Genomic DNA, 72,089 nt, shown 5'->3' on the forward strand with positions numbered 1-72,089 from the left:
GTTTCATGTAAAGAAAACAATGGTGTATGAGCTAGTGCAGTAGCTTCTGTACTTGTGTTGTTGTAGATCAGCCCTAAGATGGAAGGACAGATGATTTTCTTGATTACTTTTTTTCTCTCAGAGCAATTTCAACAATGAAGGTTGCTTTATGTTGTCAAATTAAGTTAAAGTGCCGAGCTGATTTCCTCAAGTACAAGGATCTTCTACAGGTAGATGTTTTCCCCTCATAAGCAGATCTCAAAACTTCTCAAAAACTTCACCGTTTAGGAGAGTTGGAAAATGCCTTTCAGTAACATTTTTACTTCAAATGAGCAGCACTTTTCCTCATGCAACACTAAATTTCACTTGCAGGACTCCATGAGTTTCTGTAGAGACAAATGGGTCTAAAAGACCTCAGTCTTTTTGAGATGTATTTTATGGACTATTTAATAGCACATACAAATTCTGTTAACATGAGCAAATAGAAGTAAAAGCATTGTTTTTTTAGGATGTAGGTCATGCAGGCAAGTGTTATTTTGCTATACTGTTACATGTATCACATCTCCTTCTATGCACACAGAAAGATTCTGTACATAACAATTTTCATGTACGTGATACTTGGTATTCTAAGAAGCTATTTTTAGCACAGCTTCTTTTCCTGCCTAGCTTTAAGCATTGTTCGTATTCATTTAAATAGTTAGTGCCTTGTTAGTGCCAAAAAATATTAAAGAACAATAACAGAAGAGTTACTGGGACCCCCTGTGATGCCTGAGGCATTTGTTGCAGTGAAGATAAGACAGTTCGGAATCCTGAAAACTCGATCGTAAAATACTGTTTCTCTCCATCTATCCCCCCTCTCCTAAACAACAGGTATTCTGATCGTGGAAACATCACCACAACAATAAATCAAGCTGGCACGTCTTTCCTAATTTAATCTTTTGATGTAATTTGTCGTTTTGTCTCATGTTTCACTTGTGCTGGTTGTGAAATACTCCCTTCTCCCAAAGCAATCTTTTCCAGCCCCTTTTGTGTCCTTTCTTTTTGCTGTATGATGTCAGCATCACACTAAAGGAGAGCCAGCCTGGTTGCAATCTGCACCAGAACATAAATTGTGCATCTGACTGTGATTTAGAACACTTACCTAGGCAGCCATGTGTCCCCATGCAGCAGTTTTGCAGTGATACCATTGGTAGTGTAACCAGTGTCTGCTTCTGAGAAAAGCTTCTTCATCAGATAAAGCAACAGGAAGCTGCTCTACAACACCAATGAGGCAACAGCTCATGTGTTTCATTTCTTTTTTTTTTCTTTTTTTTTTTTTTTTAATCTAAACTTATTCACCGGAAAAAAAAAGGCAGCATAGTTACCTAGAAGTATGCGCAAAGGATGGTACCAACATTGGTCCAGGAATGCTTTTAGTAAGTTTATAAAAGTTTTATTGAAAATATTGCCTAATTACACCTGTGGAGTACATTACAAACCTTGTATCTAGGACATAATAAATTCTGCAGAGGAATTGCTTCACAGAAATAAAATACTGTGGAGTGTGTATGTAATTAGTTGTGTTTATTCATTTATGTTCAGAACATATGGACTTGTTTTGACTGAAAGACTTGTCACTTGCCTTTCCAAACAAATTTATCACAGAATCAAATAAGAATCCACCTAAGGAGAGCCCATAGAACAAAAATTTAATACAATGATTTTAGGAATTTGTGCAAAAAGGATTATTATCAGAATTTGTATTACTGTTTTTTTTTTCCATTTGCCTACTCATGGAAGTTTGTGACCAGTTTTAATTAACAAAGGATAGCAGAATTTTATAACAGGTTGTATATTTATATGTTTTATATAAACTGAATCTGAGGGTGGATGCAGCTTTCACAGGAGTGATTAACAAATAATTCAGTTGGGTGAATTATCAGTTTCTCTTTTCCCTCTGTTATCAGAATAAGTTATTGTGCACTCTGATTTTTTTTCTTAAATTCTCTTTGGAATAATTCAATTCTGCTTCTAACAAATTTGGTACAATTTCACATCAAATTTACATCTATTGGGTAATACAAAAACTGGCCCATTTGATGATTTAGATGCTAAGAAGAAATGAAACAGAGCTCTTTTAATTTTCTCATCTAAAATAGGACATAGTGACTTCCTTGAGAACACCAAGCAGCTCTATAATATTTAACCATTGGATGCAGAGATCTGGTTCCTTCTTTTCTTTTTCTTTTTTTTTCTTTTTTTGTTTTCCCAGTCAGAGCATGACTTTCTCATCCATTATTTTTCTACAGATATGCTGATTATATGAAGCCTAAATTAAGCAAATCATGCCAAAATTGTAGTCATTCCTGAACTGGCATCGTATCCCCCTTCAGTCTGGTGAAAGGGAGGCTTTCTAAATACTTGGTCAAGGCTAATTTCTAAAGTAAGTTTCAGTCAAACCTTTATTTTCACTGAGAGGAAAGTCACTAGAAAAAAAGACCTTCCATCACGTTTCATCTGCGTTTTCAAGGTGAGATGGTTCTGCTCTTCTGTTGAGGGTTCCTGTTCTTCACTGAAGAAAAAGTGATTCTTATCATTAGAAATGTATCAACTATATTTCTCTATTTCTACAGTTCTTCACTGTAACAATTCAGAGTGGGACTGAGAGATAAAATGAAGCATAGAGCAGAGTTGATGCATTTTATACATTCTGGAAGTAAAGCTATATGCAAAAACCAGCTCCTGACTGGGTCCATATGGAGTAATTTAATTTCTGACACACAGTTTTTCAGGGTGGTTTCATTTATTTATTCATTTAGTTTAGATCTGGACATATATAGTATCTCAAATCAGTCATCTCAGAATAACAAAAGTTTGGGTTGGCTGAGGTTAAAGTACTATCAAAGAAGAACAATGGAAATAGAAAAGCATTAACAATGGAGAAGTAGCTTCTCTATAAAAGAAGCAATGAATTGGCTATATTTGGGCTTACAAATGGTCCAGATCACATGTCCTTTAGTCATGGACAAAGGTGTAAAGAAAACAAAACAGGTAAAAAGCAATTTCTTAATGGAGAATAAACGTCCACAGAGTCTCACCAAAATATCCTTTCCACCAAAGCAGACTCTAAGAAGCCTCTCTGTATCAACAGAAAAGGGGAGGCAATCAGCATATCACAAGATGGAAATAGGAGTTTTAGAAGTTGACACTTCTTGGTTCCTATGAATGAATAAGAAACTTTATTCCACATCTGACACTTTCTATCTGGGATAAATTGATGCATTAATTTAAGACATTATTAAAGTTCACTGAATAATAGTTCATTATGGTTTTGCAAAGCTTCCAGGTGTGCAAAGTTGTAGAGTCTGTTGGAATGAATGTCACTTAGGACTATGAGCATAATTCTACCTCTGCTACTGACTCGCTGTAGCCTTGAGGAAATCACTGTCCCTCTGCATGTAATAATGACATCTTATAGCTCATTTGGGTGTGAGCAGGTTCATTAGTTAATGCTTGATACTGCTGTAAAGTGCAAAATGTTTTGTGAGTGTTTGGTATTGTTATTAAAATAAACAGGAAACGACAGTCAGGTAATGTCATCACTGAAACATTATATCCCTCAATGACATTGTCAAGAAAGGCTAGTGGCTCGAGCAACAGCATTCTTTATGGACAGAAACACCCAAAACCTAGGCTTTACCAAAGCTCTAACACACTGCCCGCATGACATCAGCCACTACATCTCCCATGTGTTACTCCTCCTTTAAGCACATGGAGCACTAACTCTGAAATGTTGAGGCCAGCAGACAGGCAGTTCTCCTATAAGGATTTTTATAGGATAATCAAGCTGACTTATAATCTCCTGATTACTTTTCCTCTGAGCTCATGCTTTCATGAGCTGGCATCTGAGGAACACCGGGGCTATCCTCACAGAAACTTTTAACATGTGGCACAACTCCACCTCAGCTGGTTGTATTTTTGTGCAGCTGCCCTACTGTATGCCCTGTGACGGCTGTAAAAGAGAAAGGTTGCTTCAATCCTATTAGTGCCACAATTTAAAACCATTGTTCACGATCTCTCTCTAGGGTCTTGCTGACACAGCTCTGGGTCTAACTGGGGCCAACTAAAAGTCTCAAGGAAACCTCTGAAGCTATCACCACTCCTCTCCTGAGTAAGGCCTCTTGGTGCCTGGACCTGTGCCCCAGGCCACACCCTGCCTGTTCCTGTCCAAGAAATCAAAGATCTTACTCACAAGATGCTGGAATTTTCTACTTCAAAGTGTCGCTATTTGCGTACTTTAAGAGGGTTTGGTGGCAGCCCTAGAGCGCGGCAAACCCAGGAAACTGGTTGCTGGGTCCTGGTGAGGGCCTGGAAATGAGCAAATCCCTGGGAAACAGCATCCCTCTTAGGAAACTGCCGTGTCTTGCCAGAGGCCCCGAAAGGAAGTCCAGTTTGGTTTAGCTCTCACAACTTGGCTGCGCCGACGGCTCTCAGCGTAATTTCTCTGTCTCCGCAGAAACCCTGTACAGTAGTGATACCCACACCCCGCCTCGCTCCACAGCCCGTCAGCTTTCCCACAACTAACGTGGCTCCACAATAGCTTCTCTCGCTTCACTGCCCACTTCCAGCATGGCGGTACAGCTCCTACTAGCCGGAACTTGCCTCACCCTTTCTCAAAAGAGCACCGGCTAACTTCAACCTAGGAAGGGGTTTTCCGTAAAGGCTGAAAGCCTCCCCTTCCTCTCGCTTTTCCCTTTAGTAAAATGGCGGCGAAGGGCGCTCCTGCCCCGCCCCCAAGGTGACTGCCAGGTTGTGCGGTCATGTAATAGGCGGAGCTGGGTCGGGGTGAGTCGTGGTAGGGACGGAGCTGCGCGCGCGGGTGCTTTCGGCGGCGCGGAGCGGGTGGGATGGGGTGTGCGGCTCTGCTGTGGGGTTGGCTTCTGCTTGGCTGCAGCTGGGGCCCCGGGCCCCTCGGGGTTGGTGCCGCTGCAATCTCGACGGCCACCTATGTACTTGACGATGCAGCTGGGCTGGGCAGACAATTCGACGGGATCGGGGCTGTCAGCGGCGGCGGGGTGAGCGGCGCCGGCGGGCGTGGGGCTCCTATGATGCTGTGATACTAATGTTCTCTGGTTCTAACAGACACTTGGCTGGGGGATTCCGTCGGTGGGAGTGTTTGGTGGGTTCAGTGCAGGCCCTCGAGGCTTTGGCAGGGCCTGGGCCGGAGGGTGTCGCTGAGGAAGTTCGTAAGGGCTGTGTGGTGTCGCTGAGAGGAGCCGTGAGAGGTGGGAGAGACAACTTTGAAGGCAGCCGTGTGGGCAGGTGGGTGAGCAGGCGGGAATGAGGTTCTGATGGGGAGCCCTGGAAGCCCTGAAGGGAGCTGTGCAGGCAGGGGGCCCGGCTTCCAGGCGGCTTTCTTCTCAGGGTACCCGCCGCGTCCTCGGTGCTGTTGGAGGAGGACTAAGCCAGGGTGGTGTGTTTTGTTGTTGTTGTTGTTGTTGTTGTTTTCTGTAGCAGATCTACCTAATGCTGGACGAGGCAAAAGCCAGTCATACTCTTTCCTGTGGTTCAGCAAGGAGAGCTGTGAGATTCAGAGCGTTATTACCCATGCATGGACCTACTGAGTTACCCGCTCGCCTGTGTCCCGTGAGCTCCCGTTAGTACACGGCGAGCCAAAGCAGGGAGATTGGAGTAGTGTGGGAAATAGACTGCTGTGAGGGAGCTGTGTTTTGCTTGTGTCAAGTCTGTAAGATGTCTTTATTTTTCTGTTCTCTGGACTCTGCGGTAAATTGCAGGCAACCAGAGTACAGGTCAATTGCAAACTGCAAAACCAGAAATGCACGATTGAAGGGTTAGAAAAGAGTTTTTGTTGGGGTTTAGCTGAGTACCTGGTGCTGTAAATATTTCTGTGGGTTTGTTAACTGTGTGAGTCCTAGACTAATGAACTGCAATGTACTTACGCGTTTGAAAGTTAGTTTTTCATGTTTTCTTTCTGTTTTAGGCCACATCTAGACTCCTGGTGAACTACCAAGAACCTTATCGGTCCCAGATTTTAGATTATCTGTTCAAGGTAAAGTCAGTTTCACTAATACAATAATGTCTAGTGTCATGCAGAATCCCTTACTGTCTAATGTTGGAACTCCTATGGTATATTCAGGCTATTTTAAATTAGAAAATGCCTGTCTTGCAAAGCACCTACTTTAGTGCTGATTTTTATCAGAACCTCACATTTTAGCTGTTGCTTTTGACAATCAGTATGTTGTTCAAGACCCTTCAATTTATTATGAAAATTCCTTACGTGTTTTAAAAAGACATGTTTTCAACATATTTCAGTCATCCACGTGGGCTTAATGAAGGTTAAATTGAGTTTGTGTCCAAAATGAGGGGTTTAGTCGTTCATAGTGATTGCAGGAAGTAGGTCTTTGAAACTTTTCTTGTTTTGTTCATTTGTTTTTTGTTTTTAGGAGTATAGATAGATTCACATAACGTGAAAATGGCTATGCAGACTGCATTGTTTCAATAGCTTATCTATTCCAAACTAGTCTCAAATATAAGTGTAATTACTCTAGAAGGCATGTGCACATTATTGGTTCATAAGCTGCTTTGGCTAGCAAGCGTAACCTGTGTAGTTATCCAACTTAATATATGGTAAGATTATTTCACTAAGTAGTCATAATTTGTTTTGCTTTTGACACTGTAAATTACACTGCTGGAAGAAGATGTCATGTCACTTTCAAGTAGTGCAATCCAGATGGCTGGAGGGGAATAATTGATCGTGTAGTTTAATGAATTGGTTTTAAAGGGTAGAGTAAGGCATATATGTGACTGGGGTCCCAAACCCTATGTTTTTGGGAGACTGAAGCCATGTGTTAAGAATATGAGTTTTCTGAAGGAGTCAGTAGACATGTGGGTAAAGAAAATCTAGCTGGGAGATCATGATTTTCCAAGAATTTTAATGTGTTTTTTCATTAAAACCTCTTAAGCTATTATGAGGTACCTGGGTGTACTTTGCCTCATTCACCTTGTCTTCTAATGTCATTCAATTTGTGTGATGGGGATGGGAAAAAAAATGCATTAAATGTCTAAAATCAGAAGTGACAGGAAGATAAATGGTAAACTTGCAATATTTTCTTACTTAAAAAAAGTGCAAAGCTTGTAAGCCAAGAAAGCTACTGTCTATGCAGCAATTTTTTCTTTTTTTTCTTTAAATCATACTGTATTTTTTCATCTCAAATCTTTTTTTTTAGATGCCAAAATTATAATTGAGTAGTTCCAGGCCAGCTCATTAATGGTTATTAAATAGTTGCAACTTTTGACTTGAGCAGCTCTTAAGCCACTAAGAGGTGGATGAACATACTAGGAGTAGAATCACCTCTATGAGCTTGTATTTCATATTCTGCTTCACTAGTCAGGTAGCAGGGGAAGAGGATAGTGGACTAGCTGGCCATTTGTTTTGCAGCATGGTGTGTTTTTTTTTTTTTTTTCCCTCTTTTGCCTTTCTGCCTGCAGTTAGCAGATTATTTCTGACCTGTGTGTATGCTCTTTCACATGAGCAACGTAACTTGTATCCAAGAATAAATTATTTACAGAAATATGAACTTCAATAATTTGATATTTTTAAAGGAAAACAAACTTGACTTCTAATAACTTTAAAATGCTGTTGTGTTTCTTATATAGCCTGTGTTACTTTAAGAGTGCTTCAGTATTTTCTTGAGCATAACCAATTTAAAATCCTCACAGGTGGGGAGAACTGTCTTTAAGGTGCAAGGGTCAGCAAAACTGACTAAAGATAAGTGTGCAATTTATCTTGCTCAATTCGGTTTTGAAGCAGAATTTTGGATTGCATCTATAATTGGCATATAACAAAAAAAAAAAATTGAATTTTTGGTATCCTCAAGATTTCAAACTTACTGCATTCTTCTTGTTAACAGCAGAATCCTGTTTGATTTTCTGTCTTTATTTCTAGCCAAATTTTGGTGCTTCTTTACATATCCTCAAAGTAGAGATTGGAGGTGATGGACAATCAACAGGTATGGATTTTGCCTGAGCAGGGTTTAACTTTTCATTATGGTGATGCTGTAATTAGTGTGTCCTTCATGTGTCACTGTAGCTGAAGCATGGAGATGCATTCTGTAGTTGTACTGAAGTTGCAGAGAAACATAAAAAATGTAAGCTAAGTGGTAGAGGAGAAATTTGCATTAATGCTATGGAGACAGTTTGCACTATCATATGGTTAATAAGTTGCATTCTAGAGTAAATTAGTTTTATGCCTCTCCAAGATTAAAATGGGAAGATTAGTATCATAGGATTGTTTTGGTTGGAAAAGACCTTTATGATCATTGACTGCACCCATTATCTAACTACCATGTCACCACTAAACCATGTCCTTTAGCGCTACATCTCTGCCTCTCTTAAAACGCTCCAGGGATGAGGATTCAGCCACCTCTCTGGGAAGCCTATTTCAGTGTTTGATAACTCTTTCAGTAAAAAGTTTCTTCTAATATCCAATGTAAACCTCCCTTGCCGGAACTTGAGGCCAATTCCTCCTATCCTGTCATTTGTTACTAGGGGAAAAAGACCAAAACGCACCTCACTACAACCTTTCAGGCAGTTTGCACAGAGCCAGTCAGTAGCTTTCTGAGTTGCAGAGCATTTCTCTAACATCATTTTTGCAATGCAAGCTGTAAAACTTTTTTTTTTTTTTTTTTTTTTTTTGGGGCTGGCCACAATTGCGAATGAAAATGGCATCATTTTCCTACCTACTATTTACATATAGGAGGCACTGGTTAGTAACTGCTTGTGACTGGAAGCCAGTTTGCGTTGTCTTTTTTTTTTCTCTTTTTTTGCCATAAATAAGTTGACCACATCAAGAATAAATTTAAAGCAGACTCAGATAATACACAGAAAGCATAGCATCTGTCTTTGTGAAATCTTAGAAACTTTTTCTTTTTAAATTATACCTTAGTATAACTTAATACTGTTTTTCATTCTTTGGTTTACTTTCCTTAAGAAAAATTAATGTTGAAAATTATTATACTGGATTTAAGAGCTCAGTGTTTGGTCACTAAATTGCTGGTTAGAGAGAAATGGAGTTGCCTCATGTATACACAGGCCTCCTCTTCAAAGGCTTGCTGCTGGCTAAGGAGAATGTTGCATACTGGCATGTGACTTAACACACTAGACTGCAGCTCTTACTCTGATGTTAGAAGTATGATCAGGATCGTTTCAAATGTGATCAGGAGTCTAATTTTGGAATGTAATTGTTATTCTAAGTTTCTGACAAATAGAAATTCCAAATAATGAAGTGTTAGTGAGGTAAAAAAAACGCCAACGCAAATCAACTGTATTTTTCTCTAATGAAATCCACTGTTTCAGCAGGCTCCATTGGGGGGAAAAAAAGTCTCATCACGAGATCTCTGGAACAGTTAGGCATATAGTTTACCATAAGTAATTATTGCAGTTGCATGCACAAGTTATTAATTAACTTTTGTGTGTAATGACTTGGCATGCAACGCTTCCCCCCCCGCCCCGCCACCCCTCTTTCTTTTCTCACCTTTGCCTGAGGGAATTTAGTGCATAACATTCAATTCCAAATGTCTTCCAGCAGTTGCAGAACATCATGGAAATTACAAATTAGATCTTTACTACAAAAGCAAAATATTTCCTGTTAATGAAAACTTTCATAACAGTTTTTCTTTTCTATCCCTAGACTTGTCTTCTACAGAAGAAACATAGTAGAACCTTCTTTTGTTTTCTTTTTGTTTAGATATAACCTGCTTCTACAATCTTTAATTTTTTTCCTACAATCTTTAAATTTTTTTTTTTTGTTCTTAATTCTGTAACTCTCCTTGTGGTTGTTGTGCCAAGATAATGAGTATAGACTTTGTGTTGTCATAGCTAGGGATATAAAATGCCCAAGAATTAATATGCTAAGAATGAAGGTAGCATGTTCTCCCCCTCCACCTCCTGCTTTGCTTTGGCATATATACCAAAGAATATGTGAACCACGTCGGAGGTATGTGCTTACATACTATGGCAGTGAACAATACAGCAAACATTACAATGTATGACACAGAAGATAATTGTGAGCTGCCTGTCTCTTTCCTTCCTAGATGGTACTGAACCCTCCCATATGCACTATGAAAATGATGAGAACTACTTCCGGGGCTATGAATGGTGGCTGATGAAAGAAGCTAAGAAGAGGAACCCCAAAATTAAAATGATTGGTAAGCTCCTTCAAATATTAGAATTCGAGTGCTCAGCAAAATTACATATTTGACCCTTAATTAGCAAAATTATTCTAATAGGCAGATGTTTTGATGTTACCTTAGACAAATTAAAATCTCTAGCGTTTAGTAAGCTTGCCTTGATGGTTCACTTGGACTTCGTTACAGTTACACTTTGTTACACTTGAACTTAGTTACAGTTGCACAACATTCTTATGTTGTGCTGCTTTAAGGAATAGTGTAACAAGCAGCATAGGATATGAAATGACTCTCTAAAGCATTTGGTTGTTTCAAGTAACATTAATGTTTAGACTATATCACAGCAATGATCATAAATGATTTAGTTTGAGAATTGAGTTTCTGAGTAATGGAGTAAAAATTTTGGAAGGATAAAGTAAACTTACAAAAAGCATAAATCTGTTAATTTTGTACACAGTACATTCCATTATAGGTTCTTACTACAAATCCATGACCTCTTCCCCCCTGCTGTGGATCTTATCTTCTGATTTGTCTTATGTACGTAGTTGAGCTGTAAGAGGAGTTTCTTTGTTTTGATTGTGGATTGTGTGCATAGTGTTACAGTACAAACGTGTAACCCTAGATTGTAATGGATATGCTTTATACCATGTATTTTACGTGAAACAAGGTAAGAAATCTATAAACTTAAAGATCTAATCTCCCCTCTTTCAAGGATCAGGCTTTGCCATATCCAGCTCCATGTCTGGGGCAGGATATGCTAGTCAAGCACTGTGACAAACAGTAAGCTTACTGTCTGTGACTGATGTGATTATTGAAAACCTCCCTCTTCCCTCAGATCAATTTCCCAACAAATGAAGGAGGATAGGCTTTTGAATTAGCCTGTGGTGTCTTGTATGAAGTCAGATGAAAACTCAGCAGAATCTGTTTAGGTTAATTTGTTCATATTCGCTACAAGAAGCTGACGCTTGGACATGCTTTTTCGTGATCCTAATCTTTCTTCCTTTATTACAATCAGATTGTCACTTCTGGAATTCATATTCAGGAGATTAATGATTTTTCATGTTCAGTATTGATCCTTTATCTATAACTTTTTGCAAATTTTTATCCTAAAATCTTTGGAATTTTAAACCTGTTAGAGCTAGTGCCATACAATTGAAGGATTATATGTAGACAGTTCTCTAGTAGTGAAGGTTTTCTAGCTTAAAAAACCTCTCATAGATACTGATGTTTGATCACCATTTATAGTTGGGCATACTTGCCAGTTACATAAGTTATGTTTTATTTTCTTCACTGGAACTATGTGAGTTTGAAGTGCTTATTGACTCCTTTATTTTAGGTAGAAGAAATGGCAACTCGCTGTTGAAGCTTGCTGAGTACACCAGCTGCTTATTTGTTGTTTTTTCTTACTTTCCAGGATTACCATGGACATTTCCAGGGTGGATAGGAAAGGGTGAAAACTGGCCCTATGACTATCCAGATGTCACTGCTTACTATATTGTTTCTTGGATATTGGGAGCTAAACAGTATCATGATTTGGACATTGATTATATTGGGGTCAGTAAAGCAAAAGGTCCTTTATGTTATTATCTGTCTTTATTCCTAAAGTCTTTGTTAATTATTTGAAGAGAATCATAGGAAGAGAAATTGTTTTGCAATGGCAGTTTTGGCTTTTTCTGTTGCTAGGGGAAAGGGAGACATGTTAGTTTACAGACTTTGTGCAATAATGGCCATTAAAACAGAACCAGTGTAAAATGCTTAGTCTCCTGCCTTTCCAGTTCCTAGAACAAATCCCATCTGCAAGAAACTGTCTGCTTGTAGATGGTTGGGTAATCTATCCTTACAGAGCAATACTTTTGTCTTTAGTGATGACTGAGTCACAGGGTTCATGTTCTGCTTAGAAATTAAAGGTGTTTCTAGTTGTGTTTTATTGGTCACAGTTGTGTTGAGCTTAAATGCTGTTTCTATAGAAGATGAAATATCCAGAGCAACATGTTCCACCTAAACATAAGGAAGAACTTTCCTTTAAGGGTGACAGAGCACTGGAATAGGCTGCCCAAAGAGTATGTGCAGTCTCCTCTGGAGACTTCCAAAACTTGCTTGGACACGTTCCTGTGCAAATCGATCTAGGCAAAAAGTGCTTTAGCAGGAGGTCCCTTTCAACCCCTACTATTCTGTGATTCTGTGAGATGGTTTTGTCTCTTTACTTAAATTATGCTGGATCTCTCACATGTTCAAGTATGGATATAGTACTGTGTAAGTTAGAAGTTTTTAAGAGTCATTGAAATTGTAGGCAATAGTTCAATATATGTTTATTCTAGCTTTCCTATAATAGGGCCCATTCATTAGGACCATAACTTGAAGCCACAATGTGTTCTTCAGTGTTTTCTAACAAGCTGTAGATCTATTGGTAATAGTCAGGTGTAACATGGCTACCATTGTTGAGCTCAAGCAGCTCTAGAATTCTTTTCAGCATGAAGCCAATCAGTATACCTTACAGACTGATAGACAAGCAGCTATTTTGAACCTTCATATAGCATTTTCCCCTGAAGAGCTGGTAACAAAACCAGAGCATTCATTGTAGCAAAACGAACCCATGCTCTTCATTAATGGATTGTATAATCTTACATATGTGTAAATAACTTTTTTCCTTATGTGTTGTCACATCCTGACTTTTCTAAATGGCTTTTTACTTTCCCTTTATAGATATGGAATGAAAGAGCATTTAATAGCAAATATATTAAGGTATGTATTTTATTCTTATTTCTCTATAGTGACACATTTGTCTTTGTTATAATACGTAAAAAAAAAAAAGGTAGCTTTTCTGAATTTGCCTAGAAAAACGACCTTAATCCTACTTCACTTACTGAACTCTTGTAGTTGCAGGTGTGGCAGTTCAACAGGATCAGATTAGATTTTTTGTTTCTTTACTTTTTCTGTGTGTCTGAAACTGTTATTTTGAACTTTTAAGTGTGTGAGTATATGCTAAATGTTTGGGACCTCTGTGTTTTAATGGAAGCTCCAGTTAATGCTACTGAAATCATGCAAATTTGTCATCTTTGTGCTGGCATGGATGTGGTTGTAAATCCAAAATCCAGGATTACTTAAAATCCTGTAACAAAATTCCAGTGGATGTAATGCCCTTAAATTATTGCTATAAAGCTTCAGGTTCTTATTTTATGGAAAATAAGTTTTTCAGTGGTGCAAAATTCAGGCCCTCCTGTTCTGAAAAAGTTGGAAGAACAGAGTATTTCACATAACAAACCTTGAGTTCTCTAGTATCTCTCACCGCTGTCTGCCCCTGCTGTTCCTCTGTCCTTCTTGGAAAATGCACATCTTTTTGTTATGTTACAATGAAGTTGAATCTTGAAGTACAAGCTTCTGCTTTGTTCATTTCCTTATTTCTGCTTTGAGGCTAAGAAACAGTAGAATTTCCTCTTTTTAAAAAGCAAATAAGACTTAAATTGAGTGTGTAGAAAACCAGAACTCAGCAGGAATTGGATCCCATTTTCTTTAGAAAATTAGTGTCTACTTGAAACATTTCAGTTCTTACAGCTTGTGTACACTGAATGAGGTTAGTCACATCATTTGTCCTTGGCAATTTCTGTAGTTAGTTTGTTCAATGACTAGTTCTAATAAATGATAAAGGAAACTTGACATTACATTAAAAAAAAAGTATTTATCATGAGGCTGCAATACATAAAGTTCTGCCTACTCCTGAAAACTAAGAGTGCTGTCCTATAAAAGATCTACTTTAAAAATTAGATTTCCTAGAATGTAGAATTACATGAATACCCTTCCAGCTGCTTCCTATGATTTGTGCAATGCTTTGAGAAAGGGCAGGAAGCACTGTCAGAAAGGTCTATGCTGGTCATACACCTTGTACCAAGGAAGAGGAATACTTTATATCCAGCTTTATGGGTTTCTTGTTAACAAATGTTAGTCAAACATGCATTTTAATCTGATGTACTGTGTCCTCTGCCACCATGATAATTTTCACATCTTACCATGTCTTAGACCAAATTGTATATACTTCACTTCTAGTTTCATTAAAGGTATTTTCTAGAATTTCATTTTTGTAGGCTTCTAGACTTCCTTTTGGACACAGGTTTGGTGCTGGAGTTTTTGACTGAGTTACAAAATTCTTCCAGAGAAAATACAAATACAGTGCAGTATGACACAGGCTATCATGGCATCTATGTCAAGCTGTCTCATTTCTTTGGGCAAGCTGAGTAACAAAACCAGTGAACAATGTGTAGATGCTTCAGATTTTGCTAGCGAAGGTAAATTCCTGTCTAAACTTGTTCAGTGAGTGTGATTAGAATCCTGGTAAAATATCCCATCGCAGTGTGTTCAGTACAAACCATACCTAACTTTTCTTAAAGCTATGGTGAAATGGAAAAGTCACTAGGGGGTCTAGTAGCCTTCTAGGGGAGGAGGTGAAAATGTGTGTATGTACTTTAAATGGAAATCTCTAGTTCCTTAAGTATATTAGAGAAGCAGAATCCAACAGAAATGAAAACACTTGTTTGCAGGCTAAAATAAAACAATGTAAGTAAGGTGGAAGATCCATAGTGAATGCTTGGGGTTTTTTTTGTTGTTGTTTGCATTTGTTGGTTTGTTTTTTTCCATTAGACTTATTTTTTATGAGCCTCAAGTTTTATTTCTTCTTTGACTAGATGTTAGAGTGCTTAGAATGCCAACAAGAGTGAGCCCTGTGTAAAAAGAATCATCAGAGAGAAGGCAGATCTTACTATAAATTTTATTTGCCTGTATCACTGATTGGCTCTTCCTTAAAAACTGGTTTCCTACCATTCTGTATGTCTTGTAAGAAATAGAAGGATCTGTTTTTCTCAGTCCTATGCCATGTCACCTAGAGGCTTTGTCATCTGTTTGTCTTGGCTTCCTAATATGTGGAGAACCAACACGGAGAATAAATTGTCAAGTGTAGGCGTGTCATTCTACTTGTTAGCTTTTTAATTGCTGTTGGATTGAGACAGCTTTTTGGCTTCTAGAGCTAAATGCTTACTTTAAAATTAGATCTTAATGTCAGCCTTTCCTCCATTGTATGTAGAGTGATATAAGGCTTTTTATTTAACACCATTCATTCTTTTAGTCTATTGTCACATGGCATCTATTAGCTCTAATCTAGCTAGAAAATTTAAATTGCAAGGGCCTTACTATAAGTATTTCTACTGTTAAAAATTTATGCTTCAAAGGCTTCAAGCAGCTGAACTTAATTGCTACTTTTTTTCCTTAAGTTCTATATCCTTTAGATCTAGGCTTTCATTGTCACCAACACTTCGACTTCGCTTTGTGTCCTTATTTGACTACAAGTCAAAAGAGAAATGCTCCCTATTCTCCTTCACATTGCTCATAGCTATTCCAAGAAATTAGTTATGGATTCATGACTACTGGTCTTGAAATGGTTGGAAAAAACTATCTTATGCGTGTGTGCATGCACACTAATTGCACACAGTGCATCATTCCTTTATATACATGACTGAAAAAAAGGATTTTTTGACTGTGGACTGATGTCTTTTTCAGATGCAACTGTATGTGGGAGCTGCTGAAAGTAGTTATTTCATTTTTCTTTTCATATTTTATCTTTGTTCAGATAAAATAGGCTTTTGTAAGAGCCACATATAAGCGTGATTCATTCTTAACTGTTAGAGCTGGGTGTATTTGGTCTAAGAAGTTCCACAGGCATATATGAGAGGTTTATAATCCTTCACAGCAAAACAGTAAGGAGAAGCTAGAAAGAGAGAATAGGAATTCTCTTCTTCTGGCATGTTAGAGTTCAAAGTTGACTGCACTCAGTTTTGTTGTAAATACGTAATTTCAGTTTTCTGTATTACATTCCTGAAAATCAGTGAGAAGTATGAGAGCCAAATAGTAAGCCTAATTATGCTTAGAACATCCAGTATTTTTTTAGTTCAACCTATGAAAAGAAAGCTTAGGTGCTCTTCACTTGAAACAGATGTTTGGCAAAGTTTTTTGTTCTTTCCTATTTTCTGTTTTCTCAATATACTTTTTTTGGGGGGAGGTTCAGGTTAACTTTTACTTCTAATTATTTAGGTAGGTATAGCCACTTCCATACTCCAGCCACTCATAATTTTTAGATCATCTTAGTGTCACTGACTTCATGGTGACACCATTACTTATATGTGATGAATTACATGCAGTTGATGGAGTTAGTATGTCGTGAGTGTTCGAGTGGAGTACATGTATACTCAGAGGGTGTCAAAAGTAATCCAAGTGATGAGAAGCCCATTTTTGTGCAATGAATGTTAAGAATACATAGCATTAACTTAGTCTTAGTTGTCTTTATGACTCTTCTTTGACAAGTGAGGACTTCTCTTATCCATCTCATTTTGAAGGGACACTTCCACCAACTCCTCCTACAGTTCTTAAATTGTTTTCAGCCTTAAATTTTCATGCTGCCTGTTTGATGAAGGCTGTACTTTAAGTGGTGTTATCTATTACTAAGGTACTTCGACAGTCTTTGGACAGACTGGGTCTAAGGAACATTGGCATCATCGCTGCAGATGGAGATTGGAACGTTTCAAAGGAGATGATAGTTGATCCCTATCTTAATGATGCTGTTGAGGTAGTCGGGTAAGTGTGGGAGAAGGGAGGAGTTTTACACGTTGCTTATTGCTTCATTTCTGTAAGTCTTCATCTCTATTTTGAGAAGTTGCATGTTCTTATTTCATACTTCTAGCCATTTCCAGGGTTATGGGGTTTTTTCATCATCATGTACAGTGTACTCTTCTTCCAGTTCAGTACATGCACAAAGTAACCTTACCACTCCTCCATCATTTCTTTAGGAGCTATTTTTTAGGCTTCTTACCTTTGCACTAGGGAATGACAGGAGACTTCTAGCTGATCTGCACATGTATCTTGAAAGTCAGAAAAACCTTAGGGCTGAATTCTTGGTCTGCAGTCAGTTTTAATTCCAGGTGAACTTGAACCTTCACACTGAAACTTCGTACTGGACTTTTCCTCTTACATATCCTTTGCTTTGCTTGAGATTTCTCTGGTCATGTCCTAAGACTAAGAGGTTCTGTTTGTTGTTTATATCTGGTAACAGTATTAGAAGCACACACACAGACAAGAAAGTACAAGTAAAGATGAGCATCCAAAGTTTTGTGGGCTTCTGGTTTTGCTTTGTTCATTGATTTTTAGTTTGTTTACACATACAGCTAACTAGCTAATAAAACCTGTTTCAGTTTTTGCAGTGAGGAATGCCCACCGTTGTTCTAGAAAATGGCAACTTGATGATTTGCCTTCACTCTTGCTCCACAATACGCTTTCTTAGTACCTTTCTTCTGTGGGCTGGCTTGATACTTATTCTGCTGTTCTTGCTTTCTTGATAATCTCTGATTTTTTAAAACTATAAAAAGTTTAAAAAAAATTATAGCATGTTCCTAGTGGAAATGACCTATAAGTGTATGAATTATTAACTTGCGTTACATCTGTTAACTTGCTTACCTCTGTTAACCTTATGTGGCAGTGATAAAAGCATGCTTGTGGTCACTAGTGTAACATGTAGAATCTTAGAATGTTTTGTGTTGTCAGAGGTCTTTAAAGATCATCTAGTTCAATACTGCAGCAGTTACCAGCTCCAAACCATAACACACAATCATCTTAAACTAGATTGGGTTGCTCAGAGCCACATTCAACCTGACCTTGAGAATGTCTCCAGGAATAGGAGACGTCTCCTACATCCTCTCTGGGCAACCTGTTCCAATGTTTCACAAACCTCTTTGTAAAAATTTCTTCCTTATCTAGTCGAAATCTCCCCTCTTTCAGTTTAAAACCATTGGGTTCGATACGCTCATAGTTGTTTAAATTAATGCTTGGTTCAAAGGCCAGTTAAGCAGGGATTTTGTAAATGCCTTTTATGTGTTGAGCTTGTAAACACTGATCACCTGGAAGTGTCTGCCTGAGAAATGCCAACTATAATGTCATCACTGAGTAACTAATTTGGTTTGGAAACTTACATGTTTCTTAGGTTAAGAAAGACTTTCACCTCAGCAAGTTACAGTGCATTGGGAGGTGTTTTTAGTTATGATTTGCAATGCAATGAAACTTGCAGAATGAAGTTTCTGTGCTAAGTGTGCGCAGCTTATTTTTTTAACAGCCAGAAGGAACCAAGGCTAGGAGTACCTATTTCTGTTTGTAGACTTTAGGACTATAGACATGTATTAGTTGTTCTTTGAGATGGAAGTTCTCTTTATCAGAATTTTTTCTCGAACGCCATACAGATTTTTTTTTTTCCTGACTCCCCCACCCCTGATGATTACAAAACCCAAAGAGATAGTAGAATATTTCCTGTGCAGTAGTGTTGTTATCTATCAAGAAATTAAGGTTAGTGCAAAATGAGAACACCATGTTTCTCTGCCAGTGCTGACTTCAAGGCACAAACTGTCCAAGAGTTCTTGCTGACCTAGAACAAGATAGTATTTAAGTGTCTGTCCTTCAAAATGGTCAGAACATTAAAAGCACACGTCTCTTAGATAATGGTCTCTAGTTGTTGCAAAATCTGCTAATCAGTCCTTTTCCGTTAAACAGTCTTAAATTGTTTTCAGAGAAACACTTTTCTGTACATTGCTCTGTAATCTCAAGTATAACCATTTGTCTGACTTGTTCTTCTGGTTTGGAATAGAAACCTGAAGCTAAATTTTAAATTGTTTTATTTAGAAGTTGTCAAGCTAATTGAAGTGGCATCCATCCATAGAAAATAACCAATCTTTCCCTTTCTTTGTTTCCTTTAATTGTCCTTTTACCTTTCTTTATTTTTGCATTAGGTAATTTTTACCTTGATGCCATTTGCTTTTCAGTGAAGCTTTATCCCCTGTATATGACATCCATTGATTTCAACTTGCTTAAACAGGTAGTCATCTTGTGGAAAGCAGTCATGTTTGTCAGGTGTGATTTGCCCTTAGTAAATTCAGGGTGCTGCTCCCAGTCATCCTCCTATCCTTCTTGTGCTTGAAAATGGCTTCCTGGAAGACTTGCTCTGTAACCTTTCTGGGGACTGAGGCTAGATAGATGGCCCTGTAGTTTTTCAGATCCTCCTTTTGGAAGACAGATGTTAAAACTATTTCCCCTCATTGCAAAAACTTTAGCCTTTGCATGTATATTATGTGTGCAAACCAAGTACCACCTTATTCTAATGCAAGAAGTAACAGGAAAATACAAATGCAGAAGTAATACTAACATTGTGTTCAAGGTACTTTGGGGCAGGAAATCTTGATATTTCAGGCTACTGTTGGACTGCACATATGCTAGTTCAGATTCTGATCTGTGGAAAAAAATAATCTTGCAGTGCTGTTTCCTGCTGGTAGTGTTCCCTGTTAGAAAACGTGATACGTAGTAGAATTACACAGAATGATTTGAAGGTAGTTGGGCATTTCATATTATCTGAACTTACAAGTACAGCAAACACTGTTTAGGTGACTCTGGACTTCAAGAACCTACATTGTTAGACTGTCTTGTGTGACATTTCAGATTTGTTTCACTGCGTCTTGAGGCTTTAAAATGTCTCTAGGCAAGTGTATAGTGGTTGCAATTTTAAAACTTGAAATAAAATGCAATTGAGTAATAAGGTGTGCATGTGTCTGGAGTTTTTCTTGTTTCTTGTATTGGTTGTGTTTAGGAAAAGCTGATCTCATTTGTGTTGCTTCAGTATTAGTATGGATAACAGGAGCAATCAACTCCTTAATTAAATGTTTACTGTACTTACACAAGGTTTATGAGTTACAATTCAGTTGTTCTTGTCCTCTATGTTGTCCTTGTAGCCTAACCCTTAGCACTGTAACATCTAAATGGCTAATCTGCAAGTGTAGTATCTTGCATGAAATGTGGTATGCTTTGTCTTTATCTGCAGTCTTATAAGAACCAAATGTTTTTCAAATTTCCTTGTTATGTACTTTGTGATTTGACATGGTAGAGGAAGAAGGTGTCCTTCTTGAAAGCCACTTTGTGCTTGATAATCTTCGTGTAACAGTTGCTGTCCAAGATGAAAAACCAAAAATTGGAACATGATTTGTTTTTGAAATACGTTCAAATAGTGCTGAAGAAGATGCTGCCTTTCCCAGTATAAATTTTTTGATAATTCAAAAAACGTTCTTTTATTTGTCTCTTCTCTCTGTTCTTTGCCCTCCTTTATTCCCCAAGCTGTTGAGGTACACATTGGATAAGCACGGTCTGCAGCAGGTGAGGATCATAGCCAGCGATAGACTGTGGGAGCCCATTTCCTTTGTCTTGCTGCTTGACTCTCAGCTCCGCGGAGTGGTCGATGTCATTGGGTAGGGGGTTCTCTCGTGTTTTTTTTCTAGATGGTTTGTTCATAGCTTGCCTTAGTCTTGATTAACTAGAACAGCCAAAACTTTACATTTCCATAGGTTTACAATGAATGGATTGATACTATATTTCACACTAACCAACAAATCACATGGCCTGCAACCCTTTATTTGAATCATGAGACTCTTATGTGGAAGATTCCTATTGCCTGTGGTTGCACTGTTGGTGGATTGAAGGTTTTTTTGGGCAATCTTTTTATTTTGAGGGTTGTTTTGGTTCTGTTTTGGTATGCAAAAAAATTACCTGTGAGCTTCTGTATACAGCTTTACATCACTGACTTCCACCAATCTGTTATAGAACTGGATGTGATCCAGAAACGAATTTGGGGTATGCTTCTTTTTTAAGTTACAGTAATGTCTTAGTTCTTAGTTCCCATTTTGTTTTGATAGGAAGGTTGTGTTTGGAAAGCATGAAACCAGCTGACTTTTTTTTTTCTAGTCCTGTGTTTCATCATATGATGCTAATATTTTTCAGGAGAAGACTAAATTTGAGATTGATTACTCACTTGTCTCCTGAATGGAAATGTCTGTAAGACTTGCTCATTAACTTTTAGTTTAAATTCAGAGCCACTGTAAAACTATCTGACCTGTATGATGTCCTGGAATGAAGGTTTACTCTCCAAATGCAGATAGACAGTCAGTGCCCTGGTATCAGTCCCTCCTGAACAACAAAAAGTATCCTGACAGGTTCTTGCAAGTGGAGTCTTGGATCATGTGTAGATCAGCAAGTGAAAGCAACTGTGAACTTGCTCCGACCAGGTGTAAATTTAAGTTGCCATGACCCCCAGGTAGTGAGCATGCTTCCTTTATGGTTTTGACAGCTGCAAATATGCACCCAGAGTCAGTTCCTGAAGCTCAACTGGTTTTGCACTCAGTAAGTTGTAGGTGCTTAAATGATTGCAAATGTAAGTTTTATGTTCCTGCTCTGATTCAGTCTTAACAGGGACATGAAATTCTCCCCGTATAATGGATAGTCAGTTGGTTACTAGACATTTAGTGGTGCACATCTCAGAATCACAGAAAGATAGGTGTTTTTCCTTGAAATGTTGATCAGGATACTCAAGTCTTTCCAAATTATAACAGTCTTTGAGTGGACCAATTATTTCCTGAGTCTACAGTCACCCTTTTTTTGGAGGTTTCACTTACAGTGAAGTAAAAAGATTGTTTTCACTACTGAAGGAGCAGAGCATACTGTTCTGTACCCAGCTAATCTGTCCTTTGCTGCACACCTTGTGTTAGTTGTTGAGGCTATAGAGTAGCAAAAATGTCTAAAAGAGGGCTGTAGCAAGATTTAGTGTTCTCTTCAAATACAAATCGCATAGAGTTCAAAAAATCCAGCACATAACTGGGTGTGAAAGCCCTCACTATAATCTGGTAGCAATTGTTTATTTAGTGCATTTGGGTGGGTCTTTTTAAAGTACACACTGCTGTGTGTACTTTTTAAATTGGTGTGCTTGTTGGAGTAAAAAGGTTTTGTAATGGAAAAGAGCTATACACTCTATAGTCATGTCCTACCTTTTAAGGACTAATTTAGATATTAATGAATGTGAAACAAAACTCATTAGCTGACTGCAGTGTAAGTGAAAACAAAATACAACTGTAACCATGTTCATTACAAGTAATGGAAATTGCATCTAAGAGCAGTGAAAAAGGATTAGTTTCTTAACTGGTGGTGAAACAGTTTTACCTGATTGTATATCAGTGGGACAAAATGAGAAGGTTAGAACTGTGTGGGCTTTAAGTGGAGCGAAGCTGCCAATAAAGAAGTCTGCCTCTTGAACCTGTTATCCCTCTAACTTGATTTTGTTTGTCATCCCTATTTTCTTCTGCTTTATTTCCATAGCTTTAGTGTTAAATCTTCCTTTTTATGCCAATAAAGGTGACCCTCATTAGTGCAGGAAGTGGGAACTCTATAGATGTTGGTCCTGTGTAATCTTAAGTAAAGCTCTCTGTTGCACCCCCCTTCCTTTTTTTTTGGTGGTTTTTTTTTTTTCCCCTCCCTTCTTTGTATAGTAGAGTTTGTATTTGCCAGGGATGTTGACTTTTAAGAAACAGCCCTTCAAGGTGTGGAGCGTAGAAAGACAAATTACTCCTTCTTTGATTTGTCTTTGCAAGCTGCGTGCTTTATGCCCCTATGAAAACCTCTGCTTGGCACTGTAGTAGAACTTTTGTTTCCAAGTCAAAGGTGGAATATACAGTAATCTGTACAGCAGAGAAGAATGTAGCTAAAGTCTCTACTCTCTGTTATCATGTGAAGCTGTGTGTGAAGGACTGCAGTAATTGGGAAATGGCCACTAGTGAGGTAGGGGTTGGTTGATACCTTCTCCCAAGGAACAAGCCATAGAGAAAAAAAGGAAACAGCCTCAAATTTTGACAGGGTTGGATGTTAGGAAGAATTTCTTCCTTGAAAGGGTTGTCAAGTCTTGGAACAGGCTGCCCATGAAAGTGGTGGAATCCCCATCCCTGGAGGGATTGAAAAGCTGCATAGATGTGGTGCTGAGGGATGTGGTTTAGTGGTGACCTGGCAGTACTGGGTTAACGGTTGGGCCTCATGATCTTAAAGGTCTTTTCAACTAAAATGATTCTATTATTCTATGTTTAGGTTCTAAGACATTCATGCTTAAATTAAGTTCTCAAAATAACACATAGTACTGTATCTTACTCTTGATTTACTGGTGATCTATGGTTTTATTTAAGGTAGTTCAAGGTAGCATATATTCCTCTGTTTAGCACATGACAGTTACGAAAATGTTCATGCTGAATTCGAGGATAAAGCTTAGCTTTAGCAAGTTGCAGAAGTTGCACAACGTAATTAAATCTAAGTCATTCCATTTTCTTTTATTCCATTAGTATTATTCTGAAGAAAGGTTGTGAGGTTTATTTTGTTTTCATTTTGGAGGAGGTAAAAAATTGCTGTGGTATGTACTTCCAGGCTTAAATATTTTTGTGTTAAGTGCTCTTTCTTTTTAAAATGTTGTGTAGGGCTCACTATCCTGGAACAAAAACTGTGCCAAATGCCTTATTAACTAAGAAGAAACTGTGGTCCTCAGAAGATTACAGTACATTCAATGATGAAGTAGGTGCAGGCTGCTGGGCTCGGATCCTGAACCAAAACTATGTGAATGGAAACATGACCTCGTAAGTGTTGTGCAAGGCTGACTTTTACAACTTCCTATGTAAGAACTGTTTAAAGTACTATAGAACACCCTACATCTGCTGGAGTAAGATAGTAGGTAAACTGAAACTCTCTGTACCGTCAACCTGAATTAAAATATATTAGGGTATGAAGTCTACTGTCCTTACCGCTTTCTGGGGTAATAATCTCGTAAATTTAAATGTATTCTTGAGTTGCTGTTCAACAGCACCCAGTGCCTGAGTTCAGATGCCTTTGATGATGTTTGTTAAAAAGAGAATATTCTTAAGAGGAGCTAACAACAAAGAGGAAAATGAAAATAAAGCTGTATTAATCTGTATTTTTCTTAAGGTCTTTATCAGGTTTTTTGTCTTCAGATAAAAGCAGTAGGTATGGATGTAATTATCTAGTTTTTCCATACAACTTCTTTCTTGACCCCATTCTAAAACAGGTTGTAATCTTTTAATACATTTGCTGTTTCCCACATGTTTTCTTTCCAAACTTAAAGCAGGAATAAAGCTGTTCTATTTACTGTGAAATGATACAATTTGCAGTTTTAGAAGAGAGTAGAAAACATACTTTGATGTTTCCAGTGCACTGACTACTAATTCGAAAAAAAAGAAGTCCGATTAAAGAAAATGTAGGCATCAAGCCAAATTGTTCAAAGTTTTTAGTTTTTCTGTAACTTAATTTTGGAAAAAAATACAGAGAAATCTTTTTGTCTGAAATCCTCGAAACAGACCTCAGCATGAAGCACTCAGATACTGGTAAAGGGAATTTTTTAGAGCTACCTGTCTCTTCTGCAAGCTGAAATTTTTCTAATGTGGTTATTTTCTACATGAATTTCTGTCCTGGTTGCCTCTTGTCTCTCACGAGGTTTAATATCTGACTTTGGGATCTTTCTTTTCCCATTGTTTTTTCATTTTTACAAGCCCTTTGTAATTATATATGCCCCGTTTGCTTAGCAGCCACATCTGTATGTTGCATTCAGAAATTGTTGTAGTTTCAAGTCTGTGTATCCAATAATAAAGTTATCTTGGCTTTTATATTGAAAACAGCCTAACTGATGAAAGACAGCTTGTCTTTCTGTTAAGCTTGTTTCCTTTGGAAATTGATTTCCTTGCATTTCTTTTCTAAGTTTGAAAATCTGGAGAACAAGTTTATTGTGAGCAAGCTGTATTTACAGCTTGAGAGATGTTTTATTTTATAAGCACCTTTTTGTAGGATTTCAGGATATCTTTTGAAATGCAAGTATATTGTGATAAATCTATGGCACTGACTTCAGAAGAAGGCCTTTGCAATCATGTATATGCAGTAGTAGAATAGCATGCCAGCTTTTACTTTTTACATAACTGCTTTATTAAGCTCTACTTCCATACTAATGGCAAATAGGTATTAAGTTTAAAGTCCCAGCAAAAAAATTCCAGTGAAGAGCAAATCAAAAGATCTTAAGTAATTAACCATGTCAGTATCCTGACAACTTCTTGAAATAGCAACAGCTTCTGGGGGATAGCTGGCTACAATTGTTTTCTATTTATAATTTTTAAGTCTAAAAGAAGGATTTTTTTTTTTAAATTCCCCCCTGCCATCCCTTAAATTTCCTTTCATTGTATGCTTGAGAAAACAGAGAAATTCTTATATGAAATTTATCTAATGCCATCCATATGAATGGAGCAAACAAACCTGTTTTTTTTCTTCCAGAACTATTGCATGGAATTTGGTGGCTAGTTACTATGAAGAGTTGCCCTTTGGTCGGTGTGGATTAATGACAGCACAAGAGCCGTGGAGTGGCCACTACAAAGTCGAAGCTCCGATTTGGATTACGGGTAAAAAGTTTGCTGCTAAGTTTGTCGATCTAACAAAGCATAACTGTATTTTCCAAGGCCTTTATTTGTTCAGTGGTTTGTATGTATATTGTTTATAGTACCAAATTGAAGTAGATTCATGGAAAGTTTTGTGAATACTTTAAAGAAAAGGAAGAAGAAAATAGCTTCTGTCAATAGGAAAGGGAAAGATCTAACAGCAAGGGGAATCTTAATACTTGGCCATTAGATAGAGCAGAAATTAATAAACTACTGCCTTTTATAGCTGTTAATATTAAAATACTTTGGATCTGAAGTGCCATAAAGGTTAGTGTGCTTTTCTAGTTCCTTTTCCTTTTCTTTTTTTTTTTTTAATCGTTAAGTAGACACTTGATACCTCTCAATTTGAGAAAATGGAACAAAGATCCTCTGTATTCTTGTCCTGCTGGAGGTACTTGGCTTGTGCAAGTCAGCACTTCCTCATGCTTGAGGGAAGGGTGGGTATGTATGCATCGTGTCTATGGACACATGGATTCACTGGCTGCTTTGTGATCCTGTAATATTTTACTCTTTGGCACAGTTCAGTAGAGCAAGTAGCTGATACAGTGCCCTAAGGGAGGAACAAAGTGTTAGTCTGCTAGTTAGCTGTATGTGTAGAAGCATTAAAAAAAAGTAAAATTTGCCATACTGTTATATGAACAGTTCAGGACAACTGAGCAGTTCCTGTTTCCATGTTGCTCAAGATTTTCATGGTCTGGGTAACAGTCTTTGGTTCTCTCCTTTATATGCTAAAAAACTTCAGTTATTTAATTTGTTGCGGAGATGCTCATCTATGCTTTCTCTGGCTCACCATTTGTTTAAAAGCAAAAGAGAAACAAACAGAAAACCCCGACATCGCCCCCACCCCACCCCAAGGTTTGAAAAAATCTAAGCTGTGATGAATATTCATGTTGCATTTTTTTACTTAGTTCTGTAATTATTTTTTTTCTTCCTAAGTAATCACTGTCATTTTCACTGTTTCATTTGCCACACAGCTGCTGTTTTCAGTTGTGCCTTAGTATAATCCTTCAATCTATTCTTGTATAGGTAAAATTTGTTTTCGAAGTTCCATTACTTCCTTCCAAAAATGAACTTTTTATTGTGTAAGCATGTATGAGAGAAATTTAAATCAAAATACAAATGGTATTATTTTTGAAGACAATTATTTTCTTCTGATTTTTTTTTCTGTTTTGTCTAAGCACATACAACACAGTTTACTCAGCCAGGCTGGTCATACTTGCAAGTGGATGGACACTTAAAAGGAGGTGGCAGTTTTGTGGCTCTGACAGATGGCCTAGGAAACCTTACCATCATCATTGAAACTATGGTGTGTGCATCAGTAGTTCCAATGAACTAGAAAAGATAAAGGAAGTGTTTTGTTATTAAGAGCCTGTTTTGATTTATGTAGTTTGATATCTGTGAATATGTTCTTTGATGCTTATCTCTGTGGGACAACTAGAGATCCTTTTTTCTGTTTAAAGTTTGAATAGCTAATTGAATCTTTTTGGAGAGCAATGTATATGTCGTCTTTATATCACAAATTAGCTTTAATTGGATGACATACTGGGGGGAAATCAAACCGTGGGTGTTTTAAAGCAGAATTCAAAATAAAATGCTAGCCTGGTATAGTTACAGTTATCGTTAAGATAACAGTGAAATAAATAGCTGCAAATTGATCTATGTTGCTTTTGTAATTTCAGTTTATTCTGTATGTTTTCAATAACATTGCTGTGTGATACAGTCTAGTAATGCGTGTTCTGTTTCATGTATTTTTTTTCTTCAGACTCATGATCACTCTCGGTGTATCAGACCTCCACTGCCTCATTTCAGTGTGACACCTCAGAGAGCAACTTTCTACCTCAAAGGGTCATTTGTAAGTAGATCTTGACTACATTTCATCAGTCTTGTAAAATGGATGCTATCTATAATTAAATACATGCAAGACAGTATCACAGCTCAGCAAGAAATGGGAGTTCTTTACCTCCAATACTAGAGGCTTTTACCTAGCAAAGTTTTAAGCATTCTAGTTTTGCTTTTACCATGAGATGTCATAACTGAATTCATAGAATTACTAACTGTAGTCTAATCATCTGTATATCAGAGAAGAAATGCAACTGGATTTTTCTTTAGCATTTATCCCAATCATGGGTATTCTGACATACTGATACAGTTTGGCCATCATGACCATGACCTTCCTAGTTGTTATCAGCTCCTTTCCAGGACAGTAACTGCACTTGGCCATATACTGGAAGATGTGTTCCATCCTTTGAAGAGAGATTCTGACACTCTCCCAGTTGGGTGTGGTGGTTTTTTTTTTTTTTTTTAAACTATAAGCATTTGATCTTCATTTCCCTCTGAAATGTGAACAATACTTTCACAGTGTAAACTGGATTGAATCTTTGTAAGTCAACTTAATTAAGAAATTAAATTAGAAGTGTTTACTTATTTGGAATTTAATTTTTGGTTACATTAGTCTGTTTTCATTTAGGAGGAGATAGTTTGGACAATGCTCCTGTCAGTGAAATTAACTGCTTAGGAAAAGTAGTTGAGTGTTATTTGATGTACAGCTCCCTCTGGGGGAAGTATCGAAGAACTTAAACCAAACTGTGACTTGTTTTGTTATTCACCCGAGAAACAAAAAACCCCAAACAAATGAACAAACAAAAATTGTAGGGGCTGGATATGACTAAAATCTGTAACTAATGTAGTTGATATGCCATAGTACTGCAAAAGTTTGGAGATCTGTAAGTGAAGTACTTTGCTCAAAATTGCATATCAAAGAATCAGCAGCTGAACTAAAGGTCTCATTAAAAAAGCAAAATTAGCAGGAGATTATTTCAATCTGGTTACTCTTAGGCAGAGGGCTTTTATTGAAGGGATACAGTTGTTGGTAATAGATAAACTGAAGACTGCATGTGTGATTACAATACTTTCTGTCTTCATAAGCAATTTTACTGCATATTAAAACAATGGCTTATTGACATAATCTATAAAAGGGTAATCACATGTAATAGCTGAATAGATGGCATTTAATGTGATCAACAGCTCTAAAATAACAAAAATTAGGCACCCATAGAGGACTGATATTTCTGAAGGTATTAAAGTATTTTTTGCTTTGGTGGGGTTTCATTGTTTGGTTGTAATTTTTGTTGTTGTTTAATGTTGTTTTTCATTGTAGTATATGGTGGAAACCCTTCAAGTGTGGCATTCAAGACTTGGTTTTGAATCTGGAAACTCTAGTCTTTTCCAGCAACTCCATCCTATAAAGGTAAGTAGATCAGTTTTAGTTACAGTCTCTCTGCAATTTCAGGTGTTTCTTCTTCCTTTGCTGAAAATCCTGGGCTTTCATGCCTGAAGTGCATAATAAAGGAATGTTTTATTAATTGTTTGACTACAATTTTATGAGCTATATATGAGCTTGGCTGTAGATAATGAAGAATTTGGAAGAAAGGGGTTTTCAGAATAGCTTGGAGATGCTTGATGTTGAGGCAAGACATATTTTTAGCCTTAAATCAGGACTTCAGAGAATCTCTAGTTCAGGAACTTGGGTATTTTGTTATTTAGGTGTTACATCTTTTACAGCTTGATCTTTCTTTAATTCTAGGTGTGGAGGGGAAGCTTTTCTTTAGATCTAAATGTGGACGAAGTCTACACTTTAACCACACTCAAGACAGGGCAGAAATGTGGCTGCCCAGAGCCTCCACCACCTCAGCCCTTTCCTTCAAATTACAAAGATGATTTCAATCTTCGTAAGTTGTATTTCTCTTATCCAAAAAATTAATTTACACACAGATACAGTCTTAAAGTAGAAAGACAGTAACAATCATGTTAGTCACCTCATGTAAGAGGCATGAAATGGTCTGAATGTGTACTTTATTTTTCTTTGTTTATAGCTATTGATCCTACAACTTACACTTGTGTACTTCACTTGCAATAAGGTGTATATAATTCCATATGTTGACATGGTGATCTTACTGCAAATGACGTAGCTTATAACTATAGTGAAATAGTTTTTGGAAAGAAGATAGGGAAGAAGGCAATTTACTTGGTTCATGTGTTTTTAAAAAATGGGGTTTACTTAAAACCAAAACTAAAATCACCTTCCAGCAACCAAAACTTCAATTTTGGAGACTGTACTTTGATACAGTAATTCAAAACCCTCGTGAATATTTTCTAAGGAAATTCTGAACACAAGGGAGCAATCAGAAAAATAATGTGTTGGAATTGATATGTATTTTATTTTCTGAACAGGTAATCCACCTTTCAGTGAAGCCCCAAATTTTGCAGATCAGACAGGTGTATTTGAATACTTCATAAATGCTTCTGACCCTGGAGATCATGTGTTCACACTCCGCCAGGTGGTGATTCAGAGACCCATCACTTGGGCTTCTGATGCAGACCAGACCGTCAGTATCATAGGAAATTTTAAGTGGTATGTATATACTATTTTCTGGTGACATCTGGGAAAATGTTCCTCTACCAGTGTGAGTTATTGTCAGTTAATCTGTCTCAGACTTTATTTTTCTTGGACAGAGGGCATTCAAAGTATCTGCAGACTTGTAAGAATAATGGCTTAAAGGAACTTCTGAAGTCATTGAGCCCTGCCTCAGGGCTATGGCCAGCTCTAAGGTACCAACTGTGGTTTTGACTGAATGAGTCTTATAAACCATCCGAGGTTGGAGAGTCCATCACATTTCTTGGTAGCTTGGCCCACTGCTGCACTGTTTCTGGATTTTTATGATTTCCTCCCCTCCCCCCCCCCCCCCCCCCCCCAGTGTCCTGTTGGGTATATTTGTTCAAGATGATTTTTCAGAATAGTAGATCCAGTTTGCTGTACTTACAAAGAATGACCAAGTTATTTAGAACGTTTTTAAATGAGACAAGAAACATAAATTGATTCAGTTTGAATTACTTAAAATTTTGAGCTGCTTTGCTTGATAGTTAAAGACTTGATCAGTCTCCTATCAATGAAATAGTCTGGGAGTTAATTCAGTTATTTGTTGCAGACTGCCACCTTCTGAGCAGTTCTAGGATTGTGTGGATTTGATTGAATAGCTACTTAAACAGTTTTATTTTTGGGTAAATATAACCAAGATTTACTGATTTGATAACAGTATGTTACACAGGATATATTCTTAAATTACAATGCTGAGATTCCTAAACACCTCCTATTACTGTTTTTTTTTCTTTCATACTTTATTCTTGTTTTAAAAACCAGTTTGCTTCCTAAATGTTCAGCTGATCCTGAAAAGGTGCAGATCAGTAACATGAATGCTGATAATTTTGAATTTCAAGCCCTCTGATTTCTTTGCTTCATCCTCATTTTAAAGCTCATTTTGTCCTAGGTAGATGTTTTCAAATATCAGTGCATGCTACTGAAACACAGAACCAATCTTGCACTGAATTTCTCTGTGGAATGATATTTGACTTCAGTCATTGATGACAATTTATTAGGATTAACTTTCAGGATTACTTAGCTGTTTTAGTTTGGATTTTAATCTTGTGCTTGGGAAGGCCTTTTTTTTGTTTCTGTTCTTGAATTTGTTAGTATTGTCCCCTGATGACTTTACTGAACCTAGCTGTATCCTGAAAATATTACTGTTGATTTATTCTGCATTTATAATGGCTTAAACAAAATGAGGATGGAGGTCTCCTGTTTAATACACAGGGAGGCAAAAAAGCAATCATGTTTATGTAATGAATATGTATCCAAAAATCTAATGCATCTAATAACATTAGAGTGGAGTCCCAGATGGTTCTTAGTATTATGTAAGAGTCATCAAAATAAATATTCTTTACAATTTAATTATCAGGTGAGCAGATATCTCTTTGCATTCTAGTTATAGATACCTAGTTATAGAGAATTAGAAACTTTTGAAATATGCAACCTAGTAGCTGTATCTGTATTACAAGTCCTTTCAGACTTTTTAAAATTTGAATACATGTTAGTATAGGTAAAGAATGCTTTTAATTTTTATTGTTAAGAGGTTTGTAGCACTGCTTCGGGGCAGGGAAAATTGTGTAAATTTTTCATGTGCCATGTTGTGGTATTCCTTTGCTCTATTCCCTCTTTACAGCTCTCATTATGTGTATAAGTTGGTAGTTTAGTGTTGAGCTGATGTATCACCTCAGGAAAATCAAATAAATTCAGCCTATTTGAACATTTTGTTTTAAAAAAAGTTTTGTTTTGGCTTTCAGGTGAGAGGTCTGCATTACTTAAAGCTTGGCCCATATTAAAAGTCCTGGGGGAAGGAAGAACGAATGTAGCAGATGTGGTGCTATGACCTTGAACCTTGGATTTGATTTAGTTATCTAAAAGCAACTTTTCATTTTACAGACCTGAAAGAAGTTTTTCCTTGAAAATGCAACCCTTCTGTGTGGCTTGTGGTTTTTTTTTTTTGTTTTGTTTAGTTTATTTTTTTTCTGTTGTGGTGTTTTTAAATGAATTTTTTTTTTAATTTGTTTGTGTGGTGGTGGCATTTTTTTGTTTTCTTTGTGGGGTTTTTTGTTTGGTTTTGTTTGTTTGTTTGTTTTGAATATGTGTCTGAGAAAAATTGTTCTTCCTAAGAAAACCTATGGACTCACAGGTGGAAAACAACCACTCTAGACAAGTTGTGCGTCTTGTGCCTGTAGGATTGCTAAATCTTTCCTCACAAAGATTGCAATACTACATAGGGAGTTTTCTTCTAAGTCTTCTACTTACTACCTGCTCAGAAAAATAATTTTCTTGCTTGTTAAAACACTAAACTTTTCTTACAGGGTAAACATGACAATCACATGTGACATCTACATAGAAAAAGCACATGATGGGGGCGTGTTTATTGCAGGAAGGGTCAACAATGGTGGGATCTATGTTCGACGTGCCCAAGGAGTTTTCTTTTGGGTTTTTGCAGATGGCACCTACAGAGTCACTGGTGACATAGGTAAGCAGCTCTTTGCCAAAGTGGATGGTGTTATATGGACATATGATTTTGATAACCTTGATAAAAATGACTTGACATTCAGATTTTGTAATTCAGTTGTCATCACTATGAATTTAACCTGCTGTGCTCTATTGATGGCCACATTTTGTATGTAAAGACAGTGTCTGAAGGTTACTGGCTGGTAACCAGCTTTTGGATTTATTATTTTTTCTGCTGACAAAACTTATTTTACATTAGCAAAAATAAATTATTTTGCTTTTCATAAATACTCTGGTGTAATTGATATTATACCCGAGTATTTATAAAAAGGTTTGATCTATATTTTTATACTCCACCTAAAAAAGGAATTCCTGCTTGAAATACAGTAGCTTGTCTTGTAGAGCAGCGCAAATCAATGTAGATACATCTGGCATAGGGTATGATGATGAGTGGCCAGTTTCCACAAATTATGCATTCTACTCTTAGTCTGTCTTAGTGAAGTGAGAGCATATTCTACTTGTGATGCTAATGTTTGTGTTCATCTGAAGACCACTTGACAAGCATTTGAAAGAGATCATGCCGTAATGCTTTATCAGTAGCCAAAAGTTGTCTTTAATTTGCTTTGAAATAGTGGCAAGTTTTGTTTTTAAATGTATTTCCTTACACTTTGTGAGTATAAATTAATATTTTAAATATTTTTGGATGAGTCAAATACAACTTCCATATTTACAGTATATCTGATATGAAAACAGCCTAGAATGACCCATTCCACACTGTGCTGGATCTTAAAAGTAGTCTCGTCGTTCATTTGGTAGCTGTACTTCTCAGATTCCCTAATTTGGTGGGGGGGAGGGTGTTTGTCTGTCTTATTTTGGGTTTGTTTCGTTTTTAGCATGGATGGGTGGTATAAAAAGACTTCAAGTTTACCTTCTCTTAGCAAACTGGTGCTCCCTAAGGAAACTTCAGTGTCCAACTTTGTAACAACTTAAGTTTCAGTTGTGTGTAAAAACATACTCGTGTTTAGGATTGACTCAGTATTTATTTTAATAAGCTCTAGCAGTGTTATCTGATTAGTTTCTCAGGCTATCAAAACCAAATTTTCCTAGATGAAATGAGAGGATTTTGATTACCCTATTCCAGATTTTCAACCCATTTCATAATTTCAGTCTAAGACACTTGTTACACAATGTAATAACTCTTTTCTGTACAACTATCTTTAATAATGTTTATATTTTTCTCAAGAATAGTTAGAATGTTAAATTAACTTTCATCTAGAACTGTCTACTACATAATCGAAGTACTTATAGTACTTAATTTTTCAGGTTTTCCTTACAGGTGTTAGTCATACCCAATTTTTCCTTAACTTAAATTTTGACTAGATCTAAGCAATGTGATGATATGGCAACTCAAACCCTCTGATTTAAAGAAGCTTCTTTATATAAAGAAGGAGATCTGTAGAACAAGCAGAGCAGTAGCTAGTGTCACAGTTCCTCATCCCGCACTCTCAGTAGAGGGATTCTGTGTCTCAGGCCAAATTCCCAAAAGCATTGGAGATTTCAGTGGAAAAACAGTCCTGGCAGAACAGGCAAATGTACTGATAATGTGGACTCCCGATGTGCATGTTAAGCCTGCCGTGCTACAGTTAAAATTGGTGAGATGTCAGTCCTCAACGCTTTTGAAAAATAGGTATTGTTTTCCTTTTGCTGGCTTGTTATTTCTCAGTTTCGGCAAAAGGGTGAAATAAAGTTTCCTAACCTTAAGCATGTTTTGCAGCTGGAGAAAAAATACTAATGAAAGGACTTTCTGGTGTCCGGGATAACGCATGGCACACGCTTACTCTCAACATTCAGGTAAGGACACAGAACTAGATAGGGTTTAAAAAACTAACTGGGAAGATGAGCTGAAAGCTTGGAGATAGGAGGGCTGAGAGGCAAATCTTTAATTTGATCTAATGAAAGATCATGACCTGACTTTCTCTTCTGAAGATTGTTGGTAAACTACTAAACTAGCCTTGTTTTACAAATCTATCTCTCGCCAATTCCCTTTTCATACTGAGGACTTGTATGTGGAGCTAGTTAAGGACTGGGGAACTCAGGTGAGTTGCCATCCTTCTATCCTGTACTAAAGACACATGGGCATAGTGTTGCTGTAAAACCTTTCAGATTCTACGATGAGTTTACAAAGCTGTGAGTTAGAGGAAGATGAGTCTCTTATAGGTTAACTGTAAAGGCACTCAAACTGTTTCAGAGAGCTGATAGACACTGGAGGATTCTATGCAATATTTAAAAGTTCCTCTGCATGGAAAATGTGTGAAATGCAGTTGAAAGTTGACATCTTTCTGCCGTGTCTTTTCTCCCATGTGAGCAGACTAAGTGTCAACACAATCACTGGATACAAAGCTAACTCTTTCTTTTTTTTGACAGGGTACTTCTGCCTCAGGAAATTTAAATGGTTATCCACTCTGGGAGAATGTCACCATTTCTAAACCAAGTAATGGCTGGGCTGCTATTGGAACTCGCTCATTTGAGTTTGCACAGTTTGACAACTTTCATGTTGAAGCTAGCTGAGGTGGCTTTTGTGTTTGGTGAACCCAGTTCTTGTACTACTTTGAATAAGAGTCAGTTCAGACTTGGAGGACAACTCAGTGCTATGCTGAGATTGATCTGTTGTCACAGAATCTGAATTCTGTCCTTATTTGTTACAGGTTTACTTGACTAAGTGTCAACATGACTGTAACTTTATCCGCTTGAGGTTTTTGCCCGTTGATTTTGTTGGGATAAATTTTTGCTCAAGGTAATGATGAAAATAAACCCATGGATTTTAAATCCATTTAAATAACAATATCTTAACTTCCCAGCTCACTTTTAACATAAGATAACTTTAGAGTTTAGTAGAAGACAGAGGCATCTCAAGCTGTAGTTTCATCACTACATAACTGTGTCCCTTCCTTTCACTCTGAAAGAAAGAATTAAATGCCAGTAAGCCTTGAGCCAGTGGCTCCATAGTTCTATGTGCCTGTCAAGTTTCATTTGGATGAAGTACCTCCTTTTTCTGTAGTGAAAAAGATGTCTCATTTTACTGCTGCAATCTGAGGCTAGATATTACAAGTACTCCAAGTGCACTTGATTACTTTTTGCAATTTTAGTTAACAGCCTTAAAATAGATCATATTTTCAGTGGAATGGAAATGTGCTTTAGGGTTGATCAGGCAGTGCAGGATGTGCTTTACTCCTAAACTATCTCCTCTTTCCAATGAAAGAGTTGAAATAGATTAAAAGATAGCATAACTTGCAGTTTGTTAATTGTAGCTGTGTGTAGATGTGGTTTAGTTTTGGGGGGTTGAGTTGGTTGGTTGTTTTTTGTCCTTTTTTGTGTGTGTGTGTGTGTGTGTTTTCTTTATTTTGTGTTTTTTTCCCCCGTGGTGCAAAGAATCAAAACTTTGCCTCATTGATGCCAGCAAGCAGACTGCTTACTTTCAAATCAGGTCACATGTGGAAATACTGGGCCTTTGTTCATAGAAAATTGGGTAATGATCTCTCACTTTCGATGGATCTGAAACTTACAGCAGAAAATAATTAAAGCATATATCCTGTATGTATATGTGTGTATATATATATATATACACACATATATATATATTACTGTAGCACAGAGGAATTACAGATATGATCACATCTTGGTGTGAAAGAAAATGAACAAGAAAATAGTCTTTGCCCCTAAGAGATTGTGTCTATTCATAAGGTAAGTGACAGCAGGCAGACTCAGAATTGTTTAGAGTGTTGGGCAGTAATATTAACAACACTAGTGTCTGTTCCTAAATTTCCTTAGGCATCACAAAGTTCAGAGAGTATTTCAGATCCTTGGGTTTGTAACAAGTTACTGTGCTACAAAATGAGAATATCACAAGGTTCTGAATGAGATTTTCATCACATTCCAAGCCATGCAGTTTGCTTCTGAATTTGTCTTGTTTGCTGTTGTTGAATGAAGGTGGTGTCTGTTGCCATAATGAAACATGCCTCCTGTGTCCATCTACTTTTCACATTCACATTCTATTTAACTGACACGTAAGAAGTTCTACAGAGTTGATAGGACACTAATAGCTGTATGAAGTGATCTGCAGTAGGCAATATCTTATCTTGAGTAACTTATATACTTTGATTTTTATGGATTATTATTCTGATCCACTTTATTTTGAAGACTGCTTCCTGTTGATGTTAACTTCAGTCTTCAAAGTTGTCATTTGATAGAGTTAATGTAATGTAATATGAATCATTTTGTGTAAAGGTTTTTTGGTCTTCCAAAAAAGCTTTTGGAGAAGAGATTTCAAAAGTCCATCTCTAATAAGTAAGAATGCTTTAACTGTTATACTCATATTGCTATTGATTGGTTATGAGTCATTCATACATGCAAGTTTGGTACATTGTAGTACCTTTGGAAAATGATTCAAACCACTTCGGTTCCATTTTTTGGTTGAAGTTTGGATTCAAATCTGTTCATTACTTGCTTGGCTTCAGAAGGGATGTCACTGGTAACTCTAGTTCCTCATATACAAGTAATATAAGAGATGTAGCTCACAGAATAAAATTATTTTAGCTCTGATGGTTTCCCTACTTCTTGGAGATTTCTTGTGTGCTTATGTGTCTTCAAGTAGTGTTTGTGGAAGAGAGGTCAACAATGATAGTTAAATCCAAAGGAGCTGTCCAGTTTTTTACTGTTTAATGCACTAGTGTAAACTGAATATTGCATACTAAGCACATTTATATTTTATCACTGGAAGTGTTGATTTTAATTTTTTTCTAATCTTAATTTATAATGCTAGAGGATTAAACTGTTATGAACAGTGATTTAATGGTGATAAAATGTTATTTGTCTTTATATGTCTGTAATTCTTCACCCTTCAGCAGGCTGTAATATGTTTGGCAATAACAAGCTGTCAAGTCTTTCACAGAGGGGTGGATTTATATTGTTGATTATAAATTATATACTAATAATTCCAAATGGACAAATAAAACACTTAAACCCCCTGTATTTGTGCAGAGCGCTTCTGTAAGTGGGTCTTGCTTTTCTCCAGTAAGAAAGCTGACATTTTTTTCCACTGTCGTTCTTGATGAGTATGCTTGGCATTAGCTTAACTCGGTTGAAATGGACACTCTGAATAGCCAAACGGTCCTCATTAATAAATACCTCAAAATTCAAATGTGTTAAGACTGGTGCTGTGGATAAAACATTTTGTTGTGACTGTTTGGTTTTTTTGTTTGGTTTTTTTTAGTAGTGTTCAATATACTTTTTGCTTTGTTTGTGGTTGGCTGGGGTTTTAAAAATTATTTATTTTTTTAATTTGTTTTTAAGGACTTAAAATTTTTATTCTGTCAACTGCTCAACTTTAAGAGGGGAGCAAAAATTCCATAGAGGTAGTCATATTTTCCAGGCTATCGTGCCAGCAGATAAGAATTACCTTAAAAATATTGTTGTCCAGTAGCCAGGTATGTGCTACCTACCACCTACACAATTCTGAAACAGGATTAATTGTCCCTTCTCTGCTACCCCATCTTTGAGGTTAAACATGATGAGCAGTTCTTGGGATTTTCAAATTCCTGCAAAACAGAATGCCTTTGCTTTAAAATTATGAAAAACTATTACTTTAGGCTACTGATGATGGTTCCTTTTGCAGCTGGCTCCTGGTTTCACTTTATTAAATTTCTAGTTCAAGATTTGGTTTGGAGTGGTAGTGGTTTACTCTTTCGTTACTGAATCAGATCTATTGCATGATAGCAGGAGGTTGGTGATATTTTCATTGGCTTACCTGAAATTTCTACCCAGAATATGTTTTCTGGAGGGTGTACATACAAAAATAGCCACCACTACTGTCTGACAATTTCAGCATCACGACCAAAGAGAGACAGTGCTTGGAGACCTTATTATCCTCATGTAAGTGTTTTGGTTTCTTTTTCTTTTTTTCTTTAATTCCCTTGCAAGTACTGCCCAGAGAGGTTGTCTAATCTCTCTGGAGAGAGAGGTCCCAGTGGACCTCAAAAGATCATCCAGTCCAACCTCGCTGCCAAAATAGGATGACCTAGAATAGATCAAACAGGAATGCTTCCAGGCAGGTTTTGAATGTCTTCAGAGAAGGAGACTCCACAGCCTCTCTCGGCAGCTTGTTCTAGTGCTCACAGTGAAAGTTTTTCTTTATGTTCATATAGAACCTCCTGTGCTCCAGCTTGCATCTATTGCCCCTTATCCTAGCATTGGACGTTACTGAGAGGCACCTGGCTTTGTCCTCTTGACACCCTTCACATATTTATAAACATGTGTTTATAGTCTCCTCCAAGCTAAAGAGCCCCAGTTCCCTCAGCCTTTTGTCATAAGGGAGATGCTCTCTCTTTGTCTCTATGGCTCTGCACTGGACTCTTTCAAGCAGTGCCTTTTTCTTCTTGAACTGATGGGCCCAGAACTGGACACAGTAATTGAGGTGTGGCCTCACCAGGGTAGACTTAAAGTGGGAGGAGAGCCTCTCTTGATCTACTAGCCAGACCCCAGGATGCCATTGGCCTTCTTGGCCACAAAGGCACATTACTGGCTCATGATCATGCTGTGGTCCACCAGGATCCCCCTGGTCCCTTTCCCCTGTGCTGCTTTCCAACAAGACTTTCTACAACTTATGCTGGTCCATGGGGTTGTTCTTTTGCTAGATGCAAGACTCTACACTTGCCCTTGTTGTGTTTAATTAAATTTCTCCCTGCCTGAGAGAAAGGGACCTTGTCTAGACATCTTGAGGCCTGTTTGGGTTTGTACTGTGCCATGTCATGGCCCTACCATGACACTGCCCAACTCTACAGGCTGTCCAGGTCTCGCTGAATGACAGCACAACCTTCAGGTGAGTCAGCCACTCCTCACAGTTTTGTCTTCAGCAAACTTGCTGACAGTGCACTCTGTGCCCTCATCCAGGTCACTGATGAATGCACTGAATAGTGCTGCTCCCAGTACTGACCCCTGCAGGAGTCCGCTAGATACAGGCTGGCAACTAGACTGTTCCATTGATCACAACTCTGACTTTCCTTCAGCCAGTTCACAATCCATGTCACTACCCGATCATCCAGACCACACTTCCTCAGTTTAGCTGCAAGGGTGCTGTGGGAGACATCCACAGCTCTATCATCATCTATCCACCTGGTTATGTCCTCATAAAAGGCTATCAGGTTTTTCAAACATGGCTTCCCTTTGGAAAAAAACCATGCTGACTGCTCACAATGACCTTCTTATGCCTGGAGACAGCACTGAGGGATAAGTTGCTCCACTTACCTTTCCAGGGTGAAGCTGACTGGTCAATAGTTACCTCCTTCTTGCCCTTTTTGAAGACTGGAGTGACATTTGCTTTCTTCCAGTCTTCAAGCACCTTTCCTGTTTCCCAAGACTTACTAAAGATGATGGATAGTGGCCTAGCAATGACTTCTGTGAGCTCCCTCAGACCTGTGGGTGCATCCCATCAGGACCCATGGATTTATGGGTGTCCAGATTGCTTAACTGATCCCTAACACAGTCCTCATCAATCAAGGCAAACTCCTCCTTTGTCCTGGCATGCTCTGGGGCTCCTGAGGAAAATCTCCAGCAGCATAGACAAGGCATTCAGTAGCTCTGTCTTCTTTTTATCCTCTGTCACTAGGGTGCCCACCTCACTCAGCAGTGGGACTACATTGCCTCTAGTGTTAGTTTTGTCTGCAGTGTATTTGAAGAAGCCCTTTCTATGGTTCTTGAACTCTCTTGCAAGATTTAATTCCAAGGAGGCCTTAGCTTTCTTAGCTGCTTCCTTACATCCTCTGACAACAGTTTTATGTTCCTCCCAAATGGCCAGCCCCTCCTTCCATGATCCATAGACTCTTTTCTTCCACTTGAGTTTGCCCAGCAAGTTTCCTGTTTCACCATGTGGGTCTCCTGGCTCCCTTTCTTGATTTCCTACCTGTTAGGATACTCTGATCCTGAGCTTGGAAGAAGTGATTCTTGTTACTGCCACCCTCCTTCCAAGGTTTTGGGAAGCTTGATGTACATCAGCCAGTCTGAGGTTGGAGCAGCATTATAGCCTCTTAGCTTAATTATAGAGAGTTAAGTCATTTAGAAGAGGACATGGCAATGACAAACAGCAGATCCTATGAAGGATGTGCATGTTCCTTTCTGATGTGATTGCTCCTGTAGCAGCAGCAGTAAATTATGGGTGGATTAGGTTTATGAGGTAGATATTTGACAGGTTTTGTGCTGATCTGAGGTTTACACTAGTGTCTCAGTGCAGAGATCTATAAACCTGAACTGGGACGCATGATGTTTCTGGCATAAGCTGCCTCTTTCCTTTTCAGTCTAAGATTGCTGCTTAACTTTTTTTTCCTTGCTGCTCAGATGATAGTTTATCCTAAGAAAAATATTTTGCTGCCATTATGGGAAATTCACTCAATGCAGCAAGGCCTCTGTACCAGAAGGAGGAGAGTTAGAATGCCCTGTTCAGCACACCTCCTTGCCAAATGAGAATTTTTTTCCTGTTACACAGTTTTGGGGCCTGCCTTAATTGAGTGCTGAGACAAAGGGTTCCAGTTTCCTTTTGTAGGTGGCTATTCGGCTATTGGTTTAAAATAAACAGCATCATTAGTTTTATCTTTATAATCAAGGGGTGGAGGGAGATAGTCCAGCTATTCTTCCTGTTTCATGCTAAAAGAAAGGTTGATACTGCAGAATGTTTATTGAGCTATAGTGTTTATTTGTGAGATGGCTTGAATTCTTCATGAAGCACTGGCAATTCCACCTTGAGAGACAAGATGTTTTGGTTAGATGGGTGTTTTTGCATAGATAGATCAACTGTGAATGCCTAATTACCAAGCCATTGGGAGTTTCTGTTATGGTGTTACTGAAGCTGTGTGAGAGGCTTCTTTCGGGGTCATAACAACAAAGATGTGAATAACTTTTTCTGAATGATAGTTCTAGTACATCTTTGCAACAAAGACCCCATCCTCCCAAATATAAATGTAAATATAATCTTCAAAATCTTTGGTTTCATTCTCCTTACCTGTTTGTGCTTTTTTAATGGTGAATATTCTCAGACATCTGTCTCCCCACTCAAATACTTAGCAGGCTGAAAATGCAATGATCTTTATCTTTTGTAAAATTCAATTTTTGAGCTCTGTATTGTGGCTTGCTTTTTTTTTTTTTTCTGAGTGCTGAACGTGATTATTGTCACTTCACTGGATTTTGCCAGTCTACAGTTAATGAATCTGAATAGTTTTCCAATGGAACTTGATTTTTGTAATAAACGGAATTTGTATAAACCATGTTCTGCAAGGAGGCATCAGGAGGATCCTGTAGGCAACTAAACTTTCTTCCAGTGTTTTAGCTGCCAAACCACAAATCATCTTACCTGTATTTTGTCTTCCCTCCCTACCTGTATCATCTCACACATTGCCCAGAGCCTTATAGGGTAGCTACCAGAGTAACAGTCTTAATGGTAGTATTATGTATTGAAGGTGATTTTCTTGCATGTAACGTGGTGAATGCGGAATGGTAGATGCCAAGCTTCTTTACCTTCTTTGTAGAACTCAACCTTCTAGAAGTCAGTTTTTTTAATTGTATCAGGCATTGGAATGTTAATAGTCTGAATTATTTTCTTTCTGTTCTTTTGCACCATGTTTTTATTTATCATTTCTCCTTCTACCACCAAGATGTTCACATTTGACACCCCCCTGTCCCCCACCAAAGTCTGGTGCGCAAAGGGTATTAGTGTGCTTTTATAACACCAAAACCTGATCACAGCAGTTCTGTGTTTAGCAACATCCCTGATGAGCATATACTGCATCCTCAGATGCCTTTGAAGACTTCTGCTGGAGGTAGTTATTCAAGTTAGGTCATTTCAAAAGGCAGTTTCTCTGAAAAAAGTTGCTAGTTTCTATTAAGGTAATGTTTTGATTATGTGTGGTGATGTTTACTTCCTTCCCTGTGAGGTTTCAGCCTTGCATTGCCTCAATGAAATGTCTCTCTGTGCCTGCTTGCTTCTCAGTTCTTTAATCCCGCAAGGAGCTCGTTACCATATTCCCTCTACTGCAGATAAGAGAAGTGCATGTTGCTGATATACATTTCTGGTGAGCTGGAGAATCTCTGTTTATGTTTATCTCTGTTGAGGACAGTGCTTTGAGAGCAGAATATAGTGAAATTACCTGTGAAGCTGTGTTGACTTTTCAAAATGTACTGCTCTGTTTTTCAGTGATTATGGAGCATGGTGTGTAGTTTTAGAGTTTTCTCAGAACATTTAAATTCACTACAATTATCATGTGTGCTGGGTGGAGATCTGGAGTGCATCAGTCAGAGGACAGACAACTGCAACTGTTGTTCAGAATGCCTGTGCAACCTAGAATGAATATGAGCAGCCTGAAGATTCAAACAATTTTTAGATCTCACAGTATGATTTTTTTGTCCCCAACAAGTGTCCCAGGTACACTTTGTGCCTCAGTTTCCTCATAGGAAGATGGATGCAACACAGGGACATAGTGTCACTCTTCCTTAATAGACCGCAAATAGAACCGCTGCTTTAATTTTCTTCCCATGAAGACTAAAAGTGTTAGCAGGGAAAAGCACTAATTAAAAGCTTAGTGCCACCTCCTGTCAAAAGTGTAAAGAGGAAAATGACAGTGCTCTGAGAGCAAGCCACTGCGCCTTTGCTTGACAGTTGTCACCTCTGCATTAGTGGTGGTGGGGGAGTGATCACTTTATTTTCTTTTAAATCTGCCTCTGAACCTCCTGCCTTTTTTATTCTTCATCTTAGACACTGCTTTTAATGACAATCACACCATGGGTGAGGGTCTCTTCACAGAGTTTTGGAAGGGAATCCTTTGATTTCATGTACTAGCAGTACATTGGTGTCCTACAGTTTCTCTGTCCAACAGGCTCACATGAGAGAAAACACAAGCAAAAGTGATGGAGTCAGTGAGCTGAAACACAGGCACATCACCAACAGCTGTCACTGCCTGAAAGGAAATCTCCTTTACCAGAGAAGGTAAAGCAACTTGCTGTGCTTCATGGAGCTGCATTTCTAGTGGAACCACTAGAATGGAGATGGGTAGGATAGATGGGAAATGGCCTTATTTGGTATAGAAATGCATAAAGGAGTGATGTAAAGCTTATACAGGGTCTGCTTGCAGTTGAATCAGCCCCTGTCTACTTGTCATGACTTAAAGAGGTAGGAGAATCTATAAATAGCCTGAGTTCATAATATGCTCTCAGAAATGCTCATTTCCAGGCTTTCTCCTTTATTTTCATTGTGAAAAAAATGGTGTAAGTCATACCTAGTACAAGAGCAGAGTACACCTGTTTGTATCTGGAGTCACCTTTTCTCATGTTGTATTTATGAAGCTAAATGACGTTGATCACGTCATTGCTTAACTATGGCTACTTCTTTTCCTCTGAAGACCTAATTCCCTGTGAAAGGTCTCTTGGTTCTAACCAAAACCAGATAAGCAGGAATGCTGTTCCAGCTCACTGAGTGTGACTGACACAGTATTTGAAACCAGCACTCAGCCCAGACAGTCAGGAGAGGTAGCTCATACTTCAGGCTACAAAAAAACCCACCTCATTACAAAAAGTCTGATCTGTACTCAGGAAAAAAATCTATAGTGGGATCACAAAGATTGGTTTCCGAATGAAAAATTGATGTTTGACATGAACCTCAGGACTTTTTATCTTTTGTGACAAGTTCATAAAGAAATTGGACCTTGCAGTCTGTGCTGTAGGCACTAGATGGCAGTGGAAGTATGACTAAGAAAATAGGTGTGTTGGTGGGTTTGGGGCCAGCCTCTGAGTCATGAAAACAAGGAATGAAGGCAGCTTTACTCGAGAAGAAAGATAAGGCCGAAACTATGGATGGTCTTCTGTGCACAAAACCCAAGGCTTCCCTCACAAGGAATACTAATTTGTCTTTGAATAATTTTGCATCTGCTCTAAGCAGATTAACCTACAAGAAACCCAAATGGTTTGTAAAGCATCTATTACCTACAGTGGTTTGTCTGGATAAAAGTGCTAAAACCAAGAAAAAGCCCCAAATGTCCAGTTGCTGCCAGTGGCATAGTTTTGCATACATCTTAGTAACCTTTAACTTGTGTGTTCAAGCTAGGAAAGGATCTGCAGTGATTTACAAAATGAGTTTCCTCTTCACTGATAATTGTACTGCTACAGCCCATATCCTAAAAGCCTTTAACATGCCACAGCTCTGATACTGGAAGGTCTCCCCTATGAGCATACGCATGTGCAGCTGTATGTGATGTGCTCTACTGAGACTGTACAGGAGAGCTGTGCATATGCACAGAACAGTCACAGTATGAAACCCTGGATTAGATGTGACAGAGAATGAGAAAGGTAGGCATATAGGAGCTTCTTACAACATACAGCTGAAAGATTATTTCCTGTTGCTTGGGGTTTTCTGAGGTGTGGGACTTGTATTTTCTGCTTTGATTTTAAAATAGCAAATTGATGGCTTGGGTAGCTGTAAGGGACAGACTATGAGAAAGCAGCAGCGTGTTTGTCATCCAGTTTGCCCTTGAACAAAGCGGTTATTTGCTATAAGAGGGTTGGAGACAAGAAAGGACAGCAACCTTGTAAATGTGTGAAGAGAGGACACAGTGTGTTGGAAACTGGAACTCTCTGACTTTGGGGTGATTGAGAGATGTATGAAAATGAAAGGGTCAACAGTGTGAGAGCAGAAAGGGGGGGGATGGGTTTGGCCATTACCAAGAATCTCAGAATGTCGTCATCAGAAATATGGGAGAGGTGATTAAATGAGCAGTGATTACCAGGAAAGCAATTCACTCCCTCGTGCCAGGTTTTCAAAACCTTTATGACCTATAGGTTAGTATTCAGCTATTTGCCTTCATTCTGGATTAAGCCCTAAACTTCTTAAGGTGATGTCTTTCCCTGTCCCTTACAGGTCACCAACGGCAGGCAGCTTAATGCTTAGCACAAGCATGTGCCATCTCAGCTCAGGCTCTCTGCAAAGGAAGTCCTTAATTATGGATTCGTAGCTGTTGGTTTGTTTTGGTTTTTTTTTTTTTTTTTTTTTTTTCCTGTGCCCTTTGCATTGCCCTGTAATCCAAATGTGTATAGGGACTGGGAAACAGAATGATTTTGTTAAACTTAAGAAAATGATACAAGATCCTGACATGATAATGTACTGCCATGCCTCGCCTCATGGAAAGCAAAGCACAGGTCCTGTGTTGTTTGGGTCACAGCTGTTTTCCTTGTAGTTTGCTCTGACAGAACGTGATCTTCTGGAACATCTCAAGTTTTCATTTTGCCCTTCTTCGCTGTAACTTTAGCTTCTTGTGTAAAAGTGAGAGACAAACCTTTCCTTGAGGTGCTAAGGGATCAAAATGTGATCATTAAACCTTGATAGATTTTTTTCCCTTTCACCCACATTACTTTGAAGGCAAATTGCTGACCAAAAATGTGTTTGGATAAGCAAACAATATGAAGGGGAAGAGAGATCTTAAGATACTGTACGGCCTGTAGAGGACAGTGGTTATTGACGTGCATCTTTGGAACAGGTGAGTTATATGGCCCTGTCTTGTACAGCAGGAAAACGCCAAGTCAACAGAGATGCACAGAGATGCAGCTGTAAGCAATGTCTTGGGTCAATTTAAAAAGTTTCTTGTGGATTTTTTGTTGAGTGAGTTTACTGAAGACAGAGCCTTTAGCTTGTGAAAGGTACAGAAGAACCCAGATGAGCTGCTGTTGCAAATCTGCACTTGCCAGTTGCTGGCAAGAGCTCCTGTTTCTGGCTTCCCCATCTGTAATGACACTGAGTCCATGTGCAGTGCTGATGGGCGTTTGAACTGCTTGCTTCTTGCTGCAATGCATAGCACAGGGCAGTAAAGTTAATAAGGAAGAGTTCTAGTACCAGAGCTGAGCTATAACCCAATGCCTCAGAGAGCCATATGTAATGCTTGGCAGAGCACATTCTTTTGAGAGCTGTAATGTGTAAAATGCCACATCAAATGAAGGACTGGCTTGTGCCAGTCTCTAGACTAAGGGAGTGAGGCAGAATACCTGGGAATAGGGGTCTGAGGAACAACCCTCTTGGTTATAAGATGTTTTAAGTAAGGGAATGGATCTAACTCCCAGAGAAAGTGAACATGTGGAACTTGGTGACATGCAGCTGGAGCTGTGGCTACTTAGACCTTTCACAGACCAGGTCTGTGAAGGTTTCTGGTTAGGCTTCATTCATGTAGTTTGTTCTAACAACTTGGTGAAAAGACAGGAAGGCTACTTAGATGATAATGGAAATTTAGGAGTTAGGATTTGACCTTGATTCCACTTGATGCATCTGGCTTGCCCTCTTGTCTTGGATTCACCAAAAAGCACCAAAACAAGTGACTTCAAACTTGACTTCAGTGCTTTCTATGCATATTTCATGGCTTATAGTAGCTATATGGAGGCCTTCCTAATGCTGGTATTATGATGACATATTACCATTCCAGAGCAGATTAGGAGGAAGAAAGGAAGATTAGGAAGAAGAAAGAAGAGTTCACATTTCAGAGCAACACACAGCCTGGCAGCCAGGTTGGCGAGTCTGGATTTGGAATGAAAAGAATCAGACGCTTGTTCTCTCTGATTTAGTCCTGAAAATTAAACTGGCAGTCCCTTTTCCCCTAATGTTGAGGTTGTTTGCTATTTTGGAGGGCTACATTGAGGGCTCACTCTGGACTCAGGATCATTTTGTAGTGGTTTAAAATTGCTGTCAAATAAGTTATGATATTTGAGCTGAGCTGTTGCAAAAACATGTATATTCTTAGCTTGCAACAAATTTTAGTAATTTAATGATCCTTAAGACAGCTCTGCTATAGAGAAGACACCCTATTAAAAACAGTAAATCAAATTCTGCAAGCATGATAGCTGAACTGGAGTTTGAGCTATTCCACTCTTTTTACAGTCTGCTTCTTTCCTGATGTGTGTATGCACAGACATTTAAAGTATTTGCATATATAGTTTTGTAATTCAGTGTGTTGCTTACAGCCACAATACATTTGATGAGCAGCAGCAAGAACAGCGTACCAGCCATCAGCAAGACCACTTCATGAAATCCTCCTCAGTACCTTCCTTCTTGTCCAAACTGAGTATCTTCATAAATCACATTTTGAAGCATCTTGTAGAAAGACTACATACCTGAATAATGACAACATCTATTTCCCATCTACCTGATAGGGTCTGATAGGGGAAGGGAGAAAACCTGTTTCCTGATTCTGCACTGAATAATTATAGCAGTATCCAGATCCCAACACAGAGAATAAGAGCAAAATCACAGTGGAGCCACTGTGATATGAGGTGTCCTGAAACGTGCACCACCCCAAGTTCTACTTTCCATTATGGAGTACTAATGTTAAACACCAATTCCAGGTCGCTCTGACAGAGGAGATTTAACTGATGTGCTCTCTGGATGAGCAGAATCTGTATTATCTCTGGCTTCAGAACATGCTCAGTAGTTACTTTGTTCAGCTTCTTGTGTTCTCGTTGTATTTCAGACTACAGGTGCACAAAGTCCTTTCATATTTTGCCTTTCAGCAACATGAGGTAACACTGCTTAAAATTCCAGAGGCCTGTCTTTCCCATTCCAGGAGCCCCTGGGAAGTCAAGAAATGCCAAAGACATGTTGGATTTCTGAGAAGACCTTGTGGCATTTGGTCATCACATCCTTAGAAGACAAAACATAAGATAAGACTACTGTAGATATATGAGAAGTATTTTGACATTTCCCACAGTGCTATAAATCTGTATTGTTCTTGAGACATTATTGTGCTGAGAAAGCAATTCCCTCTTCATGGTTTCCTTTGCCAAATGACTTCCTTAGATCTCCATTTTATTTTTGGTGCTTTTTAAAGGATCCATAAGAAAAACGTTTAGTGCAAGAAGGACCAGGTTGGTCTTAGGCATTACATATTTCACCCACTTTTTCTCTGAATCAGTTCAAAGTCACTAGTGCTCTTTCATAACATGTTTAAAGAGAAGAATCTCATAAGTATGATGCTTAAGCCTTTTGGTAGGCTCCATGTAAAGATTTATGGCTGTAGCATTAGTGATAGCAACTTTCTAGTTACACATCTGGTAATCTGTAATGAATTACCTTTCCCATTGATGCTGTTTGATTAGGCATACTCTGTCAGTCAGCTTTGGACAGGGTCAGCACCATTTATCCCATTGCACTTGAATCAAATGGTGTAGACATCCGCTTTCTCTTAAATCTGGATGTCCCACCTATGGATGTGACAAGCACTCTATTGTCATGCCCTGCTGTGATTCCTCTGGAAGTCACACAGCTTCAACAGCACCTTTGAAATAGAAATTATTTGCAGAGATGAGAGAACTCAACCCTGGTATCAGTGGGTCCTAGGGACTCCCCTCTCTCCCTCCCACTCATCATCCTCACAACTTCTGTGTGACCCCTGTTTTGATTCTTGGCTGTGTTTTTACAGTTCAGCTGAATTTGACTTATGTAAGACCTGTCTTTCAATTCCCATAAGAAAGACAAGTACATTTTATCTGTCAGTGATGTTAATTTACCAGGCTAGTCCATAACTAAATAGACAAACCCTGTAGATTTCGTGGTCTGCACTAAGCTTTTAGATCAGTTTGACAAGGCCAAGGGACTGCACAGAAAGAGCAATACATGGTATGCATAAAATAAGAACCCACCATCCACAGCTTTGCAATGAACAGAAAGATACGAGTTGTGCATAGCGTGGTCATGCTGAACTTGAGAAGATTTGCCATTGTTGGCTATTTTTCCTTTAACAAAAAGCTAATATGTGATAGTTTTTATCTTGGCAGGGTAGACTGCTTTCTAAGTCTTATCTGCATTCAGTAAACATCTCAATATGTGGCCTATCATCCCTAAAGGGACAAAAGGTTGTGCTGATGCCTCGATTCAAGCCAGTAGCTTATAGGCATTCAAATACTTCGAACATGTTGTTCTGAAACTACTGAGCCATGTCTTCTCAGATCCAGTGTCTGCTGCAATGTGATAGTTAAAGCTGGTAAACTGGTAATACTGATTTAATGAATTCTAATAACTTCTTTTTAGCACTAATCTGTCAATAGGCCTTCTTTTCTCTATGCATTTGTTCCTCAATCTGTTTATGTGAACAGCTTTCATTCTGTTGTTCACAAGTTATTCTCTGACTGTTATTTTCCTTCTGGAAAGTGTGGACAGCTGGGTGGAAAAGATGCTGTTTTTTTGATCAGCCAGTGACTACCTTTTTATACTAACAAGAAGTAAATCAAAGGCCTTTCAAAATGCTCCAATGCATACTACTGGCATGTGGCCTTTGTGATGGCATGTTTATTCTCCACCATGGCTTGTGTGCACAAATACATCACTCATGGCTACTTGTTAAAATCACAGGAAAAGCTGACATCATGCTAGAAGTGAACAAGTATCCACTAATGTGTTATTGTTTTTTTTAATTATCTTTAAGGCTTCTGGTCATCTGTTGATTGTTTTGCAGGTCAGACAGGGATACAAGAACAGATTGCCCAAATGATTCTGTAAGAAGACATAGTGTAAGTAACATCTAGGGCAGCAAGAAAGAGAAAGGGGAATACAGGTTACCTCTCAGCTTCAGCTTGATGACTGACTTAGATGGAAAAACATTCACCTGAATATGCATGAATTCTTGTTTAATATGTCAATTTAGGACTGAACCAAAGAATTCTAACGTCAATTATTTGTATCTTTCATTACTAGATAATAAATAAAGTGGTTGTCAATGCCATTGAAGGACCATTTTACTATGAAGGTGGAGCGCTATAGAATCTGCAAGGAGGTAATAGTTTTTGGCAATACAGGTCTACAGTCAACTGGGAAAAGAGTTTATTACTGACAGAGTTTTTATTATGCTGTCTGTAAGTTTATTAAGTACTATACTGCATAATTTCTGTCAGCATATTGTACCATTTTCTGAGCCATATAATAATATTGCTTTGAACTTCTGCAGTGTCTTCCATTTCTGTACCTTCCTAAAAAGTTATATCCTTTTTAATTGCCAAGGCATCTCAGAAAGGCAAAGAAATATTCTCCTCTTCCTCTTGGGATAACCAGTATTACTTTTAGCAGTGAAAGTAAAGTGAAATAAAAGATTCAAAATCAAGCTGAAAGTTTGCCAGGGCTTGGCATACAAAGGGAAGGACATCTTGTGATTTACCTGTTAGACTGACAGGTCTCAAAGCAGCTGGTCTTGGCTACACATTTCTGGCACAACACTGTTAGAAAATCTCCTTTGCATGTGATTCTGTTTCCTGCTCCTAGTCTTTGTCTTGGCTTTTGTAGGAACCAGTTCTTCGGGATCAACATGCTTTCTGGAATGTGCTTTGCACAGTGAAGGGGTCTAGGGTTTTGGACCACTATGCTAATTATTAAAAAAAAACAGCCTACCAAAAGAACGATGTATATTTACAGGAGTAGCATTTTTCCCTAGACAGGCTTCCCCTGTATAGTAGAGTACCATCATAGTTCCTTCCATGACAGCTGATGGAGTCAACTGGGGGTGAAAACAGGTATCTTATTATCCCAGCATATGCCCAGAGCACAAACACTGGAAGACCCTGAGCTCATTGGTTTTCATAATCTGGCCAGAACTTTGACAGAAAAGCTCTCAGGGAAACCCAGGGTGGTGTAGGCCACTCATTGGCCCATGCATCAGCCAGTGAGTGATGTTAGGGTGCATAGTGTCTCCTCTATAACTGCCTTTTAGATGTGGTATGAGATAAGGCTTAATATTTATAGGACTTAATTAGGCAGCGTCAGGCTTTGCAACCCTGAGGCTGTGAGCCCCTTTAACCTGTAATCATGTGCACTGTGCTCTGCCTACCTACACAGGTTCTTGATTACTCGTAAGCTGTCTTCTGCATCTCTGTCCCTCTGTGGTGCTGTTTCAGTGATGAGCATAGTAAGCCGGACCTATTTAATACAGAATACTGGGATTACAGCTGTCATAAACACTAACTGCTCTGTGGTGCTTTGTTCTGAACTACAGAAGCAACCCACTGACTTCAGGATGAAACAATCTCATTTGCTCTTCATGGTGGAGCAGGTGACTCAGCACAAAGGGGGGAAAAAACCATAATGCCCCTTTCTGCATATTTCTTATCCTGTTGCCATAGCAGCTGCTAGCAAGGTTTCTGCAGAAGAGGGCTAGGTGTTTCCAGGCAAGAGCTGCAGATCTTTTAGTCACTGCCTGTGTGAGTATCCCAGCTCCCTATCTAGGATGCACAAATACAGCTGAGCCTGCATAGCTTCGTTTCCTGCCTCTCCCAAGCAAGTGCTGCTGCTGCCTGTGGAACCTTCTACTTCTGCTACAGAGACAAGAAATAAGAGGATTAATCTTTATCTTCTGTTTACCACAGGATTCTTTAAACCATGCCACTCAGTAGACATAACTCCCAGAAAACATGCATTCATTTCTTCCTCCATCTAACCCCTTTCAGCCTTTGTAATGGACTGAAGGCTGTAAACATGTCAGTGTGACCTGTTTTATGCAGGCGCAACCTGCTCTAAGCAGCTCAGAGGATTGCCGTCTTCTTGTAAGAGGGCCACTAACACCCTTGTGTCTATTATTTATTCAGGGCTGCGAGGATGACCTGAGGAATCAGATTTCTTTTGCATTAGCTTTATCTATCTGAGAGCAGAAACAACCAAAAATATTTTTATCAAAGGAAAAAAAAAGAATTTTCTCTAAATTTCTTTTCCACCTCTGTCAATGATGGGAATGTTTGGATTAGGTTTTCTGGTTGGTCTGGAGATTTCCTTGGAGCACTACAAAAGTGATAGGCAAGGCTCAAACAGTCCTAGAACAATTCCAATTGCATAAGTAAAGTCTGGTTCTGTAATGATGAGTTCTTCATTTGCAGGATTCTGACTTTCAAGAGTGTGGTTGACCTCCACCTTTTACATCAATGGATCAGCCAGCAGCTGCTCTTCTGCTCTGTGATTTCGGTGTGATAGCAAAATCTTGAGTTCTTTGGAAAATTAGGTCAAAATTGGTTCATGAGCTATTTATATGATTAATCACAAAGAGAAGCTGAGCATCAACAACTAAAACAGATTGGAGGAAGAGTTTTGGGATGATCAGCCTCTCAGAATGAGTCCGTATATAAGCTGCAGCAACGATATTACATCAGAGTGATGCCTTGTATATTTGCCTTCTTTAACCTGCTGATTTTACCTATTTATTTTTATTCTAAGGACTATTACAAAACCTGCATGAAAATTATTTTTTTACTTTTGATAGTTCTTACAAAAGCAGTATAAATAAAGAGGAAAAAGGCAGTGGGACCTGGTGTTTATCCATAAAAACAAAGAATAGAAGCAAAGGTCAGAGAGCTATTCCAGTTAAGAGTCCTGCTTTCTACAGAAGGCAGAATTCACCAGCCTAGCAAAGGGGGAAATAGTTTTAGCAGATCACTGGTGGAATAAGTGAATGCGGGAGATTGAACAGAGCCTTGAGGATGAAACATCTACACTAATGAGAAATAGGTTAAGTAATGCTCTGCTTTTCAATTATGTTAGAGCTGTAGGTGCCGAAGCCTGCTCATTAACTGAGGCTATAAAAGGCCACATTTATTGTGTCATTATTCTTTCAAATATTTGCCTGATGGGCTTGTGAGACGTTTAGCTCTCACTGCCTGAAATTCCCACTGGTTCTACCAAAGGAAGCATCTCTGCCTGACTCTACACTTGGAAATGTCAAATCCTCACCTGTTAGCCTTCCCTCTATTAAAACAGCTCTTAGTACTAACCTTTTTTACCTAGTCCTTGTGAAAAGAAACATTATGTCCTATTCACCCCCCCTGCTGACCATCAAAGCTGAGCTGACTCTGTAGATTCATTTCCAGATAGCCCTCCAGGTCAATCTGTCCTAGTGTCTTACTCCTCACTGAACTCTCCATCCATCTGAGGTTAATATCTGAGTCAGTTTTTCTCCACAAAATGAGCATGTGGCAGCTTGGCTTTGTTTCGGGGCCTGAATTATTGCTTTATTAATTTAACAGTAACTCTATTTGCCTTATATTTAGTACTTGTGTAAGTCAATCACCATCAATTTTTCAGCATTTTACTTATCACAAACCATCTTTGAACTGTCAAATTTTGCTTTGCTTGTTGTAGGATATCAGGACTTCTTGGAACTCAAACAATAAATCTTCTTACCAGTCTGTACCTCTCTCCCTTTTACATGTGAGCACACTTTTGTGTCAAAAGGTTGTCTTGGGAGGACACGTACTTGATTCAGTTCTTGAGATGTAAGGACATGGTTGTTGTCACTTTTTGCAAGTGATCTAATCAATTTTCTAAGAATTTCTACTCAAATGACAATCACAATGTGTTTCCATAACAATCTGTGTGAAATGTACTTGCTGTACATGGTACAAGGTACTGTAACCTTCAATATATTTTGAGTTCCATTAAAAACTGATAAACAACTTCATAGTCAACGTGCATTTGCTTCTTGTTGACAGTTTCATCTGTTGTGGGCTATAAATTAGCTGAATACTGTTCTTTAGCCTTTAACAGTTTAATTTTATTTGCTGAATAATAACTGACTGAATTCAGACAACCTCACGAAGTAAGAATCAAAGAGATGTAAATATTACACCTCCTTCATGTGTCACCTGATGCTTTTCATGGTCTGATCATTATCTAATGCAGTAACAGAGAATCTGTCAAATATGTTGCATGTGGCTGCTTGTGAATGCAAATTTTCAGCTCATTTTTGACATATCTCATATATATATATAATTTCCCACCAATGGATATTTGCATTTCACTCCCATGGTTTAGGATTAATTTTAATTTTTTTCCCCCTGTGCTTGAAATAATTTCCAGTGCTCTGCAAAATGTGCTTTCTGAGTTCATTTTGGAAATTTGGTTTTGGTCTTTGCTTCTGGTATTAGTCAATCTCATGCAGGGTCAGTGTGAAGGAGGTGGGAGTGTAGGAAAGAAGTATGTTAGCAGATGATTTGTAATTTAATAAGAACAAAGAATGTAGTACAGTTTATATTCTCAACCAAAACCCTAGCTTCTCTGCAGGCATTAACATACAGACCTTTTCTAACCTGCATGCTCATGCACGCTCAAAGTGAATTACTACTATTATTAAACCTAAGTAGGGGAGGGAAGCGCTGGGGAGGAAACAACATTTCCCTGACTTCTCTGGATCTCTGCAAATACAAATAAGCTTGTAGGACAGACAGTACATGCCATGAGTGGTGCAAGAGACGTCTGTTTCAAAAATACTGCAAGCACTGTAATTATTGTCTCAGAAGTAGTGTTAATACACAGGGCAAACCATGTAAGCTGCTTTCATGCAGCTCACCTATGAGCCAGTCACCGCCTTCTGGGAAAGGGTTTTGAATACAGGAGGTGGCAACAGCTTTGCAAATTGAAGGCAGGATTTTAATATATCTTCAGGGATATCTGTATGCCTGGCTTGTGCTACTTTGGGTACAGATGGTGGGTTCCCTTATTTCCAGAGTAGTGAGCCCAGAGATTGGGTTGTGCAGGCACTATGTGTTTTAGTGGGTTGTTTCTTCTTGCAGACAAATCTTGTATCATCTATCAGAGTACTATTGGTCCTGTAATTGAGGTGGGTGATGCCCCAAGCCCATCAGTGTTTAAGAGGTGTTTGGACACCCCGCTTTAACTTTTGTTTCACCCCAAAGTTGTCAGGCAGTTGGACTAAATGATTGTTGCAGGTCCCTTCCAACTAAAATATTCTATGCTATGCTGTGCTGTTCTACAGTTAAATGTTTCACATTTTCCCTTCTTTTCAGAGTTCTCCTGTGGCTCTGCTTTAGATTAATACTAGAAACATCTACAGAAGGGTTTATTGCATATTTTTATCCCTACTGATGGTAGAAACAATTCCCACCCTTAAAATTTGAAGTCGAAGTAGCAAATTCAGTCTTGATAGCTGTTGCCCATCTCCAGTTTGGAAGGCTTGGTCATCAAATCTACTGACTGTTATTAGTGTAAATTGTATGTTTGCGAAGAAGTATGTGGATGTAGCTGAAGAGAAGAGCAATGGGACTAAGCAAGAGCTTTGAGAAACATGGCTTGTGAGAAAAAATATGAATGTGTGGCTGTTTGATCTTCTAATATATATAAAAGAGTACTGCAAAGAGGAAGGCAATAATTCATTTTCCATGCCTAGGGCAAAAGTAGCTATGGTTTTAAGCTGCAATTCTGCATCTCCCTGAGCATCCTCCACTGCCTTGTATTTCATTCAAGTGACTGATTAGTCACCTATTTGCTATTCTCATAAAATGTGCTTTAGTCAGAACTATGCAGTGTGATTTCACCTGTGAATTCTCTGAGACTCTCTAGACAGTGGTGCTGTGGTGCAGCTCTGATCTAAATGCAGGGGGGACAAAAATCTGAAGTAGGTTAGGCAGGGAGCCTGGAAGCAGAGGTGGGGAAGGACTGTGGATGTGGGAATCAGGCAAGAGACTGATACAGAAGAAAGTCAAATGTGAGACTGCAAAAGAAATCACCCTTCAGAAGTCTTTTACCTCTGAAAGCCTGACTTCACATCTTCTTCTTTTCTTCCTCATCAACTCTCTAACAACCATCCTATGGCTTAACTTTCATGACCCTAATAATGACATGTATACCCCATTCTGTGGTCTGTAACAGGTCAGAAAATGGGTTATCTGCTCTGATAGCTAATAATGTAAATGTTATCTGTGACTGAAGGAAACTTTATATGTTTTTTAATCTGGACATCCTGCTTGGAAGGAGGAGTAATTTTTCAGCTGCAGGAAAACTATGAAAAGGAAACCTTTTGTTGCTTTTTGACTGATTTTCACACTGACAAATGGAAACTGTCAGTGGAAATTACCAGTCCAGTAATGTCCATCTTCACTTTTTCCCATGTGAAAAATTCCTTAACATAGAATGAGATCAACTTTATTGGGAAAATGAAATAGAACTCATATGGTTGCACTAATAAGGTGGTCTTTCCCCTCATGCCCCATCACATTTACAGTGTGTCACGAATACAAAAGCTTTATAGAGCTGTCACTAAAGCACATCGACTTTGTACAGCTTCCAAGATTTGTAATCAGAGCTGTCTGGATAACTCTGAAACCAGTTTAAGTTTCTGAGAACCTTGGTGTGGCAGTGTAAGTGTCGATACATGTAGTCACATTTGCCTTACCTAAAATCCTAATTTTGAATATTCTCTCTCTCTCTTTTTTTTTTTCTTCACTTGAAAAGACAGAATTAATGTTTGGTGTGTATTTAATGATCCCACTTCACATGCACCTGTTAAGATGTGGCAAAAAGTGAACTAAAGATGTATAATGGCTTCTTTTAATAATGCAATTCTCTGAAATATAGTATATAGTATCATCTGTAACAATCATTCCATCTGCTATGGTAAGGAAAATACTTCCTTAGGTTGTATTTCCCTCATAATGATACAGATGCAGGTAGCTGTTTCTTGGCTGAGGCTTTGGCTCCCATTGTATTTTCTCTCAATCCCAGTCCCTGGATCTATCCCCACATGGCTCACATTCCTGTATGTCTGGCACTGGCACATATGCTCTGTGACATGCCTGCAGCTTGTCTACTGCTCTCTCTGTTCTCATCCAAAGAACTGAGGGAGAGGGGACATGTCTGCTCTAAACTATGATTTCTTTTGCTTGATCTAAAGAGGAGGCTGTATTTGTATTGATGCCAACAGGAACTGAAGACTCTTCCAGATGGGGAAGGATACCCAGGCAGACTTTATAGCATAAGGAGCTAGGCAGGAGTCCTAGTTCCTTTGTCACACAGTGGGTACTTGAATATTTTAATTCCCTGTTAGCATTAAGTATTTTTGATCTTACACTGTTATACAGATGATGCATCTCACCAAACCAATCCCTGTTGTTTTTATGCCAGAAGTAACCTAAAGCTTGGTGCAGTCCAATAGCCCATGGTCCATAGACCAACACTTCATAGTGCAGATATGGGTGAGGCAGAAGGGAGCATAGCTGAAGAGGCCTGAAAAGCAGGGCAGAGAACTGCATGGTGGTATTGGCTACATGTCTGTGCTCTGCAGCTTGTGATTCAACTGGAGCCTTGTGCTGAGAGGTCAGGCTACAGTCTTAGCTGAAGTAGATCTAAGTTCTGTATACAGGAACTAGAGAAAGCAAATACAAGTTCCTCATATTCATGTAGTCTTATAAATCCAGGTTTCACACATTGCTGATAGAGTATTTGAAGCTTAAGTCTGGATGGATCCTGGGAAAAGAATCACCTTAGTTATACAAAATGCCTTTGCAACCCTGCAGCTTCTAGTGTGTTTTCCTTCCTGTTCTGCTCTGCCTATTTGTTTTGGAGGGCGATGGCTTGTTTTTCAGTTCATTAGTAAACAGAGCTGAATGACTGAAGCAGAGATGTTTTTAGCAAGTTAGTACCCTCTGAAAGGAATAATCCACACAAATAACTTTGGTTACTGCTTCGACTCCCACAGCACATAATTTGGGGAATTCCCTTGCAAATAGACAAACCTGCCACAAACCTAATCCAAGTCTGTGCCAGGTCTGATAACTTTTATCAAGATTTAAAATACTTGGGTTATCTTTTAGTGATTCATGTTTTCCTGTTTTGCACTTAGTTCATGCTGATGTTCAGCCAAAGAACTGAAACTGCTGCAAATGGCAGAGGCAGTGAAAGGGGGAAAGCTCCTCCCTGGAGATCCAGAAACTGCCTCAAAGCCCAGAGTCTGGTATGAGTAGCCATATACGTACTTGCACGAGGCCCTACTGTGACATGAGAGAAGGCTGTGCAAAGAACTGCTGTGATGCATTTCCTACAGTAAGGACTGAAAGATGTTTTCATCAGGAGCTACATGGTGCTTCTCAGGCAGACCTTTAAATATTGAAGAATGTATGTCTCTGCTTGTAGGAGAGTTTTAGGATGCTTTGTGCTTGCAAAGCCATGAGAAAATCAGTACCTTGACTCTGTGTGCTGCTATTCCATCCTTGCATTCTCCATTTAAATCAGAAAGCAACTGATAATCAAATCCACTCTTACAAAATATTAACAATCCCCACATAGATACTGAAAGAAAGTGAACCTCTGCTTTTGAACTCTGCCTAAAGTAGCCATAGAGGATCACTCTCCCTTTTAGTATTCAGTTTACTCTTCTGTCAGTGAAGTAGTCTTTGGCCATTTTCTGTTTGAATGTGTTGAGTCCAAATGAGAATGTGCTTATGATGATACAGTTAAATAACAAATTTATTTTAATGTAAATAATTTAAAACCAACAAATGTATAAACAAACCATTCTGACATGGGCATTAGTAAAATGGACATGAGTTAAAAACGTGTTTGTGATCAGAGAACACCTACACACAGAGAGCTGGTACTCATTTACACTTACACATGCATGCTGCACTGAAGAGCCATAGCCATGTAAGATTTTGGGGGAATGTAAAATTATCCTGTTGAGTTTCACCTCTGCTCCATCTAATTTCCCTGGTCTTCTGCAGCCTTTATTATTTTTCTAAGTTAAAGGAAACAATTTTCTTGCTAACAGTACACTGGTTTAAATAGGCCTTCAAGTATAGATTTTCCATAAACCAAGAAAACAGCCTGGCTTATCTGTTGGCTTTTAATTCTGAAATTTATTAGCTCTCCACATCTATTGCAGATACAAGCACAGTCTTAATTGCTCCATTTTTATTCTTACAGAAAATATTGTAAATCTTAATGGCTGTGCTTCAAACATTAAGAGGCAATGTAGTAGCTGTAGGAGAAAAATATTCAAAACACATTAGTTTAGTATGTGCTTAATAACATTTTCAAGCTGTTCGTTATAATGTATTTTGAGTTTGAAAGAGTAAATGTCACAAGAACTCTTAAATGAGACATCCAACTGGAACACTTTTTCCTCCTCAACCTTGAGATTTTCTTTAAAACATTTTCCCCACTACTCCTTCCCTTTTGAGATTTCCAGGACTGTGAAAGCAATATTTTTTTACTTTAATTATAATGCTATTTGAGAATGTGTTCTGTTGTTTTGGCTACATTACCAGTTCACACGTTGTTTATTTATAGCTCTCTGAAAAACCATTTTAATAAGGTCAGATTTGCAATTTAAATTAACTTTAATATTTCTTGCAAACTCCAGCTCTGTTTGTTTATGCATGGGATAAACATACTGGAAATTTATTGTTTAAAAAATACATTCCTTTGTTTTATTTTCAAATTGGTACATGTCAGGTAATAAAGAGTCTTGACTTTATATATTTCCCCATCTGAAAAGGAGGAAAACTTTTTGTCTTTTTAGAGGGAGAGAACAAAAGAATGTGGGAGATAACGAACTAAATTAATTATTCAAAATGGAAATCTGGAGAACAAATTCAAACTGAACAATTTATTTTAAAAATTAAGACCTTTTTCCTGTTGCATTTTTTTCCCCCTAGGGGACTATTTAACTACTAGGATTTGTTATTTTTTTAATTTTTTTTTTTTTTGTATAAACAAATATCTACCCATGAATATCTTATGGCTCTTTACTGCAAATTTTTGTTCCTACACTGGAACTGAATCTTAAAATTGGGTATTTGGTCATCTAAATATATATATATATATATATATATATATATATATATATAAAATATATATATATATATTTCTCTTTTTCTTTAAAAAATAAATTTAGATGACCTGAACTTTTTTCTTTCATCACAAAATTTTTTTTCATCCCTATCTGTATCACCTGCTGATATTTTCATAGCCTACCTAAATTTTGAAGTTGAGATTTTTTTTCCCCCCAGACATTCACATGAATATATTCCATGTAACACCTGTGATGTGGTAGCTTAACAATACGACTATGAACACCATCTGATGAATTTCTGATGAGAAGCTCCTGAAACTGCTTGAGACAAATGTTTTCATTTTTAAACTACCTTTGTTGAGCAGGTAATATTTGGTATTGCCTAGTTTCTATAAAACCTGCGTAACTGTCTCACTATGGATCATAGGCATGGCTTAGTTCCTACCAATTTCAGCTTCTGGAGTAGCTGCACCATCTCACTGGTCACAAGTTATTTTATTTTCTGAGTGCTAGAAAAAAAAGGTAAAAAGCACATTCTTAGCTGGAAGTGTAGTTTGCATGTACAGAGACCTAGATGTTCAGTTACAGTACGTTGGTGACTCTTAACCTGATTTTCACCAACAGATGAAGGCTACCCTTAAGCCAGAAGCCCTTGTTGCAGGAGAATCAGCTCTTACCAGACATGAAACATATTGTGGGCAGATTTGAAGCGATGAGAATATTAGTACCCTGGCAAGGACAGGCAGGCAGGTAGGTGTGACAAAGGCACCTGTCCCTGCAGTCTGTTGGATCCAGGGTAACTCTGTACCTTCCCCAGCTCTTTGCTTCTTTGTACAGACATATAAGGTCCTTGCTTCTGTTTTCTGCCTAATGGCCTTCCTCTCAGAGATGGCAGTTGAGTCTGCAGGGCTCAGGCTTTTCTTGAGCTTCAGAAACAGCCAGTGGTGTGGCCTGGCAGTGCATGTAGTTTTGTGGCTGTGGGTGTTTCTTTGCTGAGCTTATCCTACACCCTTCTAATAATGATGACAACCTGTTGCTAACAAAACTAGCTATGAAAGTTCCTGTCTTTTGTCGCCCAGGTATTTCAGAAATATTGTCTTATGTTTCCTCTTTTTTTTTTTTTTTTTTTGTACCTGCCTGCTTGCTGTTTGCTTCTTGTAAGGTTAAATGAGTAAGGGTATGAAATGCAAAGCACCCTTTGCAGGCAGGAGGAGAGTAGACAGCAAAGCTTGAGAAGCTCAAAGGAGGAAAACAGAAGATTCTAGTAGTAGTGATGCAGAAGTTATGTTCTAGATTACTTCTCTTACAGGTAATTGTGTTTTGCTGCTTATAGGAAAAGAATTTCAACCTTCTTTGAAGAAACTTGTCTCTAGCAGCAGCAGGAAGAAAGGAAGGCATGGAGTGGCATTTCCAAAACAGTGATAATATTTGCCCTATTTTGTACTAATTTATCTGAAAATAACTACAGAAGACGCATGTTGGTGAGGGCAGGGATTCAGCTTGTAGCTATTGAAGATATTTTTGGTCCTTGATAAGCCTAAGCAGAACATTTTCAGCAAAATATCTTTTATCATAGAATCTTAGAATCACAAAATCATTCAGGTTGGAAAAGACCCTTGAAATCATCAGGTCCAACCATTAACCCTACTTTACCAAGTTCACCACTAAGCCATATCACTAAGTGCCACATCTAAATGACCTTTAAACACAACCAGGGATGGTGACTCAACCACCTCCCTGAGCAGCCCATTCCAACTCAGTATAAAATTCTTCTCAGAAATACAGGAGTTTTGACTAAATTCTTTTCTCCAGAAAATTTCTAATGAGGAATTTGTTACAGACCATAATGGAATGATGAATCACCAACCGTTGTCTATGTGGCCAGTAACCTCATGCTTAGTACATTGTCCTAAAATCTGAAGTTTGCACAGATCCATGCAGCTGACCTAACCCATCAATAGCTGAATGGTCTGGGCACGTACTCCACTTTCCATCAAAAAATCAGGAACAAGAAAATATGAAACACAACCTTCTCTCTATCTAAAATTCTTAAAAATCCACAGCTTCTGTCACTGTGTAATGAAATCTTTCAAAAACTTAGCTGTTTGACAGAAAAGAAATATTGTTTTCTGATCAACCTTAAATTCAAGCTGCCTTCCCGAGTTTCTTTCTGCTGTTGTGAGGGGGAAAAAGAAAGATGGGTAGGAAAGATAGATTTCCCAAGAGACTGTCCAGGAGTCTGCCACATCCTTCCACATTTCTTCCCTGGGGCTTCTGTTCCTAGAGAAATACCTTTCTTCTGCTTTTTCCACACTGTATCTGGTGTATCAGAGCTTGCTGCCATCTGCCTTTATATCTTCTTAATGGAGCATGGCAGTTCTGTTCCTGGCTGGGTCTACTAATATATTTCATAATTATCCATGCCATTTTTCTTTGCTGCTTTCTGTCTACCTGTGTATTGCTTAAGGCTATGGCACTGGAATTTCTGCCTGGTGGATTCCAACTGTTTGTTGTCGGTGTCCTTGTAAGATATATTTAATAATTTGTTCAGACTTTGCAGGTTGAAGAGAGCGGTTAATCTCATTTGAAATTTAGTATCTGTCAAAGCATTTAATATCCAGATTAACAGCTTCACAACCTGGCTCTTTCTATGAACACATAGAAAAAATTAGTTAAGTTACACAAGGTGTTGTGATGAAACATTACCCACACTCCCCTCCACCCCTAATAAGGCAGTGGGAAATGGTAGTAATGTAAGCATCATTAAGGGGATAAAATTGGTTCAAACATTTTTACTGGAAGTTTTTGCAATATGGAGAAATACAAAATGGTTGAAATTGTTCCTTGATCAGGTTAGAAATCAAAACAAACCATGGCACAAAAGCTGTGTCCAAGCTCTTGAAACGTTTCAGGGTAAACACATCCAGCTTATTTCCTGGAGCAGAGATAACCTTTAGAAAACAAGTTCTCCCATTCTGATATTGTTTTTTTAATAAAAATATTTTGTTTCCTCACTTCTGTTTCCCACAGGCTGACTTTAGGTATCTCTCTGTGCTGGCAAGAGGGAAAGTTGAAGCTGACTGGAAGTGTCTTTATTTTAGAGGATCTTCCTGGAAGATTCATACCCAGATATATATGGGGACAATTGTGAATTCTTTCAGAATTAGTTTAGGACTGAAACCTTCAGTGATTTTTTCCCTGCATCTCTTCTGCTTAAGTTTTGATGCTTTAGTTATATCAAAATCTCCTGTTATAATTGACTTCTGAGGCTGTTGGTGACACTAATCTGAACCATGGCTTAAAATTTACCTTTGGAGGGTTGTATTTTCGAGCCAAAACACACAGGGAAATTTTCAAGTGTGTGTACCTTCCTCGACTCAAAAATATGAACTACTGTCACATGGTAGTGAGGGTTCTGAATGACTATGTATCTTCTGTCTTTTTCTTTTTTTTAAACAAATTGAGTGCTCAGTAATGGCCACTGTTGAGACTGAAGTGCTAATCTTGATAAACCAGTAAAGCCATTCACCTGAGGAAATGCTCTGCTTCAATGAAGACTAGTGAAGATAATAATCCATCTGTTCGGTTATCTATTACTGCTCATATTTTTACACCTCACTTCTCACGAGGGGCTGGATGTAGGCTTTTAAATCCATTTGCTGCTTGTTCTTCCCCTTTTCCACTAGTGTGCTGGTTTGAGGCCAGCCAGAACATCTCTTGCCCCGAAAGGGACAAAAGAATGACACACGCAAACGGATTGGAGAGTGATGGAAAAGTTTAAATGGAAAAGCGAATTGGTGAAGTTACAGAAAACTGCAAACTACAAAGCATAGTGGAAAAGAACATCCTAAAGCATACAGACCCCGTCACAGAATTCCCAAAAGCTTCCCAGTCCTCCCTTCCTCCCATCTGAGGGTCTACCCAATCCCTCAGGGCTTTTCCTTCCCCCCCTCCCACTGCTAGGCAAGTCTCAGAGGCTGGCCAGGTCTGAGACTGCCCCCCGCCGCCCCCCCCACCCCCCCCATTCTCCTCCTGGCATTAGGCCTAGACAGGCCTAAGAGGCCTTGAGGATACTCCCCGGGAATTACCCGATAAGAGAGGACATCTCCCATGGGAGCAGAGATGGAAGAAAGAGGAGGAGAATGACTCTGCCGATGGCTTTATAGGGCGCAGGATTTATGGGTAGAAATACGCCGTTTCCTGTGTCCACCCCTATTGGGTGAGCATCCAGGACACCAGAGGTGTGTCTCATGTAGCAGTGGCAGGGGGCACCCAGCCTAAACTGCCACAACTAGTAGATCAGTGCTATGAATTTGTCTTTTTACATTATTCTGCCTTACAACATAGGAACACCAAGTGGGATTGATTTGCTGTGTAACAGCGGTGTTCAAGAAATAACATCCAGAAAACCTTTGTTGTTTGATGGGTGTTGAGGTTTGTCTTCTTTTTTTTGTTAAGGATAGTAGTGTGTGATTGGCAACAACCAGGCTGTGTGTCATTTTGCTCTTGGTCTATATTTCACAAGTCTTCAGTGATAAGAACTATTGTAATTAGTCTGAAACTAGGCATGTTTTACCTTCCTTTCTCAGAGACACTTTTTCATTTGCTATTTACTCACTTCTCATAGCACTGCAGCAGTACACAATGATTGATCATTGCAATGCAACATATGCCAGCTCCAAAAGAACGTGAGCCAACAGCACTCACAATAAGTGAGTTTCTTAAAGTAGCACACGCCTGATAAAAAGGGAAAGATAAATGAAGCCTGTAATTCATTCACTGCTTGCACTTTCTGTTAGTGAGGCATATCAAGTTGCTGAGTATGATTTAAAATGAAACCCCCTTACTATTTGTCATTAAAAAATAATACTGGTTACGTAAAATAAAGTGAAAATAACCTTTAAAAATTAAGTGTAACCAAGCACTACGATTAAAGGAGAACACTTTCATCTTAGGTTTGTTACTTTTGATCAGACCTTATGTGATGAGAATTGAAATTAAATAAAAAAAATTCTCTGATGCAGCTGAAAATATAAATGTAAAATGTTGTTAATGCTCTTTCACCACAGAGTGGCTATCGTGGCTGTCACTGGGGTTGCTGCTAGAGTTGCTAAAAAGCAGATTAGATGAAGCATTGTTTCCAGAAGGACTGTGCATACATTAATGAATTTTTGTCCATCCTGTGGTCAGGTCAGCCAATTTAGAATTCACAATAAGTACTGTGGGTTTGAAAGTCTGACAGAACCACAGAATTTATTGGGTTTTTGTTTCAACCTAGGTTGATTATCATGAGAAAGGGCAGAGGTGAAAGCTGATGACAGGATAGGATGTAGAAAAAAATGGAATATGGCTGTACATAGAGAAAGATGGGTGTGGAAAAGGGCAAAATGCTAAGAGATATTTCCACTATACTCTACAATCTGTTCCTCCAGATTCCTTTGCCTTATTATTCTGCTCTGACACAGAGTATAGCCTTTGTGTTAGTTTAAGGAATATACCATTGTTTGACTTTACAGATAAGAGATTTGGGGAACCTTATGTCATTTAACAAATCCACAGAGAGCCTGAGAGATCTGCATGGCTTCAGAGTCAAGGAAGTGCCCCTTCTTTGCTTATGATATCATCAGGTAGGAACAAATAATTTATTTTGCCCAGTAAGCAGCAAACATCTGGCAGCAGCTGTAGTCTGGAAAATTTCACAGAGCTGTTTATTTTTTTATTTATGCTTTCATGTACATAGTACAATATTAGGAGCACCAAGTTATGAATATTGAGTGTTAAGTTGGGAGGGAGGTATTTTATAAGGTGAATAAATTTGAAAAATGAAGGGCATTTTTAGTCCTACCCACAGATGTATCACTATCTTTGAGAGTTATACTGTAAGACTTAATTGAAATATTTTGCATAACATATCTCGATAATTCATCGTAACGCAGCATCATAAAAAAAAAAGACAGTGTTTGATATGAATTCCTTTTTTATTATAAATTAATAGATTTTGAAGGCCAGAAGGGATCGTTATTATAATCTAATCTGACCTATTGCAGGCCATCAAATTTTAGCCAGTAATATATTTGTATTTCTTTGTGGACTCGCTTTGACCACATATTGCTGCCAGCCAATCCTAGTCTCCGTTTTCTGGAGTCCCAGAGCTGAAAGTGCAACAGACACTTGGTTCCAGAGATTATGCATATGCATACACAAATGCATCAGGTATGGTGGTTTAAAAAATGTTGAAGGTCTTACTAAAAGATAAACCTTCTTTGTAGAACAGATTTCTATTAGTACGTCAATGAATTTCATGTAAACGGGATGCTGAAGTGTCTCCACACCAACCACTTCCTTTAAAGGTTAGTGCTTATGTCTCCCTGTGAGTAAAAACAGTTTTGGACAGTTGACCTGTTGCTGACCTATTTCTGAAGGTGTTTGTGTTTATACCACTATGATATCCAAGTGTAGTGTAGATGGTGATTGTCAGATTGCTTAGTTAAAAGGGAGAATTTTTTATTAAAAAATCCCACCTAATTCATAAAATGTCTTACTGTGTGTCATTCAAGCCATGAATTTTTTACTAATTTCTGATGACTGACTGCTGGCTTCTTTCTGACATTTAAGATGTGACCATGCCAGCCACTTTAGCTGTGACCTGCAATGGTTCCCATCTTAGTGATTGAGCTTCACTCTATTGAACACAACTGTACATGCAGAGCTGCATCAAAACCCTCTATTATATGTGTCAAGTTGGGAAGGAGAAGGAAATATTTCCCTCTGTTTTATGACACACAACACTCCTAGCAATTATTTATTTTCTTTCTTCTTAATTTCCTGGCAAGATAAACTGGGGCATATAATTGACATATAATTGCAGTATCTAGGAAGCCACAGAGGAAGTTCACTTTTATCATCGTGTGATAGTGAGAATGTTTGGAAGCCCCTAATGATACTTGGTGTAGAATTTCCACCTTCTAGCTGTAAAATTGCATCAGGTTGCTCAGTCTAGAAGAGAGTGCCCACTAGAAGATGCCTACTCGGGGTTGTACTGGAGGTCATGCTGCTAATAAATGGTGTTAATAAATTCAATCAGTGTCCACATTCATATATGCTTTTTCAAGCAAGACATGTCTCCAAAAACAATCACAGTGAAGAAACAACTAAAGGAAGAGAGAAGGATTTCCCCTTCTTTCTTCCTATCTCTCGCAGAAGAGGTGTGTTTCTCTATGAATTACTCAATTAGAAGATGACTGTACTTGAGGGTTACATCAAAGTATGTCAGAGCAGTTCCACCAAGAACAATAGCTGTCTGAGGGCATATGGTAAGCCAGGGCATCACATCAATAATGAAATAGTTTGAAGTACATTTAAGTGACATTTTTTATGACTTCAGTTGAAAATACATGTCACATAATTGAGCTGTAACTTGTATTGTTAAGGTTCTTGTCAACACGGTATTCTGTGGAGGTGAGCAGAAAGCTCATCCTGAAGGGTGCTCTACTAAATGGATTTATAATATATTGTTGTCTTACTGTGCATGTTTTGTGATTAATGCATACTGATAGTGTCGATCTTCACTTGCTTTTAAATTGCAGATGGATCTGTGGAATAAGAATTGAGTGACTCTTATGTAATAACCTCAGCAAAGGAGCATTATGATTTTGAGGATCTCCATCTTGATAGATCTTGTTCTCAGGACGTTTTCTTCACCTAAATAATCTTTTGCTCAGTTTTTGTTTATTACACTGTTTTCAGGGCTGGTCTTCTGAAATCAACACAAAGTATTTTATTGATGATAATGGCTTAAGACTCAGTTATGGTATGTGCTGAAGGATTATCATTACAAGAAGCAGCAACACTGATTTCCATGTGAAGCTGTTTTTGAGCTTTATCTTAGGCTCATTTATTTAGAAACCTCAGGTCCTGTTCCTTTTTGTAGTTCCACGTTTCCCCCTCTCTTACCCTCCCTCCCCCCACTCTGTACTTAAACTCAATATATTTAGGAACCAATCCCCTTCTTTTGCTTTTTGGCAAGCAATAGAGATTTCCCTTTTAAAAATTATGCAGTCAGAAACCAGACAGTCCAGATGCCACCTCTGTGTGTATGAGCAGTATAAGATACTTTTTGAATATATGGAAATTTATCCTTTCTTCTGTGGGAACTTTGCCTCATTCAGTCCGAGGAGGGATGCTGAGTACTTTTCAGTATTTTATTTTCTTCTTGGTTCTGTATCCTTCTGTGTAATTTTCTGCATAATCCTGAAATTACTTCAAATCCTGCTCTAGCAATGGAATAACTCACTTTTTCTAAACTTCAGCTCATCTTTAGATTGACCTAACTTTTCATAGATGATCTTTCATTTGTTTCTAAGTAGTTCCCTAATGTGAAGGCTTATTGTTATCCCCTTTTCCCAGATGGAGTGGTTCACAGTGGAGGTACAGTGAGATTATGATCAAAGTTCTTGGTAGTATGTGAGTAGGAGATGAGAAATTCATGGCCTGTTTTTTCAGGAACAGCAGATGAGACTACTGCAAGTGTCCAGCTTTTGGCCAGCGTGCCTCTTCCCCTCTCATAGGGTGGTGTGGGAAATCTGTAGCAGAGCAGAGAAGGACTCTGCCAGACCAGCCTTGATTTCCACAGCTTGGCAAGGAGACTCCATAACATCTCTTCCAGCATTCTGTGCCTGACAGCTCTTTCAACTTCTGGCACAAGTTTGACAAGGCTTCTTACATACCACACCCCACAGAGATCATACTCATGCCAAGAATTTATTTTGAGAAATGAATTAGATACAGTTCTGTAGAAAAAGACCCACTACATGAATGGCAATGGCAGTATAAGAAATGCCAAATTCAGGTTCAAAAGGGAAAAAGGTTTGTGTTTGGCATAGGTATAGCAGTTGGGGAGCAGTGGATGTACCACATTTCTGTAGCCAAGCCTTTTTCATCCTTTCTGCTGGTACAAACCCTACATTTTTGGAAAATGTAGACTCAGCAGCATTTGCAATCTGGATGCTGGGTCTTTGGGTAACTTTTTCCTCAGTGTTAATTCCATTAACCTGGCAGTCAGGTTAGTTGTTACATTTACCCTCAGCTGGGCACAATAGTGCTTGCAGTCGTTACTGCATGTGACCCTGTGGGAATGCAAAAGAGAATGTCTGTGTAGAAGTAGAGTGTAGGGGCAGCTGCAGTGCCAGCTGATCCCTCCAGTACACTTGACTTTGGTGAAGCTGTGATTGTGTTATTAGAGCCATGTACTTCTACTGATAGAAGCTATATATGACTGGCCACTTGGGAATAGAGGGTAAGCCAAGAGAAGAATCAAGAGGTGAATGCTAGCACTGAGGAAGTTGGTTTGATCTACAGTTGTGCTGGGCAGCTCCAGACACCTTTTTTTGTTCTATTTTCCCTTACTTAGACTATGTCAGGAGAATATTCTGGTGGTTCAATGTCCTCATTTCATCTGGGACAGAGTTAATTTTCTTCCTAGTAGCTAGTGCAGTGCTGTGGTTTGGATTTAGTGTGAGAATAATGTTGATGACACACTGATGTTTTAGTTGTTGCTAAGAAGTGCTTATGCTAAGTTAAGGACTTCACAGTTTTTCATATTCTGCCAGGGAGGAAGTGCACAAAAACCTGAGAGAGAACAGGGTCAGGACAGCGGACTTGAAGTAGCCAAAGGGATATTCCATACCATAGGACATCCTGCCCAGTATGTAAATTGGGAGGAGATGGCCAAGAGAGGCTAATTGATTTAATCATAAAACAGGTAAAAAAAAAAAAATCTAGTGAATGTTTTTTTGCTTCACAAATGATATATAAACAAGACAAAGCCATGCTTTGATTTAAAGCCTTATGGCCACACTTGCATAGTACACAGCTCGAGCTACCTCACTTGGATATATCAAGGCTTAGTGACACAATATTACCAGTATTTAAATATGGGCAAATTACTTGAAGTCAGATCACAGATGTCTTTCCTTCATTACCAAAACATCTGTAAAAAAGTACTGACATTTCACCTTAATGAAGGTTTCCTCTAAAGCTGCATGTTCAGAGAATGCAGCAGAGTCTCACAGAACTACAGTCTCCTCATCTCTTGGTCCTTTTTAGTTTTGTGTGTTCACCTCCTTACCATTGCCCAACCAATACCTTCTTATCATAGGGCACCACATTGGAATGCCGACCCTTTAGCCAGGATACAGATATACATTTCTGGAGTGACATACCTCAGGGGGTGCACTGGCCCTTGTGGCAGGTTGAGTGCTGGGCACTTCCCCCATTTTTCTAGAAAAAAAAATTCAATTTTGCAGAAACAGTGTTTTCTATTGAAAAATCATCTTGACAGCAATGCCCCAAAGATCTTCACCACTCACCTTATGTGAAGGAAAATAAAGTTAATAATAGGGCAAAGCTCATCTAGCAAACAGGAAAAAGAAATGTAAGCAGTGTGGCTCAGGACAGACTGCCAAGTATTGATGGTCTGGGAAAAGAAACAAATGATAATAATCTGTTAGCCCCATGTGGAATGGATAGAATGCTGTGTTTCTGAAAGAATGTCTCCTAGAGCTAAGACATAAAGCAGAAAAACCTTACAAGTGTCTGTCAAACCAGCTCAGCTCAAACAGAAATAAGATGTATTTCCTGATAGCAGCAGCAGACTGTCTGCTGTGTGACAGACTCTGAATAAATTGTTGTTTTCCAAAGATGTCTTCAAGAACAGAAACATGAAAGCAAAAGAGAATACAAACAAAAATCTTCCACACAATCCCCTTGTCACCTATGCCTGATTTTTAAGGCAGAAATACTGCTTCCAAATAGATAGACTTCTGTGTCTGATGTCTTTTAGAACCTCTGAATTTATCATTAGCATCTTTGTGAGAAGACCAACCCCAAAAGAAAAGGCTAGACACTGTTCTCCTCTCTTGCATAAGTATCATTTCTTCTAGGTCATCCTCAGCATGGGGGAAAGAATAAACAAGTAACAGCCTGAGCCCTGGAAGGAGGGCAAAGCAAGCCTCATTTGTGCAGAATGTCTTTTTCACTAGACCTCCAAGGGGGTTAATAGGATGCATAAATTACAAAGTTGCTGCTTCTCACATGAGGAACAGTAATGCATGTGATCATAACTCACGTTCTCTCTGCTCTGTTTCTATAACCAGGCTCTTGCTTAGACTTTCCAACTCTTACCCTTTTTTCCTGCCTCTGCAGCCAGTTGCTATGTCAGTCTCAGGCTTCAAACTCTTTGTGTAATTTCATCCTTTTCCACCAGCTTCTTGTCTTGAGGCCATCAGCCAGCCAATGTATGTCTGAGAAGCAGGTCAAAGCTCTGACTGCTTTTTTTGTCATCGCTAACACTGATTGCTTTGCCTGAACTTTTCAGGCTCTTCTCCCTTCTGCACCTTACAGTCTCAGTCCTCCTCTACTCCACTCAATGGACGTTGAATAATAACACACAAGAATTATGAAATTGTAGCACTAGTCATGGACAACCATTTCCAGAGTTGTCATGCATACTGTAAGTGAACAGAAGGACTTTCTGCCACCTCCTCCGCTCTGCTTTTTCTCCACTGTTGACTTTTTTCTTCTATATCTAGTATACAGATATAGAGCTATCCCCAAGCAACTAATTTTGGTATTGAATGCACTTTAATCATTTCAGCAGAAATTTCTTCCCACCTTTATTAGCCTATCTGTAAGTCTAGACAGACTGCCAGAAGAATGAGGGCATCCTGCTTCCCATGCCTGATCCAGGCTACTGAGAGCTAGCTCAGGTATCTCCACAAGAAGCTTATTTTGTTAAAACTTAAACACCAACTCTTTGTCTTCTGGTCTCAGGAATGTTTTTCTTTCCATGATACCTGAAAAGGACACCTACAGAATAACAGTGTAAAGTGTCCCTGGTTTAGCTTCTGATGTCCAGCCTGTATCATCCAACAGCAATAGCTGAGGGACAAATCTCTTTCGTTTTCAGGCTGCAAAATCGTCAGGAAGGCAACAAATCCCTCCTTTTCTTTGGCCTTTTCTCCAGAACTCAGTGCATTAAGCACAGCCCATGTTTGCTGTAAGCACAGGG

General features: G+C 38.5%; 1 protein-coding gene across 1 annotated transcript; it reads left to right on the plus strand.

Annotated features, from left to right (window-relative positions):
• Positions 1-4,865: 4,865 nt before the first annotated feature.
• Positions 4,866-35,078, plus strand: GALC (galactosylceramidase). The gene is made up of 17 exons (XM_054400212.1): positions 4,866-5,033; positions 5,960-6,028; positions 7,925-7,988; positions 10,071-10,184; positions 11,578-11,717; positions 12,867-12,905; positions 20,346-20,476; positions 23,513-23,668; positions 25,365-25,489; positions 26,704-26,831; positions 27,288-27,377; positions 28,683-28,772; positions 29,109-29,253; positions 29,756-29,936; positions 32,264-32,427; positions 34,180-34,256; positions 34,830-35,078. Exons 1-17 carry the CDS (start codon positions 4,866-4,868, stop codon positions 34,971-34,973), a joined length of 2,025 nt encoding a protein of 674 aa, XP_054256187.1. The 3' UTR covers positions 34,974-35,078.
• The last annotated feature ends 37,011 nt before the right edge of the window (positions 35,079-72,089 follow it).

This window comes from Indicator indicator, chromosome 4, assembly GCF_027791375.1.
Source record: "Indicator indicator isolate 239-I01 chromosome 4, UM_Iind_1.1, whole genome shotgun sequence".
NCBI classification, from domain to species: Eukaryota; Metazoa; Chordata; class Aves; order Piciformes; family Indicatoridae; genus Indicator; species Indicator indicator.

What these genes read in the sequence shown, in the direction of transcription:
- GALC (XM_054400212.1), top strand. Translation starts at nt 4,866, where the DNA reads ATGGGGTGTGCGGCTCTGCTGTGGGGTTGGCTTCTGCTTGGCTGCAGC. An exon ending in TCTACCTCAAAGGGTCATTT is followed by an intron (nt 27,378 to 28,682) that starts GTAAGTAGATCT and finishes TTTTCATTGTAG; the next exon opens with TATATGGTGGAAACCCTTCA. An exon ending in AGCAACTCCATCCTATAAAG is followed by an intron (nt 28,773 to 29,108) that starts GTAAGTAGATCA and finishes CTTTAATTCTAG; the next exon opens with GTGTGGAGGGGAAGCTTTTC.